Source organism: Takifugu flavidus, chromosome 4 (assembly GCF_003711565.1).
Source record: "Takifugu flavidus isolate HTHZ2018 chromosome 4, ASM371156v2, whole genome shotgun sequence".
NCBI classification, from domain to species: Eukaryota; Metazoa; Chordata; class Actinopteri; order Tetraodontiformes; family Tetraodontidae; genus Takifugu; species Takifugu flavidus.
In genome coordinates this window covers 11,099,628-11,167,364 of record NC_079523.1, presented here as the reverse complement: position 1 = coordinate 11,167,364, position 67,737 = coordinate 11,099,628, and the positions used below count along the sequence as shown (strand labels likewise).

At 46.1% G+C, this 67,737-nt stretch overlaps 9 protein-coding genes and 1 pseudogene across 13 annotated transcripts in view; 6 read left to right on the top strand and 4 right to left on the bottom strand.

The window, feature by feature from the left end:
* Window positions 1–6,588, top strand: part of c1ql4b (complement component 1, q subcomponent-like 4b) — an 11,779-nt gene extending 5,191 nt beyond the window's left edge. The window contains 1 exon segment of the mRNA XM_057030602.1: window positions 4,244–6,588. Coding sequence (XP_056886582.1) covers window positions 4,244–4,423 — 180 coding nt within the window. The 3' untranslated portion in view covers window positions 4,424–6,588.
* A 2,152-nt stretch (window positions 6,589–8,740) lies between these two features.
* On the top strand, window positions 8,741–16,083 carry smarcc2 (SWI/SNF related, matrix associated, actin dependent regulator of chromatin, subfamily c, member 2). Its single transcript, XM_057030363.1, is given in 27 exon segments — window positions 8,741–8,896; window positions 9,524–9,643; window positions 9,729–9,814; window positions 9,951–10,032; window positions 10,123–10,215; window positions 10,304–10,373; window positions 10,468–10,537; window positions 10,642–10,959; window positions 11,080–11,204; window positions 11,294–11,347; window positions 11,424–11,461; window positions 11,543–11,673; window positions 11,735–11,806; window positions 11,895–12,008; window positions 12,098–12,251; window positions 12,329–12,445; window positions 12,530–12,592; window positions 12,680–12,938; window positions 13,025–13,186; window positions 13,276–13,337; window positions 13,478–13,598; window positions 13,679–13,842; window positions 13,918–14,052; window positions 14,136–14,355; window positions 14,358–14,414; window positions 14,417–14,482; window positions 14,582–16,083. Coding segments are annotated over 27 exon segments (3,129 nt in total). The 5' UTR covers window positions 8,741–8,785; the 3' UTR covers window positions 14,647–16,083.
* A 113-nt stretch (window positions 16,084–16,196) lies between these two features.
* Window positions 16,197–18,946, bottom strand: myl6 (myosin, light chain 6, alkali, smooth muscle and non-muscle). Its single transcript, XM_057030364.1, has 6 exons — window positions 18,816–18,946; window positions 18,539–18,566; window positions 17,267–17,410; window positions 16,962–17,135; window positions 16,807–16,884; window positions 16,197–16,524 (listed from the first exon to the last, which is right to left on the bottom strand). The coding sequence occupies exons 1-6, from the start codon at window positions 18,816–18,818 to the stop codon at window positions 16,496–16,498; spliced, it is 456 nt and encodes a 151-aa protein (XP_056886344.1). The 5' UTR covers window positions 18,819–18,946; the 3' UTR covers window positions 16,197–16,495.
* A 348-nt stretch (window positions 18,947–19,294) lies between these two features.
* Window positions 19,295–21,679, bottom strand: tsfm (Ts translation elongation factor, mitochondrial). Its single transcript, XM_057030899.1, has 6 exons — window positions 21,523–21,679; window positions 21,097–21,249; window positions 20,874–21,002; window positions 20,665–20,781; window positions 20,505–20,586; window positions 19,295–19,874 (listed from the first exon to the last, which is right to left on the bottom strand). The coding sequence occupies exons 1-6, from the start codon at window positions 21,556–21,558 to the stop codon at window positions 19,483–19,485; spliced, it is 909 nt and encodes a 302-aa protein (XP_056886879.1). The 5' UTR covers window positions 21,559–21,679; the 3' UTR covers window positions 19,295–19,482.
* Window positions 21,680–23,528: 1,849 nt separating this feature from the next.
* Window positions 23,529–26,534, top strand: endou (endonuclease, polyU-specific). Of its 2 annotated transcripts, XM_057031279.1 has the most exons (10): window positions 23,529–23,686; window positions 23,786–23,908; window positions 23,981–24,103; window positions 24,912–25,071; window positions 25,151–25,356; window positions 25,473–25,586; window positions 25,665–25,771; window positions 25,854–25,996; window positions 26,067–26,212; window positions 26,295–26,534. In XM_057031279.1, exons 1-9 carry the CDS (start codon window positions 23,629–23,631, stop codon window positions 26,185–26,187), a joined length of 1,155 nt encoding a protein of 384 aa, XP_056887259.1. In that variant the 5' UTR covers window positions 23,529–23,628; the 3' UTR covers window positions 26,188–26,212; window positions 26,295–26,534. The 2 variants fall into 2 exon arrangements, with proteins under 2 accessions (XP_056887259.1, XP_056887258.1); XM_057031278.1 differs by lacking the exon at window positions 26,295–26,534 and having other exon boundaries at window positions 26,067–26,274.
* A 3,013-nt stretch (window positions 26,535–29,547) lies between these two features.
* Window positions 29,548–32,474, top strand: LOC130524305 (neurogenic differentiation factor 4-like; annotated as a pseudogene).
* A 5,007-nt stretch (window positions 32,475–37,481) lies between these two features.
* LOC130524544 (zinc finger protein 385A-like) lies at window positions 37,482–54,258 on the top strand. 3 transcript variants are annotated; one of them, XM_057030787.1, is made up of 8 exons: window positions 37,482–37,855; window positions 47,131–47,276; window positions 49,037–49,147; window positions 51,231–51,405; window positions 51,577–51,897; window positions 52,087–52,274; window positions 52,361–52,447; window positions 52,560–54,258. In XM_057030787.1, exons 1-8 carry the CDS (start codon window positions 37,843–37,845, stop codon window positions 52,785–52,787), a joined length of 1,269 nt encoding a protein of 422 aa, XP_056886767.1. In that variant the 5' UTR covers window positions 37,482–37,842; the 3' UTR covers window positions 52,788–54,258. The 3 variants fall into 3 exon arrangements, with proteins under 3 accessions (XP_056886767.1, XP_056886768.1, XP_056886769.1); XM_057030788.1 differs by lacking the exon at window positions 37,482–37,855 and adding an exon at window positions 39,736–40,153; XM_057030789.1 differs by lacking the exon at window positions 37,482–37,855 and adding an exon at window positions 44,845–45,702.
* A 360-nt stretch (window positions 54,259–54,618) lies between these two features.
* gpr84 (G protein-coupled receptor 84) lies at window positions 54,619–57,049 on the top strand. Its single transcript, XM_057030312.1, has 2 exons — window positions 54,619–54,778; window positions 55,137–57,049. Exon 2 carries the CDS (start codon window positions 55,145–55,147, stop codon window positions 56,357–56,359), a length of 1,215 nt encoding a protein of 404 aa, XP_056886292.1. The 5' UTR covers window positions 54,619–54,778; window positions 55,137–55,144; the 3' UTR covers window positions 56,360–57,049.
* Window positions 56,956–63,622, bottom strand: stat2 (signal transducer and activator of transcription 2). Of its 2 annotated transcripts, XM_057030309.1 has the most exons (24): window positions 63,415–63,622; window positions 62,810–62,940; window positions 62,575–62,719; window positions 62,349–62,444; window positions 62,028–62,120; window positions 61,832–61,910; window positions 61,630–61,709; window positions 61,410–61,561; window positions 61,080–61,238; window positions 60,895–60,984; window positions 60,432–60,491; window positions 60,322–60,342; window positions 60,150–60,243; window positions 60,027–60,071; window positions 59,861–59,944; window positions 59,661–59,759; window positions 59,458–59,593; window positions 59,250–59,302; window positions 58,994–59,079; window positions 58,694–58,830; window positions 58,420–58,608; window positions 58,260–58,314; window positions 58,025–58,116; window positions 56,956–57,571 (listed from the first exon to the last, which is right to left on the bottom strand). In XM_057030309.1, the coding sequence occupies exons 2-24, from the start codon at window positions 62,938–62,940 to the stop codon at window positions 57,342–57,344; spliced, it is 2,406 nt and encodes an 801-aa protein (XP_056886289.1). In that variant the 5' UTR covers window positions 63,415–63,622; the 3' UTR covers window positions 56,956–57,341. The 2 variants fall into 2 exon arrangements, with proteins under 2 accessions (XP_056886289.1, XP_056886290.1); XM_057030310.1 differs by lacking the exon at window positions 58,025–58,116.
* A 1,012-nt stretch (window positions 63,623–64,634) lies between these two features.
* Window positions 64,635–66,950, bottom strand: apof (apolipoprotein F). Its single transcript, XM_057030875.1, has 2 exons — window positions 66,801–66,950; window positions 64,635–66,412 (listed from the first exon to the last, which is right to left on the bottom strand). The coding sequence occupies exon 2, from the start codon at window positions 66,388–66,390 to the stop codon at window positions 65,155–65,157; it is 1,236 nt and encodes a 411-aa protein (XP_056886855.1). The 5' UTR covers window positions 66,391–66,412; window positions 66,801–66,950; the 3' UTR covers window positions 64,635–65,154.
* Between the last annotated feature and the right edge of the window lie 787 nt (window positions 66,951–67,737).

Genomic DNA, 67,737 nt, shown 5'->3' with positions numbered 1-67,737 from the left:
TGGGGGTGAATAATGGAAAACTGGGAACATAATGGGAGCATTTTCTAACAACGGACAAAAGTTTACCCTTTTAGACAGATTTCTAGTAAAATGAAAGGAAAGAATCCTCTTATACACCACACCGGCTGCCCGTTTTGTCTTTTTCTGCGAGAACACGCATCCGTGCGCCCTTTCGTGTACACGGCCATTACGCGGCGATACGTTCCTGTTATAATGGCTCAGGCCATTATACTCTGTCAACAGACATGACTCAGCTGGTCATCGCCGGGTTTTGTCATGCCTTTGTTGTGTTTTTCTTCTGCCTTCCCATTATACCAACATTATTCCCCCTCAGGATGCCGTCCCCTGCATAAACAGCAGCGTCTCGGCGGTGTTTGATAGCAGCTCGGCTAATAAACACCCCAGATGCCCATTTTCACATTTAACAAAAGGTTTAGAACAATTAAGGGGAGGAACAGAAAAGCTGCGTGTGTGTGTGCATCCCTTCTTTTTTTTTTTTTAATATAAAGATATGTCAACGAAGATCTAAAACAGGCTTTTTATATCCAATTAGGACATTCCCGTCACCCTTAAAGGTCTGTCACAAGGTTTTTAATCACGAACTTGACAACCTGGATCAGAATTAGTGCGAAATATTAATATGTTAAGTGGTCCACTAATTAGTGCTCCAGTGCAGAAGTCGTGGAAGACGGGGAGGGGGCACAAAACGGGCTGTTTCAATCTCCCATCTCCCCTCTCCCATTTGGCCCTCAGAGGTCCCTGAGGTGAGTTTAAGAGATGCCGTCTCGACCGCTCCGCTCCGAGAGGTCCGTACATCACCCCGAATGGATGCCGTCAGTTTTATTATCAGAGGATCAAGGCGCCGCTGTGGTACGACGCGAAAGTTGGGGGTTTTTTTTGTCTTCTTTTTTCTAACAAAGGGGAATAAAAGGAGACAATTCACGGACAGCTCGGCTCGGCTCATTTATACCCTCCCCCTCGTCTCCTCTGAAACAAGCCAAGATCGGGCTGTTCCATCACTCAAAGCCTCTTTCAGCTTCGGCTTAAACGTGCGCGTCGCCGTCCGTTGTTTCTCCAAAACCGTCGTGTTGCAATTTGTTTTTTAGGTGTCTAATTTTTACAGTGCATTTAGTGTAGTTAATTAGTTCTCTTCCCCCCCCCCCCCCCCCCCCTTACACACACACACACCAACCCCCCCTCCCCAGCTCACGTTGCCCCCTCTCTAATCAAAAGTGGAGGCAGTCTAATCTCTACTGTCCTGCGGGACTCCCTTCTCCCCAAAAGCAGAGGATCAAGTCTGACCAGTGTTGCACAAACAGACAGAAATTCACTCCCCTGTCACCATCCATCTCCGTCGCTGTTGACAATAATCCTGATTTGTGCTTTCCCTCTTGTATCCCCCCCCTTCCCCCCCTTCAGTGTCTCCTGCCCACTGCAAGAAAAGAATGTTGAACCGTGATTGTTGCTGACAGCCTGATCCTCACATTCAGCCGCGGCTGGAAGCTTCCCAGAGAGAAATTATATTGAAATTCATACCAGATAGGATTCCTTCATTTCAATTTTCATTGATTAGATTTAGAAGATAGACTTCTGTAGATTTTAGCTGATCTGCTGCAACTAAACGTGATTTTAATGGAAAATCTTAACTGGCAATAGCAACTTCCTTTTAATTTGTGGGATTATACATGAATCACTTAAAATATAAAGCATAGACTGACCTTTAAACTGAATTTACTTTACAAATACCTGAATTTTATAATTATATAAATTATTTCCCATGACTTTAGCCGTGCAAAAATAGAACAATTTTGTTTTAAAATCAGATTTTCTGGATTACTCCGTCACGATTAACCCATATTTCACTATGCTAATATTTGAAAATTTCAACCCTTTAAAAATATGTGCACATCTGATCTATAAACTACATAACTTGCCCACTGGGTTAAAGTATATACAGGAGCAGGACGTGAGCATGAATTAATCATTACCATAATAGCATAAATGTCAGTATCTGGACTGCTGAGGTCCGAGGAGCCTGAGAGAGTCTACCATAAAAAGCCATAAATAATATTTTGTCCTTTTAGCTGTAAATATAATTAGCTGATGGTTATATTTAAAAGGCCGTGGTGTGAATATCACTGCTGCGACCTTAGCGGGACCCTCTTTGTAATAACCTTATGTCACATTTAATAGGAAATAAATAGGAATCCGTCCGGCAGCTCGTGTTTTAATGTGAATCTGCAGCACGTCCCGGCAGCCTGTCAGCCCCGGCTGAAAATGCTGTCAGGGGATTGCTGCCATTCAGCCGTGGAGACAGATGTTAGATGTACAAGATGTCAAAATCTCTTTACCGTTATGTTTTATGAAAAGCTATTAGGTCTCCTTGGGGGAGCTGTTCCGTCCCCTGAGAGCGAGGCAGCCAAATGGTATTTAAATAACAAAAAACAAGTAGGAACACTGAGAAACTGTGTGTGTGTGTGTGAGAGAGAGACCTCCTCCACCTCACAAGCCCGTTTGACCACTGTAGCCGATACTGTGTTTATTGTGATGGTGGAGGGATTGAGGAGCCGGACCTATTAAGCGGGGAGCTGCCGGGGCTGTCCGACCACCAATTACCGCAGCCTGCAGCTGCGTTTAGCCTGGCCTGACACAACCGGGGAGGAGGGCATCATGTGGGAGAGCTGGAGGGGGGGCGGGTCCTCAGGAGACCTGCCACAGCGGCACGCCGTTAATCAATCCGATTTAGGCCGGACAGGGACGCACTTAGTCACCGCTCCCGCCAACACTGCGCAGGGAAAAGGCGTGCGTGACCTGCATCTCATCGGAGGAGAGGGACGCGCCAGAAGATGGATAGACGGGTCTGGGATGAGCAGGAGGCACCGGGTAGCGACTGGGAGAGGGATGGCGGCAGGAGCGCGAGGTGTGGTGGGAGCGACGGCAATTAATGGAGTGATGTGGGCGGAATTAAAACAAAAGGGAGGGATCGATTCATTTCTGTCGGCGGGAAGGGATGAAAACGCGATCCTCGCAGGGATAAATATACTTGGCCCAATAGATGGAAGGGCTCGTCTGATGGATCAGCGAAGCCTAATGTCTGAAGATGATGGAGCGTGTGCTGGAGTCAGACCCAGGCTCACGGCCCGAGACGAGGATGAAGCGAGGATATCATATTTGCATTCATTAATATGGACGCGTTGCCGTCCTTAATTCTCCTGTGAAATGGATTGTCTGCATGAATGGCTGTTTACTCACCCAATTATAATTAAATTTATTATGAGCGGATTTGCTTAGTCAGTGCAAAATAAACTTGCAACTTAAGGCGTGGACAAAATCCCAGCGTTGCTGGCTGTCTGGCTGCATCCTGATGTCCATCTTCGTGTCCTCTGTCCTTCAGACTACACTAAAGACCACAGGAACTCCTCACTCTCGTACAACACCCTCTCAGAGATCCCGTTCTCGTATTCTGTTGATAATCAGCAAACATTTGTGCAACACTTAACCCGGTTAAGGCACCTGGAGAAAAAACATGAATTAATTGCAGCTGTCAGAATGAGCGTGTTAATCTGGGATAATTAATTGGCATGAATAATTGATTAAAGCTATATTCATGCATGTGTACCGGCAACCGCTCGGTCCGCTCGATGGGACGTTTGCGCGCAGAACGGCACATCTGACTGACTTGTAGTCGTTTGCACACTCCACAGAAGCTCGTCCTCAGGGATCGGATTATTTACTTTGATATCTGGACACCATCTGTTTTAGAGATAAAGCAACACACGTGATGTGTGTGTGTCTTTCCCAGGCCTAATAAATACCTTTCAATGGGTCCTGCTGTTACTAAGAACGGGTGTGTGAGTTGTCCCGTGCACGTCTACTGCGGTGGCCGTAATGACCCGACAGAGCCGCGCGTCGCTCTCCTCCACAACAGGTGGGTCGGGTGCGCGCGGAACAATAGATGGCGGTTCAGAAATGATGCGCTCTCAGATGGAGGCTGGAGGCCAAAGATCACTGCACATCTCATCAATCTAACCAGTGGACAGGAAGGCATCAGCGCCGGTAACAAGATCAGAAATGGAAAAGGGGCAATAAATTGGCAAAGGTTACCTTAGGTGTGTGTGTGAGGGGGGTGCAAGATGCTGCAGTGAGATGGTTCAAATGGTTATTGGTTTTTTGCTAGCTTGGTAGGTGCTAACGTTCGAGCTGGACTTTCCCCCCCAACTTTGTTCTCTTCCCTCTTTCTCAGGTACGCGCCAGCGCCATTGCTCAAGACGCTGATCAGAATTACGACTACGCGTCCAACAGCGTCATCCTCCACCTGGACGTAGGGGACGAGGTGTGCGTCCAGCTGGATGGGGGCAAAGTTCATGGCGGGAACACCAACAAATACAGCACCTTCTCTGGCTTCCTCATCTACCCGGACTGATTTCACGCTCACGGTCGCGTTCTGTAACCGAGCAAAAACACGGTCCGCTAACACCTCATATATGTCGTCGCCTAACAAGTAACAAAGAGTAACATTTGAAGAGAATGTGTCTATAAATGAATGTTGTAAATATTTACCCGTCGCCGTTATTTACAATGTGTGCGTGCGTGTGTGTGTGGGTGCTCATTATTGCGTGACATGTGCAGTAAGTGTAAGCATGGGTAAAAGGCATAATTAACATTTGTTTCACATGGACACACTCACACACAGACACAAGCACGTGAACTGAAGTGTGTTGGTTTCAGTCTCCGGTCTGAACTGGCTCCACGGATCTCTGAACGCAGCTGGTAACTGCACGTGTGTCTGCCCTGAGTTGGATTTCCAAACCAGAAAAGTCATGAATATATTGATCACAGCTAACAGTGACGAAGACCTTGGCGTTATTTACGGTGCGTGTTTGGGTTGAAGGTGTCGGTGTTTCTTTACGTTTCAGTCACACACCCCCAGACTCCTGTTAAGACCAGAGGCTCTCGGAGTCGTCGGGAACAGTACCTTCACACCTGCGCAACATCGATATCGAGGATTAACAGCGAAATTTTCCCTGAGCCGAAGCTTAAATCGGCCACATGAAGTTGCGTTAATGAAGGCCACGCTCGCCCTGTTCGAGATTTCACCAAAGTTGGTGGAAAATATACTTATTTAGCTCCCGGCCAAGAGCAAACGTACCGCATCTACAAAGAAAATAAGTTTACTGCAGGTTTGTCTGTACCTAGAGTGTAGGTACCTCTACGTCTAGGTCCTAGACGTCTAAGTGTGTGTGGGATGAAGAGGCCTAGTCTTAGAATAGTTTTCCAGAGGTGACCAGTTGTTTATACAGATGTCTACGTATAGTGAGGGAATTCTACTGAAGTGAAAACGAACACGCTGAGCCCATCTAACTGTAGCTTTCTCCTCATTACCATTTTTAATATGCATTTACCTTCAAGTATGTCTGGCTGAATGTAAGCACGTGCACTACCCTGCTGTGTTATGGAACTAAGACCATACCACAAGAAAGAAAGGAGCACTCATGATAAGGACGAGGGGCCGAGCATGGCTAGGACAAAAATAGATCCTCACATATTCAGCATATCCTGAATTAGCGATTATTACAGCTTTCGCAATAGATGGACAGCTAGCATAGCTGCATAGGAACATTTTATATAGGATTAACTATAAAAACCTTTCCAAACTGATATACTGCTATACCTCATCTGTAGTGGAGGTGGTTTCCTTTAGAAAATTATGGGAAAAGTCAGGTTGAGTATGCATCTATGGGCGGGTATGGGAGCCGTCTCATCATGTACGAGCGTAAACAAATGTCCCTTCTGTTTAACGATTAATGTACCAAACGCGACAAAAGCAGTCTGATCAGCGCTCGCCATACCTGTTTTTGTGCCTTACCCTTTACGTTTTATGCACGACCCGCTTCGTCAAGTCTGGGCTCTGTCAACCACCTCATCCGTGTGATACAGACAGCAAGGGGATTTCCGTCAAAAATAAGTCAAAATAAAAATAAGATGCAGATGTTATTCAACTCCGATGCTAACCAAGTCTCTGGACATTAGATATTTGTAAATATATGGATATTGGATATGGAGAGTTCCATCCTGTACGATGAAAAAGACAATGCATGCTATTCAGACTTTAGCGATATGATACCAACAACGACAAATTCCTACATTTAAGGGGAGATTTTCCATTAGGTTAGACTACTTAGATGGACAAAGTGTTGATACTCTTATGAACACATCTGTTGTGGTGTGGAGGGAGAAGAAACGACTGAGAATTTATTGCCCCCCCCTCAGCAAAACTGTTCAGATTAGCATGACCGGTACGGTGTGAACGTTTTTGTGCTGTGACTGAACAAGGCCGTTGTGTCATAACCTGCTATTACCCCTCACCCCAACACCCCCCCCCCCCCCCCAATGGCGTGTCCCCCCCCACGCCGCCTCCTGTCGTGCATCTTCTTTTTCTTTCCTTCTTCTTCAGCTCATGAGCAACGTGGAGTCGCCGTGGCCGCCGCTGCACCGCTGCCAGCTGAGCTGTGTGTGTCTCCGTTATGTATTAAAAGAAACTGGAGTTTTCTCGACCCTGAAACAATAATAAAGAGAGATGATTCTGGATCCCTCTGTGGTGTCATTTAAAGCGGATTTCTTTTGTAAATGTGGGTTATGCGGTTTAATGTGGTTAATGAGCCGAGTGTTTCATGTGTGATTGTGGCCTTTTCTGCACCATTGTGGTTTTCTGCCTCTGTAGTTTAATTTGTTCCAGGTTTAGTCTCAGATTTAGGGGGGACGAAATTGGTTTAATCAAAGGTCGGATCCATGAGATGCACCTCATGCAGCTTTTGGACAAATTACTAACTGAAATGTCTAAGATCAGACAGAAGTACAGCTGCACACCCTGTTCCAAGCTTTCCTGTAATCACTTTTTTCACCTCTCAACGCGCTCTGTGAAGATGAAACCGGGACTGAGGGGAGTTCTCACCTCGCTGTCAAAAAGGGACACGGCTCTTTAATTGCTGATTGGAATAACATCATTATGGATGAGGAGACGCTTTCCACCCGTGGTACTCTGGAAGATGTTGGGAGAGGGATGTATCTGAGCAGCGCCCCACCACCCAGCAGTCCCAGTGCTCCCAGCCAGTAGATTCCAGTGTTGGGTTAATTGGAAGAGGAGAGAAAGACAGTGTCTGAGGAGGGCAGCGTTCAGCCCCATTAGCAATCCCCCTGTGGAAGGCTGAGCTGAGAGGATCACAGACTCACAAATAGAAGGATTAAAATAATCAATAGGCTTCGCTCTCTCCCCTATAACACACACTCACTCACCCACCCACCCACTCACACACACACACACACAGACACACACACACACACAGGAGCAAATATAAATACTGATACAGTCTGAGGAATACTAGTTTGAGGGGCTTGACTACCATCAACGTTGTCTCTGGAGTCAAACAAATTAGTCAGGGGCATGATTCGCACACACACGCACGTACACACACACACACAGACACTCACACACACACACACACAGACACACACACACACACACAGGAGCAAATATAAATACTGATACAGTCTGAGGAATACTAGTTTGAGGGGCTTGACTACCATCAACGTTGTCTCTGGAGTCGAACAAATTAGTCAGGGGCATGATTCGCACACACACGCACGTACACACACACACACACACACACACACACACACACACACACACACACACACAGGGCCTCTGACTCATCTAGCAAAAGGTCATGTAAGAATAGTCTGAGGTAAATTTCTTCTTGAATTTTATATGAAAAATCTAGCTTTTATTCTATTTTTCTTGGGTTTTTTTTAATTTGCATGAATTTAGGTATTAAAGTAAGTAAATATGTCAAACAAGGAAATGTATGTCAAACAAGGAAGGGCTTCTCTCCGTTTACTGCAGCTTTATGATTGTTTTTATTTACTTGAGTCTACGGTGCAGCACTGATTTCTGAATAACACTGCAACACTCAGCAGTGTGTTGAGCTAGAAAAGATTCAACCAACCAAATTTTACAAGTAAAATATTAAATTCACATCAGAAATCTAACAAAAGATCTTCATTTAGATGTTGCTCTTAGAATGATTAAAAATGTTGTTTGGCCTGTGAGCATTTTACCTTTACTATTTGTTGAAACCAGCTGTCTAATTTGTTTTTTAATGATGAGTTTATAGGGGTTTTTATTTTAATAAACAAAGTATAATTGGCTGTTACATTTCAGAGATTCTGGATGATGTTGACATAGCTTAAATATTAGATAAAGCTTTTTTTTTTTTTAAAAAAAAAAAAGATTATTATTATGCGCTTTGGTTAATAGGAAAATGTTTCTGCTAACATATTGGTTCATCACATATTGTCAAAAATCCAGTAATGAAGGACATAATGACTGGCTGTTAAATAAAATAAAAGTGATGTAAGCATTCAATTTACTTTCAAGGGTCATCAAATTCATTTGTTGTCAAATGTAAAAATTATTGTTTACGGTTCTTTTATAAGATAAAGTGGAGAGTTTTACATTTACATTTTTTCCCCATTTGTGTAATGTTTTTTTACCACATGAAACTGCAGCACAGCCACAGTCCAACAGCGCACGTTTAATTTAAAGTTGTCTTTTTGTTGAACCTCTAAACTCACGCACACTCGCCTCAAACACGGGGGTGTATTCCTGTTACAATACCGCCCTCTAGTGTCCCTCTAGACCTCATTGCTGGCCATTAGCCCCCTTTTGCAGTACTTCATTTTGGCCACTAGATGGCAGGAGACGCAGGGTAGTTATCTGCAGGCAAAGATGGCGGTACGGAAGAAAGACGGCGGCCCAAATGTAAAATATTTCGAAGCCTCTGATACCGTTTCTCAGTTTGATAATGTCCGCGTCTGGCTGGGAAAGAATTACAAAAAGGTACCGACCGCATGTTTTCTAACCATACAGCCCGAGCTCCCATATTTCAGCATGAAATGTGGGCACGTACATGTTAGGCAGAGGCAGTGACAAAGAGAGGAGGGAGGGTGCTGCTGAACGTCCAGCTGTTTGATTCACCAGAGCCGGGATACAAAAGGATGCAGAGCCGATGGCTGCAACCGACGCAGCCGCGAGCGGCGGCATCCGCCGAGACTTTGGGAGACTGATCCCAAAACGACGCACAAACAGACCGATATGGATTTTTGAAAGAAAAAAAAAATCAAAGCCTTTCTGTAGCCAGGGGGCAGCAAGCTAGCAGGTTAGCCGGTCGGCTAATGCAGATCCAGATGTTGACGCTGGCGCGCCACGCTGACGTAAAGCCATGGCCCGTCTGGAACCACTGAGCGGGATGCTGGCCTCATAAAACACAGAGATGCATTCATTCTTTACTTTGAAACAGAAACAGCTGGTTGATAATAATCTTTTTTTTTTTTTTCTTTTTTTAAAAAAAATAGTTTACAGGTCGAATTAACTAATTTTTCCCACAGTTCAAAATGACAGCAAACGCACCACATCTTTCTCTCAACACATACTAGTCTGCTTTATGTGGCTTTAATCCCCCCCCAGTACATCCAGGCTGAGCCCCCCACCAACAAGTCTCTGTCCAGCCTGGTGGTCCAGCTTCTCCAGTTCCAGGAGGAGGTGTTTGGTCGACATGTCAGCAACCCTCCACTCACCAAGCTACCAGTATGACCACCTCGTACACACAGACACACGCGTGCGCACACACAGACACACACCATTTTATTCCATTCTGCTTTTCTTTTTGCAGATGAAGTGTTTTTTGGACTTTAAATCAGGGGGCGCTCTCTGCCACATCCTGGCTGCGGCCTACAAGTTCAAGAGTGACCAAGGATGGTAAGAGGTTCTTTCTAGCTGGTTGAAATGCTCGACACTGAGACAGCTGTAAAACCACCCTGTAAATTGAGAGAGCGCTGTTGGATTTTGGCTGTGCTGCAGTTTCATGTGTAACTCCAGTCTAATTTCCTGGTAGGCGCAGGTTTGACTTCCAGAATCCCTCGCGGATGGACCGAAACGTGGAGATGTTCATGACGATTGAGAAGTCCTTAGTACAAGTGGGGGTTTTTTTGAGTGGAAATTTTAAAAGTTTGTTGTCAGCAGCAGTGAATAAATGAATGAAATGCGTGTATTTTTCTTCCCGTCAGTACAACTGCCTGACGAGACCTGTCATCTACCTGAGCTCTGACATCGAGACAAAACTGCTCGGAAAACTGAAAGACATCATCAAAAGACATCAGGTGTGTGTAGAGGTTTTCACGATGAGTCCTCATTTGCTTAACTGAATGTCTTTTCATCCTGATGGGATTCATTACCCATCCCCGACAGGGCTCGGTAACTGAGGACAAAGCCTCCAGCTCCCACGTGGTTGTTCCTATTCCCACCAGTCTGGAGGAAGGTGAGGCCACAAACATTCAAATTAAGCATTTAGCCGAATTCTGCCTCCCTTGTTTCTGTTTTCTGATGCTATTGCCGCTTGTTTTCGGGTCCAGAGGAGTGGGTGCGCCCTGTGATGAAGAGAGACAAACAAGTGCTGCTACACTGGGGGTACTTTCCTGACAGGTAGGTGTGGATTTGCCATAAATACCTCTTAACATTCTTGCCACACATGCACAAGCTTGTCCTCCTTCTCTGCTTTGACCTTTGACCCCATCTTCCCCGTTTAGCTACGATACCTGGATTCCAGCCAGTGATGTTGAGGCTGCTGTGGAGGATCCTCCCAGCCCAGAAAAACCCAGAAAGGTCCATGCCAAGTGGATCCTAGACCTGGACCAGTACAACGAGTGGATGAACGAGGAGGACTATGAAGTGGGAGAGGGCTGCCCTAAGAGGAAGAGGATCTCGGCCAAGACGCTCACAGACGAGGTGACCACGCCGGACGAGCGGCGGGATAAGAAGCCCGGCAGCGCCAAAAAGAGGAAGCGCTCGCCTTCACCTTCCCCTCCACCTCCCCAGGAGAGCAAGAAGAAGAACACCAAAAAGGGGTGCGTGTTCAAAGTGATGTGGCACAATTGAATATCCTGGTCCTGCTTCAGGTTTCTTCCAGTTACCATGGTGTGTGTGTGTGTGTGTGTGTGTGTGTGTGTGTGTGTGTGTGTTTGCAGGCCAACAACTCCATACACCAAATCCAAACGGGGCCAGAGGGAGGAGGAGCAGGAAGATCTGACTAAGGACTTGGATGAATCGTCTCCTGTCCCAGCGTCTGAAGATGGAAACCCAGCCAAGACCAGTACGGCTCCGCCCAAACCTCATTGATCTCAACTTCTCAAATGCAAAGTCTGAAAAACTAGTTGCTGACACTTCACTTTCTGATGGCAGATAACACCAAGAAGGACTCCGAGTCGACCCCCATCAAAGGAGGAACAGATCTCGGTGAGCCAGATGTTTTTCGGTGTCCTCTTGACCGCCTGGCTGTTTAATCAATCTAAAATAACTTTGATTTATCCAGATGAGCAAGAGGACGAGTCCATGGAAACAACAGGAAAGGTAAAGAGGCTCCTTAGATACGAGGACTTTAGGGGAAAGAACCTGAAATGACCATTTGAACGTGTCTTGTTGGTGAAACAGGAGGAAGAGGAAGGTTCCCCGAGTGTGAAGGGCGAGCCGGTGAAAGGCTCAGACCTGCACGAGGACAACGTGACGGAACAAACCCATCACATCATCATTCCCAGCTACGCCGCCTGGTTCGATTACAACAGGTGAGAGGAAAGAATCCAGAATCGCAGCTGCGGCTTCCTAACAACACGTGTCTTCCTCCAGCGTGCACGCGATCGAGCGCAGAGCTCTTCCGGAGTTCTTCAACGGGAAGAACAAATCCAAAACGCCCGAAATGTGCGTAGGCCACCCAGTATTTAGATATAACGACATAGAGATTTGCATTAGTACGCCTTCATCCAAGCACCTCCCTGCTTCTCTTCAGTTACCTGGCCTACAGGAACTTCATGATTGACACCTACCGGCTGAACCCTCAGGAGTACCTGACCTCCACTGCCTGCCGCAGGAACCTGGCAGGAGACGTGTGCGCCATCATGAGGTGGGCCTGAATACCCCCCCCCCTTCCCACACACACACACTTCCTCCAGATGTTGGCTGACATCTAATGTCCACGTCCGTCTGCCGCAGGGTCCACGCCTTCCTGGAGCAGTGGGGTCTGATCAACTACCAGGTGGACTCCGAGAGCCGGCCCACACCCATGGGTCCTCCCCCCACCTCACACTTCCACGTGTTGGCAGACACTCCCTCCAGTTTGGTGCCTCTGCAGCCAAAGACATCCCAGGTCCACAAACACCTCTGCGCAAAAGGCACATTTTCAAAACGCTTTGTCGTTTGACGTTCTGTCCTGTGTTCCCGCAGACCCCCGCCACCCAGCCCATGATGTCTTTCCCTGAAAAAGTCAAGGAGAAATCAGTGGATCTGCAAAACTTTGGCCTGAGAACCGACATGTACAGCAAGAAGGCCGGTTCTGCAAAGGTACGCGAGAGAAAACGTCCCTCTGGAGGACGAATCCGCAGTGATTTCCGATGGCCTGATAATTCTGCCAATGTTTGCACGCAGAGTAAGAGTGCGGCGAGCTCCACGAGAGACTGGACCGAGCAAGAAACGCTGCTACTGCTTGAGGTACCAGTTCAGAATAATGGTGATACTTCACTCTCTGTTCAGACTGAATAAAAACGTGGTGCCTGATGTGGCCCGCCTTCCATTCAGGGCCTGGAAATGTACAAGGATGACTGGAATAAGGTGTCGGAGCACGTTGGCAGCCGCACGCAAGACGAATGCATCCTGCACTTCCTGCGGCTGCCCATCGAAGACCCTTACATGGAGGACAGCTCCTCGTCCCTGGGACCACTTGCCTACCAGCCGATCCCGTTCAGCCAGGCGGGGAACCCGGTGATGAGCACCGTGGCCTTTCTGGCGTCCGTTGTCGACCCACGTGTGGCCTCAGCTGCAGCCAAATCTGCTCTGGGTGAGAAGGAACTTCAAATCTAAGGAATACCAGCCTGTCATGTACCTCAGTCATCAACACACACACACCCCCCCTTCTCTCCTCAGAGGAGTTTTCTCGTATGAAGGAGGAGGTTCCCGCAGCGCTTGTGGAGGCTCACGTGCGGCGGGTGGAGGAGGCGGCGAGGGTCAGCGGTCGCCAGGACCCGCTGTACGGACTGGAAGGGAGTGGCATCGCAGGCACCGGGCTGGAGGACGGAGACAGGCCAGGTAGGATGGACACACACGTGGCCGAGAGTAAAAGAGATGTAACAAAAGGAGAAATAAAACGAGTGTTTGTGGGGTTTTTTAATCTCCAGATGAAAACAGTGACGAATGTAAGAGTGACGGCCAATCAAATGAAGAGAAGAGGGAGGCTAAGGTATGATGCGTGCTTGGAGTTTCAGAACTGGAGAATACTATACTTGTGGAGACATGATGTGTTTTTTGTGCCTTTTGATAGAGAGAACTTCCCGTTTTCAGTGTTTTCTCTCACTGTGCTGTGTTTAATTTCACACTCAGGACAGCAAAAATGGAGCCCCTGAGGAAGAGGAGAAGCAGGCAGAAAATGGGAAGAAGGAAGAAGAGAGAGGAAAAGAACAAGAAGGGGAGAGAGAAGGGGACAAAACGGACTCGGAGATGGGTACAACGCGGCTGGCAAGAAAGAGAAATGAAGTCCTCCTCAAAGGATGGAAGTATTTGAAGTCTTTTTTCCCTCCATAGGTGATGCAGATAAGGAGAAGGATGGGAAAGAGGGAGCAGAGGAGGGTCAGAGAGAGGGGGAGAGCGAGGGAGAACGGAAAGCAAAGGTGGAGCGCGATGTAGGAGAAGGCAACCTGGCCACAGCTGCTGCGTCCGCACTAGCCGCTGCCGCCGTCAAAGCCAAGGTGACGCTAGCCACTGTTTTAGCACCCGCGTGTTTTTATTTCGATCTAAAGGGTTTTTCTCGCTCCTCCCTGAAGCACTTGGCTGCGGTGGAAGAGAGGAAGATCAAATCTCTGGTGGCTCTGCTGGTAGAAACGCAGATGAAGAAGCTGGAGATCAAACTGCGGCACTTTGAAGAGCTGGAGACGATCATGGACAGAGAGAGGGAGGCGGTGAGTGAGGCATTCTGGGAAATGTAGTGTTGCAAAGGCAGGGACGATGGCGAAACTAACGGTTGTGGCGTCTACCCGCGCAGCTGGAGTACCAGCGTCAGCAGCTGCTGGCTGACCGTCAGTCTTTCCACATGGAGCAGCTCAAGTACGCGGAGATGAGGGCCCGTCAGCAGCACTTCCAGCAGATCCAGCACCAGCAGCACAGCCAGACTGTGGGTTCCCACTCCAACCAGGCCTCCTCGGGCCCACCACCCCAGAGCACTCCTCATCTGCCCTCCAGCGCGGTGGCTCCACAGCCTGCTCCAGCCCCGCCCCCCCGACCTCATCCGCTCCGGCCTCTGAATCACAGCCTGCTCACACCTCACCCCCGTACCCCCCGGCCAGACTCCGGCTGCCCACTCCGGTTCCAGCACCACCCCCGGACTCCACGGTGAGCTTCAAATAACGATCTAAAAGAGATGTAAAAACAGATGTAGGTAGAGGTTTTTATCTTAACTGTTGGTACCCGTCCCGTGTTTGTCCCGCCCAGAGCCGACCGCTCCTCTTCCTGGAGAAACGCTCCACCCCACGGCTCCCGCCGCGGCCCCGCAGTGAGAACAGTTCTGCCATCTGAATCTAGCTGGCGTCATCCGAAACCAAGCGTCATAACCTGAAGAAACCACCCATTTTACATGTCGAACTCTTTTACTTTGATATGCGGAGGGGAAAAAAAAGACAACAGAGAACAAGCCACCTAAACTCTGACTTTTGAATTCAAAAGAAGAAAAGAAAAACACGCCGGGGGGGCCAAAACCCCACCTGTTTTTTTTTTAAAAAAAAAACCAAACACCAGAGATCTGGTCGACTCAGAAGGTCGTAACAACGCGGCGACACTCGTGAAAAAAAAGAAAAAAAAAGGACTCATCTCGTGTGTTCAGTGTTTTGTGTTTTTTGGAAATTGCTGCATTTATTTTCAAGTGTCACGCCTCCCCCTTCCCGAGAAAACATTTGACACGAGGTACTAATTGAGATATCCAGTATATAGAATGCACTTTCAACGTGTTTCCGAGCTCTCGTGGGAAAAACAAAAAACAAAAAGCAAAACTTGAAGCAGTCTGTGAATTTGAACTATAGCACTTAAACCATCCTCGTCGTGGCTTCCTGGCGGGATGATCCCTCGTTCCTGTTTGGAAAAAACAGTCACGGGAAAACAAAAGGTACTGTAAAAACTGGATTCGCTGTTACGCGCCACCCCCCCCCCCCCCCCCCTCAGTTTTTTGAAAGTACTGACAGCATGATCGCGACTTCTTGAACTATCTCATCATTCACGGTCGATCAGCAGCACTTAGATTCGACAAAAGAAGAAAATCGTTGGAGTTTCGTGAAGAATGTAGTTTTATTTGAAGGCGTGGGAATATCGATTCCACCAGCACAAACATATTTTATTCCCACTCATCTTTTTTTTACAAAAAAAAAACATTTACACTTTATCGCTTTTATATACATTACTATTTTTTTTAATTTTTCTTTGTACCTGTATATTATTGGTAGCCAGTATTTACTCTTGAGTGCAGTGTGACTGTTGGAGTGTGTGTGTGTGTGTGTGTGTGAGAAGGATTGCCATTACAATGTGTGGAACATTCATTACAAAACACTTATTTTCTGTGCCATTTGCAGTATCGTAAAAGGTTGAAGGATTAAAAAAATAAAGAAAAAAAAAATCAAACTTCGGTCATCAGGCGGTGAAACCGTTAATCCAGTATTTCTCAGCGCTCCACCGCTGTGAGCACATCTGTATTATTACTGCATTGTGTGGATTCTGTGATATAAACGTGTCTATTGAGTTTCTGTGTTTCTGGTTTGTTTTAACCTTTTTTTCCCCCCCTCCCCGAAAGTAGCAGAAGTTCATCAGATTGATAATAAAATGGTAGAAGTCAAAACTTTGTCGGGTAAATCAAGTCGGCGCCGATGTCGACGACTGCCGCTTGTGCTGAAAAGGTCAGATTTCAATGACAAATTCTTGGTGAACCAATAAAGCCGTTAAAAGAGGAATACATGGACAGTGGTTTGTATTCTGCAAGGCACCAGCAGCAAGAAGGTTATGGGTTTGATCCCCTCTGTGCTGGGTCTTCCCTCCCACATCTTTGACTCAAGAACACTCGCAATCACAGCATGGAAACTTGTTTTTATTGACAGGATCTTTTCCAGTAACACACAACAGGCTCAGTAGTTAAAGTGGAATGGAGTGGAGGAAGGATCCATACGAGGAATGTTTCCGTTGGAGAGGAGGATTGACCACACGAGAACAAAAAAGGCACGTTCTTCAAGTAAAATAGACAAAAAAAAAATTGCAAGATGTGGGAGGTAGGAAGACATGGAATGAACCACAAGATGAAGGAAAAAACAAAACACAAACAATACATTAAAGCAGGAATAAAGTTAAACTGTGACGCTTTTGAGATCCTCAACCGTTCATCACCATCCGGACGAGTTCTGCGGGGAAAGGAAAGTCAGCCGTCAGGTCACTTTCTGCATCTGGACGTGCGCAAAAAGAAACCTAGAATGTCCGAACCCACCGGGTGAAATCCCTTCAACTAAGCACCGTCCCTGCTACGTGACCCACCATGAACTCACACACACACACACACATTAGTCAGCAGCTGCCTTAAGTTGTAAATGGATGAAGATGGGAATGATTTTACCCCCTCACATACATTTAAATGTTTTACTTAAGTCAGACTATCATGACTAAACAGGGACACTGTCAGGTCATACCTTCGTAGTTAATACAGCCATTGGCGTCTTCATGTCCAGCTAAGAGCGTCTCCACCTCCTCCTCTGTCATTTTTTCACCTGAACCACAAACAAGAAATTATTAGGCTTCAAAAAATTTTGCAATGAATAAAAAGGGATGCTCGTCTTCCCCCAACCTAGTGTGGTGAGTACATGACGCAGCTCGGCTCCCATCACCGTTCCGTTTCCCTCCTTGTCAAACACGCGCAGACCCTCCACGATGTCCTCAAACGAGCCCTGGTCCTTGTTCTTGGCGATGTCCTGAAGCTTGGGCAGGAACTGCTCAAAGTCCAGTAACTTGTGGTTCATCTCTGCAAATGGTTAGATAGGAAAACGTTGTTGTTGAGGAATCACCTGGCCAGAGAGCCACAACTATCACCTGATCCTCTAATCACTACTGCTGCACTAATCTACTCCTTTGACTAGTTAATCAGAGGCTTGCCTTCTATCTTGGGGTTTCCCAGGACCTTAAGCACATCAGCATTGATGGGATTCTGTCCCAGGGCCCGCATGACATCACCACACTGGCTGTAAGTGATCTTCCCATCACCTGTCCGGTCAAATAAATAGAACGCCTCCTTGAACTCTAGGATGAAAACAGAAAGGCAGAATTCAGATCACAAAACCACTGACAACAGGTTCACACAAGAAGAATGTTTACCTAGACAAATGCAGGACTTCATTTGACAAACAGAGGCTACTGAGAACTGCCCCGGGGATACAACCACTAACAGCGAAAAAATACACCTGCTATGTTCAAAGAGCATCTTGATTTTAAGGTTTAAACCTTAACGCCGATCATCATTTTTCATGTTTTCTCTTCAACAGCATATGTTTTTCCTGAACAAAACTTGGTCAAACTGGATCCATATTTTGCTGATAACATGCAAAAACCGTGTGTTACAAAAACAGACAAAGGCCAGGACATAAAGTGCTGCTGTCAGCGACCATGCAAACATTCAGGTCTTATCTGCTGAAGTCTTGTGACAATAACAAAATTAGCACGGTGCTATTTGCATTGATGAAATGTCACCGGTTTGACAAAGCCAACGTCTGCGCTCGTACAACACACACTTAAGTGTTCAAATAAATGCGACGAATGCAGCTTTAGACAAGAATGTTGACATTTGCAGATTAAACCCTCATTTATCAAGAACAACTTGCACGGTTCTGCAGACAAACATGGGACCTTCTGCATTAAAACGACCTGCAGAACCCTGCAGGACTGGGAGTGATGGGGCGGAATGCAACCATAGGCAGGCAGCAAAGACTCTGATCTACCTGTTTTATACAAGTGTCACTAAAGAAGTTCCTCTACCTGCCACACCTTTCCAGACAACACCCTGCTGAACACAACCAGTCTTTGTTAGGGCCGCCTGAATACATGCATATTCTAGGCGAGGAGTGGTAAATGCATGAGTTGTTGGTTTAATTCTCAACAATTAGTGGCAGTGCAGCATTCTGTCCGGGAGGAATTTTAAATATTAACTATTGAACACGCGATTTCAGCCAGCAGCGAGTTTGGTCAGACCGGGGATGAGTTACCTGAAATGATCCCCAGGGTTGCAAAAACACGATCTGCTGGAGCTACCAGATCATATTAACGAGCTCCTGCATCGCTTGGAAATGTAGACATTTTGGTTGTTTTTTAGAAAAGACGCGTCAAGCTAAACCAATAGCAACGATATCACATTTGGTAATCATGATAACTCACCAATTATTTGGTCCTCGGTGAATTCGGACTATTTGACGAACAGTTAAAAGGGGGGAAAGAGAAAATAACTGCAGTTAGATGCAGGAAATCGAAAATAATCGAACGTTCCAATAAAGGACTGTGGCTAAAGCCTTATTATTAAAGCTAGCTTAAAAGACTAATGTAGACAGGTCTCTATTTAACGTGAGTTAGCATGCAATCTAAATACCAATAAAATAAGCAAAAGGATCTAGTTCTATCAAACAAAGCTATTAAGGCCGATAAATAAGAATTTTACCATGTTTCCGTTCGGCGACTAGTTGACAGACGGCGGATCGCGAACCTTCAGCGCTCTTCTTCGATGTCTCGGCTTTTATAGCGCTTCAGAAAGTTAGGATTGCTCACTACCGCCCCCAGTGATCAGGAGTGTGTATGTTTGAAGCCCACACGTAGATGAGATACTTCTACTAATAAATATCTCACTTGAATTCCTTACCAAGTAATCAAATACAACCTTATTTCCCCTGTTTACTCTCCTGTACACAAGTCGTATTTGCTTCATATTTACAATTATGATTTGGATAGACATTGCAGCGCATCTCCGACGTCATATCCGTTTGTGCAGCAAAAGCCACCGGTGAAAGGCCTCAGGCACGCGCCACACCTTTGTTTTAGAAAATTATCCTAATGTAAAAATGATAAATAGAGCTTAATGCCAGTTAATGAATGTAATAATTCAGCTGCCGCGGCTAAGTTCCTGCTATAATACATAAAGTCTTTCACACGTAAAATGAGATGTTTATTTCTTTCAAAAACAGACTTTGTTAGACTTGTAATTTCATCAAATATCATGGCCTAAGCTGAAATTCATACTACCACTGTGTGACTGATGTAAATATGGAAACTTTCAACAATTTTATCCTCAGAAATAAAAACACAATACATTTAACAAAGGATTTCCTTCCTCATTTCTCTTCATTGACCGTCTCTCCACACTGAAAACGGACAAAGTCAAGCACACGGGCCTGTTGACCTCTGAGGAACTGTGCCACAGTCCTGCTGGGGTCTCCCAGGAATGTCTGAGGCAAAAGGCGTGTCTCACTTTCCCCACAGGGCAGGTCGTCCATGTTGCCGAGAGACTCGGGAGCCTCCCCGACTACATGCCGTCCCAGTTTGCGTCCTAGAACTTCCTCCTCACCCTCCTTTCCACCCTCAAAAACAACCAGGGCGCCATACCGACCCATGGCTAGTTCAGTCTGGGTGCCCACATCCCCGTGGACATATGAGCCGATATGCCAGCCTGCAGGGACGCCCAGAGCTACAGCTCGCTTCAGTGACATGTTCTCACCGAGTCGACCTGAGGAAAAATGAAAAATGGCTGGATCACACATTCATGCAGCATATATTGATTACCTTATTTCTTTTTTTTTTTTAAGTCATTGCCAACAACCATTTGTACGATAACAAAAAACAGAAAATTGACACTTTGAGAAAGATGTTCCCAGATAATAATGACATCTGTAAAACATTGACTACGGTAAGAACTCTAAACTTTTAATTAAACAAAAAACAGAATGCAAACAAAGTCAAGACTGTGTGGACATGAGACTATAATCACTTAGGTCAACTTAAAGAAGCTAAATATTATATGGAAAGACCAGTTCTACTGTACAGCACACAGAATGTTCTGACCCTGATGGGTTGTGAAGCAGTGTGACCTCTTCCAAACCAATCTTGCTGAAAATACATTTATTTAAAGACTTGTATTTTTCATTCTAATCAGACCTTTCTCAAACTGAAGTTTTAATTTTAGTCCCTTAATCTTGAGGTCAGAACCTGAGGTAACTGCAGTTTCATACAGAATGTCCAGCACACATTCTGAGAGAATCTATTCTAAAGGCAGGTTAAATCTAATCCTCACTGATTTGTGATTAGAGGGGAAAGTAGGAGGAACGGGCTTTGGTGTAAAAAGCACTGATGTACTGACCGATTGCGAGAGCCACTTGGTCGGCAAGTGAGACTCCGTCAGCCGTACTCAGTTTGCTTAAATCTTCAGTTGACAGAAAATTCTAGAAAAACAAACGACAATACAATCAAAGCACAGAGAATGAGCTTTAACGCAACCTACATGTCTTTCATTAAGCTACCTTTACATATCCTGCTTGGTCTTTCTTCTGACGGTGAGCCAGGGAGGCAAACGCCACGTTCTTCACCAGCTGCTGGAACTTCTCATTGCGAGCCACAAAATCTGTCTCACAGTTAACCTGTATAACACCCACAATTCCACACGTTTGAATCGGTCAGGTGTTAAACCAAAATAATAAACGTAATCATTTTAATATGGTAATAGCCTCACCTCCACCATCACTGCTTCGTTGTTTCCAATGAACAAACCTATGAGGCCCTCTTTGGTTTTTCGTCCTTCCAGCTTGTTTGCTTTGGTCCAGCCCTCTTTCTGAGCCTGTTCGTGCAACCAGGTTTCAGCCTAAAAAACAAGTCAAAATAACAATATTATTCGACTTCTGCTTGTGGTTGTGTGACACAGAGACACAGACATTGTGTATCACCGCTGTGCTTACCTGTGTGACGTCATTGTCAAACTTCTCCAGGGCTTTTTTGCAGTTGGTGAAGGTGTAGCCGGTGTTTTTTCGTAGTTTCATCAGGAGAGCCTTCTCTGCTGCCAGGAGTTTACATCCTGTGTGTAACGACTGTACATGCTGGCAAACACTGACCTGGAAAAAGGCGACATTTAACAACGAGGAACGGAGCTTCTCAAAAGGCCATTGACCTTAGCCTGAAATATACAATCACTCTGCTACAAAAGGCCCAACTAAATGTGATGCACACACCCATGCTGCAATAATTATAGCAAACGCAATAAAAGTGTAAAAGAAAGTGTAGTAAATAATTGTATTTCTGAACGTAGTTGATGTTTGACACTCAGGACTATCGTCCGTCATGAAGTTTTAGTTGGAAGTTAAGAATTTTAAGATGAAGGTACTCACCTTCGCCACTGTTCTGGCTAAAAAGCCTAACGACATTGTTATAGATTTCTAAAATTGAGAGGATAGTTACAACACAAGCTTGTGACTGTAATGTCATTGAAAACCACGCTGGGTATGGAAGCCGAGGAGGCTCTAAAGAGTCCCCTTAATGCTGCTTAGCGCCCCCTGCAGGACAGGAGTGCATTATACTGTACATAAAGTTCCCGTTTACGTGATTTACAAGAATGAAATGTGATTTTATACCAACCACAAAACGTTGCTGCTTCAAGTTAAATTTAAAAAAAAACATAAACCATTTATGTCTGTGGAGGTTCTCAGTAATCCAGGTCATAATTCTGGAAGATGAATCTTGGACCTGGACTGTTTTGAGTTTCTTTTGTGTTTCACCTCTTGTTCAGAGTGTTGATGTGCTCCACAGAGCCTTTCACTTCCAGCGTTTTGATCGTGACCCAAGAGTCATCCACATCTTTATAGAGGAGACAGAGAAGAAATGCCCACGAAAGAAAACAACATTGTTATTCCATATGTTGCAGGGCTTTCTGAGAAGCTCAGGAGGATTTTCAATAAACACAACATCCCAGTGCATTTCGGACAAAACACAGAAACTCAGCAGTCCATCTGCATTTGATAGACAAAAGATACTCTTTTGAGGACAATAAGGTACAGGTTGTGGCCAGCGAGGTAGAGATGGTTTAAGGGAGGAGTGAAAGAAGCCATCGACAAATTTGAAAGACCATCATTAAACAGGGGTGGGAGTCACCCCCAGGAGGAGAAGAGGCCAGTCACACATGGCTACAAGTGAAACTAACGAAGCCTATTGTTTCATTGGCTTCATAATGAGGAGCGACGCAACCAACAACCAGGCGACTGAAGCTCCAGATGTGTTCATGGCTCCTGACGAGTACAAGTACCTGGAACTCCTAAACAGTCAGTTTGATGAAGTCTCTTGGATGAGAGGTGAAACGTCCTCAATCACTTCAATCACTGGTATCATTACATTTACTGCGAGTACACTAGACATACTTATGTGTCCTTGTGGGCATTTCAGACACCTCTAGTTTGCATTTAGATTGTAGAAAATGTTCATTTAAAACCAAATTTTACGGCAATTTGAACAGCATATTTTTGTTTGGACAATATTTACCACAGAGAGATTGTTTCTTTAATCAGTGGAGTAATCTGTTTGAAAATATTGTTAGCCTTTATTAAGTTGAATAGTTAAAGATTACAGATTTCAAGTTATCATGCATTTTATTTGAAAGTTATTGTGCATTCTGATACATTAATGAACATAGTCAGGAACTGTTACACGTGCTATGGCATTTGTATTTTAATGCAGTTTTGTAATGTCTCCCACAAATTATATGTGTGTATAGAAATCAGAAATACATTTATATTTGACCAACTTTTTTAACCAGGTGTATTTTTCTTTCTTTGTTGTTTTTTTGCAACACCATAGACTTAATATAAATATCTGGAAAATAATTAAAAGAAACATTTGCAAATGAATACTTTAAGCATAAAGAGGTTCATATTGCAATGTGACTTTTCCAGTGAGAGCATGTGGCAGGGGAGCTATTCTAGACATTTAAATCTATTACAGATAAACCGTGTGAATACTGCACCTGCGGTGGTCTATTGGACTGGAGTCAGGAGGTTCAACCTATGAAAATATTTGTTTTACTGAAAAACATGCATTCTGTCTCACTTTTTAAAATCAAGTTTGTATTTAGGTTTTGTAATATCTTAAATAATCTTAAACATGAGTTTAAAAAGTGAAACAGTCATCACAGATTTATCTAGACATATTCTTTGACATTAAAACACCTCCACAGGTGTGCTGTTTCCGTTGCACCTCACAGATTACTGCAGATTCAAGTTCCTGTGGTTGCAGATGGTCCGAATTCTCTCCACATGCGACGCTTTGACAAATACCAACGTTAAAATATCCCACTTGTCTAGAAACCAACCTTTGTTTCAACACGAAGGAACTGGCATCCTGCCCTTCTGGCCTGAGCTGAGGTTGGGCCGGTCAGCCAGTCCAGGTATAAAAGGGAGCCCTGATAACAGCCAAGCACCTTGTTTTGAGGCTACAGGGGAGCAGAGATGAAGCTTGTAGCAGTTGTGGTGCTGTTGGTGACCTTGCTCCAACAGGGACGTGGCAGTAAGCTCAGTTTTAGTTCCTTTACAGCATTATAATCCCATATATCTGTGTTACAGTATTTTTTTTTAAATGATTTGAGCATGTGCTGCTGATCCCCAGACTCCTTGGACTCGTGTCAGGGTCGCTGTGGTTACGGCACAGACAGCAGCTTCACCTGTCAGTGTAACCAGTACTGTGAGCGCTACAATGACTGCTGCTCTGACTATGAAGCCATATGTAAAGGTGAGCTGCACTCTTCCAATTCAGCCGTTGTTTTCTGTCAGCTGTCAACTGTTTCTGTGTTCTTCCTCTCAGCTGGTTCCACATCTTGTAAAGGAAGGTGTGGGGAGAAGTACAACTCTCAGAACAAGTGCCACTGCAACTCCAAGTGCTCCCAGTACAACAACTGCTGCAGTGACTATGCAGACCTTTGTGACAGTAAGGGTTGCCACACATCCCCGAAAATACGGAATCGTCCTTTATTTTGCAATTTTCTTCCCTCTATTTCCATAAATTTCCACCAGGACTACCTGTCACACACATCAACACTACTTCCAACTTTTGAAAAATTATTTTACTACCTTTTACTACCTTATTTTACTACCTAAATGAGCTTCTCTTTGGCCAAATAAACACTGTTTTGCTACTGCGCTACTGCTGCTACAAGAAAGCAGATGACTCGGCCAGCAGAAAGCGCTGTCGGTGTTGCTTTGTAGTGTAGAAAACAATGGGAGAATATACGGTAATGGTAGGAAAATGTGAGAAATAACTGTAATGTAGGAAGACAAAACATATTTTAAAAAACCTTAACTGTTTCTAACATCGTTTTTTAAATAAACTGTTGTATGTTTAGCCTCTCTCTATGATTTATTATGAATGTATAAAAAGTTGTATTTTAAGCTTTGTTATATATTTATAAGAACTTTTGTGACCAGCTGCTTGTCCCATCTTACCAGCGACCAACAGATGTCGCTGTTGCACCGCCCTCCATTCTTCCAATTGCAGACCCGTTCTTCATTTTAAATGTGGTTTTGAAAGGATTTTGGTTCTTTAGCAAAAGTCAGGAACATAGATTAATAGAATTAACACATAATGATACCAAAACAAACAATTTGAAATGTTGCTGAGCACAGCTGGAAGCAAAATAAAGCCACCGTAATCCTATGATTGACTTACTGTCTTTTGAAAAACACCACTAAAACAACCTCTAACATGATAAAGACATTTCTTTTTACTTTGATATCAGCTGGTAGTGGGATGATCACCGACGCTGAGATCAAGGCTCTCTCTGAGACTCTCTACATCCTGGATTCCAACAAGGCCTCAGCCTCAGAGCTCATTGTCGAGCCACAAGCCCTGGTACCAGATTCTGAGACGGGCTCCCAGTCAGACCTCTCCCCTAGACTGTGAGGAACCTTTCTCTCTAGTAGGTTTGTCTTATTATCAATCTCATTTTTAATCCGGCATCTATTTTTATGCCCCCAGCTTGTTCCGATACCTGAACGAGAACGTTCTGTTCGCCAGACCCACCTATGCTGCTCTGCTGGCGCTGTTGGACAACTACAACAGGATGACTGGACAGACAGAGGACTTCAGCCCCCAGCAGCTGGCAGAACAGGACACCTTTCTCACAGAGACAATGTCCAACACTGAGCTGGGCAGAGAGCTGTTTGCGTTCCTCTACACCAAAGGTAAATGTGACGCACGTGGGGCCGCGTGCACAGAGGTCTGAAAACGCACAATCACAATGTTTTGGAAAGTTGTAAAACCCCTCGCTTCTTATTTACATGCTTCCTGTCTGTTGAAGGTGTTTATCCATCAGAGGACGCCTTCCTTCAGGACCTGAAGATGATGTGGTTCGGGCTGTACTCCCGCAACAACAACAAGATGGACTCCAGCGGTTTTGAGCACATCTTTGCAGGTTTGGACGCGGCTCTTTTGAGCTTTTTCCTGTAAAGGTCTTCGGATGCCGTGATTAAAACACTCTTTGACGCTACAGGTGAAATCAAGGGTGGGAAAGTGTCTGGTTTCCACAATTGGATCCAGTTCTACCTTCTGGAAAAACGCGAGCGGCTGAACTACTACAGCCACAGCTTCGACGGACCCGTAAGCATCCGCGGTGCAGGTCCGACTGTGACCAGTGGCGTGCTCTCTTCATAATGTTCCTCCCTCTCTAACCTCCTCTCAGTGGACATCCTACCCTGACGTGCTGGGGATGCAGTTCATGTGGGACGGATACTACAAGCAGGTCGGTTCTGCCATCATCGGCTGCAGCCCCGAGTTCGACTTCGCCTTGTACAGCTTGTGCTACATCGCCCGCCCTGGCAAACAGTGAGCGTATCCACAATTCCTGCGGCATTCCCTCATCGCCATCTCTCCTAAAGCTTTTTCTGACGCGCAGGTGTCGTCTGAGCCTTGGCGGCAAGGAGCTCATCATCCAGACCTACACCTGGAATAACTCCTCCTACGGCGATGGGAAAAAGTTCATCGGGTCGGCCTTTCCTTCAACCCCCAGGAACTAACAAACGGCGACATTGCAGCTGGGATGTAGAAGACCTTCTAAAACGTTCTCATTTTCAGGATATGTTGAATAAAATGGTTATAAAAGATGCTGAATTTCCTTCTCCAGCCCTCAAACGTCAAGCAGGATCCAGACAGCGGATTAGTCTGCAGACTCTTCCTCCTCACACTCAGCAAAAGAATGTCTGACTGCGGTGTCCCAGGGGCAAAATCAAACTGGGCCTAATGGGGCAAAAAATGGGCGCTCACACACCCCGAGCGGGCCCAATGCAGCGAGCCCGTGGCAGCATGTGTGCTTCTGACACAATTGCTTATTGTCTCATTAAAACGGTTAAAAAACAAAACAAAATGCAGTCTTTTACAGAATGAACTCAACAAAAACACATGAACAGATCTTGTTCTGCTTGACCTGCTTCAAACAGTAGACACCAGATAAACCTCTTCTCATCAGCTGTCTGTAAAGCTGTACGTGTGTGTGTGTGTGTGTGTGTGTGTGTGTGTGTGTGTGTGTGTGTGTGTGTGTGTGTCCAGCTGGGATGGGGGTCGATTTTACCCTTTCACTCATGTAGGGTGACTAACAGGATAAATCTGAGTCTGCCGACCGAACAGGGGGACACACTCGCAGCGCCGTTTGAAGAAGCGGTGGATCTGCCACTGATCCTATTGTCCACCAGTCTCTGTGCATCCATGCAGACCCGCAGCACAAGACCGGTCCGTGCGCAGGGAGACTGCGGCTGATTTGATTTGCGCCTCACACGCAGGAGATGCGCTGCAGAGTGACAGTAAAGTCGGCCTATTCCTCATTCAGCCTGAGCCGCAGACACTCGAAATTAGAAGAGTAAATCTCCCTTTTTCACGCTGCCCTCCTTTTTAAAGCCCCGAACGGAATCAAATTAAATCACAGTGGGGTAAATAAAAGAAAAGAAAAAGGTTCAATTGTTTCTTTTGTCGCTCACACAACTTCATAATCGAATTATAGCTGGCCACCCGCCAGCGTGTCCCCCACGTCTCCCCCAAATGTGCTCCTCCTGGCAAATCTCGTGAGCCACCTGACTTTTGTTTTGTAATTATATTATCCCGCTCTCCCTTTCGCGTGTTGTGGCTAATGGCTATGCGAGCTAGCCCAGCTGCACATGCAGAAACAAAGCTGCTTACGGGGCCAAACAATGGGCCTGTGGAAAAGGGACGCCTGAAGGCGGTCAGCCAATGAGCACACACAACAGGGGGCCAACAGTGTTTATGGAAGGGTTAAAGGGGGTTTAGGGGTTCAGGCGGTGAGAAGCGTATATTTTACACAGGACTTGGGGCGAACTGGTCAACATCACCCCTGTCACCGAGGGGTCGGCGTTGGCCTGGAGGGACGCTCAGGTTTGGCTGGGCTGCCGGCCGTTTCTAAAGTTGATGGGAGACCATGAAACACAGAGCAACATTGATTCTATAAAAGTGTTTTTATGCTTTTCTTCTTTTTTTTTTTTATGCAATGACACATTGTCATTGGTGTCATTGACAGACGGTGTGTGCAAATGATGACTGAGAGCAAGATCTTCTACTAGCGCTGCAAAAGTACATTTGAGGAATCGGAAAACTGGAAATTAATCCACCCATTTTCCTAAACACACAAACATACCCCCCCCCCCCCCCCACACACACACACACACACACACATATCCTTGCATTTCTGTCTTTGTGAGACAGCCTGTTATCCTAACCTAAACCATCCCAACTAACCCCCTAACCCTGACCTGGTCCCAGTTCTAACCTGAGCCTCAAAACCGTGTCTTAACCTTCAAACAGGCCTTCAAAATTGTGGGGACCAGCCAAAATGTCCTCACTTCCCAAAAATGTCCGCACTTTGCTAGTACAATGTAGATTTTGGTACTAAATGTAATAAGAACACACTCGCAAACACACCCACCCACACATACACACACACACGTGCGCGCACACACCCTAGCATGCACGCTGTGGAGCTAGCAGCTCTCAGAGGGCATCCAGTATGACAGATGGACACGGCACACTGTCACACACACACAAACTCTGGGGATTCACAGGATGGTAATGTTTGTGTGTACTGGAGTGAAGGTTGATCAGTCCCTCCTATTTAGTGCTATAAACACAACTCGCCATCCCACAAAGGTACCTTGGAAAGTCGAGGAACGCGGAGTCCTCTGAGCAAAGCCGCCACACCGAGTGGGCTGAGCAGCGCAGCGGAGGACGGGAGAGCATCTGAGCCAGACGCTGCAGAGGTCATGAGATCTGTTCAGGAGCAGACCATCTGCAGCGGGGGTTCAGATCCAGCACTGAGCCACTGATGAGCAACGTTTGTGAAGAGGGACGTCGGGGCCCTTTTACGGTAAACAGGTCAAGCTAAACGAGAAAGCAAAGAGCGGGGACAAGATTCAAATGGACAGGAAAGGATGTTAAAAGTTTGGAGGAAGCTCGTTCTGAAGTCGGACAGAGGACTAAATGTGCTTATAAATATTTAGCTTATCAGAATTGAAGGCGCTTTGAGCGTAACCCATGGAAACACTGTCTCATCCTCAGGCCTCCTACGCTCCCTTGTTAGAGCCACTCTGGGGACGCCGCTGCTATTCCCAGCTCAGGTTGCAGGTGTGGAATAGGAATAGCCAGAGACTCCGGGGGGGGGGGGGGGCTGTTTGGGGAGAGACTGAACTGGGTCTGAACAGGCGTATGGCTGGGTCACCCTGGAACTGGATCACGTGGGCGTCTCTTCATATCGGTGGTGACGAGCGTCAACTGGACATCAGATTATTGGATCATCGAAATAAAAATCTGAAGAGTTAAATAGTATTTAAAACTAAAATAGTAAGACACTTGCCCCCCATGGAAAATAGACTTTACTTATTAAATTTCATTTGGAACTATATGTGATGTGTTTTTATTTTATTTGACTCTTATTTTTTGGAGTTTTCTTCCATTCCAGGCTTGCAGGTCTCTCACACTTCCCCCAACCTCACCTGAATACCCAGCTGTGTGTCCAAACTTCCCCTGCCTGGTCTCCCAGGTGACCGGAGCCTGCAGCCCGTCTCCTGTCCTGGATGTGGAGGGATGGCTGGCTGGAAGAGGCTGCAGCAAACACCTGCTCACACACAACTTGGGGCTGTCACACGCAGTTAAGATCAACCGACTGGGAACCGCGCCGCCTTCAACAAAGGCCCTTCTTCTTCTGTCCGCGGGTGCGTGCGTGTGAGAGTGTGCGGTATCGGAGGGAGCTTATTCACATCACCATGGGGGGGGGGGGGTCCGAGCCACGAGCCGGCCACGCGCGAGCCGGGGCGCGTCAAGAGATCTGTGACAGCAGCAGAGGGCGGAGCTTCGACGTGGGAGTTAAGACCCGGAGACCCCGCAGAGGGACCCACGCAGAGACACTGCGGGCGGGACAGACAGCGGAGGGACACAGCCCTGCCAGGAAGAGCGAGGGAGGACAGCACAAAGTTTCAGAGGAGGTCTGGGACGCATCCGCATGGGTGAGTTTACATCAGGTTTTAAAGTGATCAAAGGGAGTAATTAAAACACTCATCCGTCCCAATTTGACCAATTATTTGTGTTTTACTTGGTTATATTTGTCCTTTTTTTCCTTGACCGCTGTCAAGCTTGTGGGGTTGAGGGGGTGTAAACCAGAATTTTATTTTATTTTATACAAGCGACACATGCAGGCTCATAAAGAAGTTACTAAATTTCAGATGCGTTCATTTCCATTGCACAATCACGCATTTATGTTTTCGGCCCTTGCGAAAAGCCCCAGATTTGATTCATTTTCAGTCTTCTGTGATCTGAGCATGTCGATCTTTCATTTTAATCCCGTGCTCGCTTCATCCACGGAGTAAATCCCGCCATGCCCCAGATTGAGGTCCTGTCGGTGACTTTATCTCGCTGGAGCATTACCAGTTCACAAATTGACCGGGATTAACGTGCTTGAGAGGGGGACAGGAGGGGGGAAACAGGGCACAATAAATATGAAAGTCGAACATTAAAAGGTTTTATTCGTGTTTGGAGTGTCGTGGCGGCCGGTGCCGCCTGAGACCGAGGGAACTGTCCGGTGCTGATCCGGTCCGGACGATCTCTGCACATGTGGAAGACAGTGTTTACACTATTGAATATCACTACAGCCTGTTGTTTAGTAATGTTTATACACACCATCGTGCAGATTACATACTTTACAGGGCTTTTGAAAAGGTCCCGACTAATGCGGCTGTAAAACCCCGACAGACGGACACGGATCGTGTGTTACAATCGTGTTCCATTCTCTGGCTTTGGAACTTTCATAAAGATGAAATCACTCCAATCTTCCGATACTTTAAATAAAAGTAGTTGGACGATAAGCTATTAAGTTTAGAAGGCATTTAAAACAAACAAACAAACGAACAAAAACCTAATTTGTATCAATCTTAAAGGTTCATTTACTCCACCTCATTGTTGATGATTACTGATGGTTTGAACATCAAAATTAGATGCAATGTTGTCACTGGCTGATGGTGGAGGTTTAACATACCTAAATCATACATAGATTATTGTCTCCATCAGTTTAGAAGCAGCCACTGAGGTTGACTGTCAACTTCGGCTCATGATTCCAGCCAGAAATTACAAAAAGATTCATTCAAAACTATTTTGAAAAAAGAATTTAATCCGTCTCATTGTATCTTTATTCTATCGTACAGTTGATTTTATTCATTGTTTTTAGTAATGAAGGTGAGCATGTGAGTGACACGTGTGTGTTTTTCTGTACTCAAGTATGATGATGAAACCGTACGTGAGACAAAGTGAGGAAGAGGAGGTGGTCGGCCCCCAGCAGTGGATGGATGGCGACTCCAGCTCGCCGGACGGAGGCGCGTCCGTCTTATCGCCCCGCTACAGAGCAGGCGCGGGGGTTCAGCAGGCCCCAGAGATGGGCAGTGAGGATGCCGAGGAAGACGAGGAAGACGAGGAGGGCCAGGAGGATGACGGTGAGTCCAAACGACGGGGGCCCAAGAAAAAGCGCATGACCAAGGCCCGTGTGGAGCGCTTCCGTGCCAGGCGTATCAAGGCTAATGCCCGGGAGCGCTCGCGCATGCACGGTTTGAACGACGCGCTGGAGAACCTGCGCAGCATCATGCCCTGCCACTCCAAAACACAGAAACTGTCCAAGATCGAGACCTTACGGCTGGCCCGCAACTACATCTGCGCCCTGTCCGAGGCCCTGGAGGGGGGGCTGTCTACCGAGAGCAGGGCCTTCATGGAGACCCTGTGCAAGGGCCTCTCACAGCCCACCAAACCTGGTGGCTGGCTGTTTGCAGTTGGGACCGGCTCCCGGAGGAACGAGGCCCGAGGACCGACACAGAGTCCAGCCTGCTCACGCTTCTCTGGGCGGCGTGGTCAGCTACTCTTCCCCGGGCCTGCCAAGCCCACCATACGGCACTTTTGACTCTGCTCACCTGCTTCACCTAAGGGCGATGAAAGGGGGGGTGTATGAGAATCACTCACCAAACGAGTATAACTCCGGCGTTGGAACACCGCCCTACGACGGACCCCCGACGCCACCGCTCAGCATCAGCACCAATGGAGTCCCCAAACAGGAACCATCGCCACACTATCCACCGCCACACCACTACTCCCCCTCCCCCGTGGACCAGGATATGTATCAGACAGGCTACGATGTACAATTAGAGGCTCCGTACGACACTTATCGCCCACCTTCCATGCCTCCCAGACAGATGACCTCCATCTACAGAGACTAAAGAACATTGAGACTGAGTAGATAGTTTGCTAGCAGAGGAGCAGAAAAACACACACCGTGTGTTTACCTGAGCGAGGCTCTTAGACTAGCACCCTGGAAATGGTAGAATTAGAAAACATGTTCTAACGCACAATGATGACCAAATAGCACCGAGAACTTTCCCGTTACTGTGATCGAAGCACTTCTAAATTAGTTGATCCACATAAATGTAATGTATTTCTATTTATTTTCTAATTTAAGCCATTATGTATGGAATTCTGCCATGCAGCTGTGTGCGCGCGTGCATTTGTAAATACGGTTTTTCTTTGGTCTTTTTTAAACATTACACGTTTTGAGCTCAAGTTCCTCATTTGTGCATCAGTTGAGAGAGAGAGTTCTGGTCTGGGTCTAGATAATAAATGGCATTTTAGTCGGGGAAAAAACCTGGGGGAATGAGAGAGGACAGAGACGGGGGGGAGCTGGAAACGACTCGGGCAACATTTGAAACATTTGGCAATCTTCTGTGTTCTTTTCATTTTTGCTTCATTTTGATGTTAATAAAACAGTAAAATCCAATCAGTTGTTTGGCATTTGGTCATTTAGTAATGTGACGGACGGACGGACGGACGGACGGACGGACGGACGGACGGACGGACGGACGGACGGACGACGGACGGACGGACGGACGGACGGACGGACGGACAGACAGACAGACAGACAGACAGACAGACAGACAGACAGACAGACAGACAGATAGATAGATAGATAGATAGATAGATGATAGATAGATAGATAGATAGATAGATAGATAGATAGATAGATAGATAGATAGATAGATAGAGGGACTGATGGATGGATGGATGGATGGATGGATGGATGGATGGATGGATGGATGGATGATGGATGGATGGATGGATGATGATGGATGGATGGATGGATGGATGGATGGATGGACAGACGGACAGACAGTAGCACATGAGGCTCAAGAAAAACAGTTGAAACAAACAGATGAGGAGAGCAAATGACTGAAAGGAGATCATTTTGATCCCAACGCCGCTCCAGTGGTGGATTGATGGTCTGTGCTGGTCAGTGTGGAGGCCACCCACTGAGGGGTCGACCACAGGGTCAGAAGGTCACCCTGGGCTGTGGCTCACTGGTGGGAACTGTCCGTACAGCCAGGACAACTTGTTTGCTGGTCGGCTTTCTCTGCGGCGCACATGAAGTCCATCCAACGTGACCAGAGTGTTTGGTAAGTATAAAGTCTGAGGATATAATATGGATGAAAGTCTGATAATCCTGATAAGCACACTGATGAACATCCCACGCTCGGCCTGAGCGGGTAGAAATATATCACTTTGTTTTCTCAAGGATTAGTTTAAGCCTTCATCTCTCTCACTGGAGTAAAACCCAGGAAAGCAGGGACTAACTTTGCCTGAATATGAATTTAAGAGTTAAAACGCAGTTGTTTTTATTCCTTTTTGAGACACTAATACTGAAAATGCGAAACCGACACTGAATATGTGGGATATTCGTCATTAATCCACATGATGGATGAGGCTGAGTCGATAGACCAGAGTCTTAGCACAACAAAAGGTTTTTCCATTTGAAAAGGGCACTTTTGCACCCAGGACTAACTGGGGGCTGCACTCGCTCTTACCCCCTTGACCCCCTTGACTGTGAGCTACATGATGGCTCAGTATGCCTCATGTCGCGGTCCAATTCTATAAAGTCTTTTTCATCGTAGCAAAGGGAAGGTTTGATTTTTGTAGAAATCAAGGACCCTCTTGATGAAGATTACATCAACATCTGAACGTACATGTAGGAACTTGTCCTCTTCCTTCCATGTGTCCAGAGATGTCCTCCATATGTAACAACAATGATATAAAGTGTAAAAGGGAGCATCAGGACCGAGCCTGTCTGGGGTCATGAGACCCTAAGCAAAATTTGATTTTATGGCCCTCTTTACTGTCAGTAACACTGATAATTTGTCAATCACACAATTACAATAAAGATATTTCATGTTCTTTCCTATCAATGCAAATGTACTTGTAAATCTGCAGCCTGGGGTATTTTGGGCTATTTGGAATGAAACAGAATTAAGCAGCTCAGTGTCTGAATACACACTAATCCTGACAGGAGAGGACAGCAGCACATCATTCACAGGCAACAATGATGTAATAAGACAAAAAGCAACAGATGCAGAAGGGAGACATCTGCATGCTGATCTGCTCTTGAGTTTTACTCAAATAATGAATTTGCCTGTCGCTTTACATTGGTTTTCTACTTATTTGTCTTATTCATTAAATTCCTCTTTCCCATTTTAAGATGCTTCTTTTCTTTAGTTATTGAGTAATTCATCATTTAATACCTATGTTATTATATACTTTTTTCATGCAATTATATTATGTTTTTGTTAAACGGTAATTTAAATATGTCACCGTGAACTATCGGGGGTTTCTTGTGATGACGAGTTTTTTGACGCGTCTTGTAGTTTTTCTAGCAGTTTTTAAAGGATTATAGTGATGTATAGCAAATATAGAATGCTCCTAAAATTACATTGCACGATCTCCGCGGATCTTCATTAAGGTTTTTTTTTAATTGTACATTTAAATAAGTGAATTGTTTTACCAGAGAAAAACGATACTTGCGTAATGCTGACACCTAGTGGTTTAAATAAGTAATTGAATATTTTCAATACAGCACCAATTTACAACAAATTAAGGTTTTTGACACTTTTAATAATCATTTAGCTATCAGTTAAAGAACACATTCCTTTCAGAAAGCTCGTAATGGCCGAATATAAAATGACAGAAGAGTCGGGAGAAACTCAGTGCGTCATGGTGCCAAAGTAATGCCATATTTCAACACTAGGTGGCAGCGCAGTTCCATTTCCGTCTGTAAAGCCAGTGGCGACAGCTGTACAGGAAGATACTGCATTAATAATATGCAATCAAATGTCGAAGACAATCTTGTATGTTGGATTTGATATCGGTGCTGTACAAGAGACTGGAATGCATAAAGCAGGGCGTGCCAGCAGAATGGGCGGAGAGTGGGAATAAAATTAACCTATTTCCATGTAAACTGCTGGTGGAGTGTGTTTGGATGAGAATAATCAGGCTAATGACTGCACCGGGGGAGTCTGCTCTATCACAAATCTGCATGCTGTCCTCACTTTCCAGCCCAGGATTGTATCAAACGTTGTAATTATTTGCCGTGAAAGGGACATGAAAAGGGATTAATCAGGGGGATCTGACTTAATCTTCAAAGGCACCACTGAAGAGCAGAAGCTAATGGGAAAGAGAGACATGGTTACTTCTTTTATGCCGGAGGTGAAGAAAACAAAGAAACATTTTTGCAGAGCTGCTGGAACAGTAAAGTGAAAGGCAGCCAAAACCAGTTGCACCAGCTGAAGAAGACCCAGGTTTTTATTGGGGGGGGTTGTTGCTGTTGCATGGAGAAAATCCCAACTCAATAATTTTGCTGATGAAAGTTCATAAAACAAATGAATAGGAAATAATCAATAATAAGTCATTTTTAGACCACAGTGTTGCAGTTTGCCTTGTTTGACCTTCACCAAGGACAAATATTCAAAGTGTCATATTACATATGAACTATTAGTTATTAGCATCAGCACAGCCATGCAAAATGAACCATGCAAATAAAAGCTTTTAGCATATCAGCATTGTGAGTCCGATACAGTTTCAGTCCAAACATACTGAATGAAGACATCCGTCGACTGATGATCCACAATCAGACCAGCAACCGACCTGCATCAGTCCGCAGACTCTAGAATGAGTAGTACTGTGAAGACACAACTGCAGATAAAATGAGAGTGCTTTAGCACACGCACGTGTGCGTGCGTGCGTGCGTGTGTGTGTGTAAAACTGTTCCACTCTGATGAAATGTGCTTACTACTCAAGTTTGCCGTCCTTCCCCTCTGGACCTCAGCCCAACTGTGACGCCTGGCCAGAAGGTGTTGCTGCGCATGTTTATATTATGCAGAGAAGAAAGTTTGGGACCTAAAGGTCTTAGATTAAAGCAGGATAGTAGTTCAAGTGAGCACAGCTTCCTCTGACGGAACCATCACTGCTTTACCTACTTGCATGTGTTGCTCCATCCTCTGTAAGGCTAAATGTGGCTACCTGCTATTGAGGTGTGTCTGAGTGTGAAAGCAGACCTGCGCTGGGGAGAAGAGACGTGAACGTATGCTCACACCCTGCACTTTGACTAACATGCACCCGGCTGTTGCAACAGCCAGCAGCTTGTGAGCTGTTTACTTGTCCTTGGGTTAATCTCCTCCAAGACTGTTTACCGTTTGGACATATGTCAGGATGAGCCAGCCTTGCTGATGTACTGATATAAACGATGTTATTTAGAGTTGTGGTTTACAGTTACAGCGGGGTGTCATCCACATATAGGCGGAACAACATCCACCCTACAGCTGCAGCAAAACAACGGATCTAAAATACTGAATGTAAGAAACAGCTAGGGGTTTTGGGCCAATCAGGAAAGTTCTGCACAAGTTATGCACCCCCACCCCCTGTTCCCTGAAGTTCAAAAACATTCCTCCTCTGGTTCCTAGTTATTGGTAACAGTTCATGTGGTGGGAAAATGATTCCTATTAGCAGCTTGTGCCGGTCTGTGCAGCTGTCAGCTGGCTGCTGAGATTAAATATCCCCAACGGTCCGTGTTGCTTCAATATCCTGCATGTTAACGTTCACCCCTCAGATTCTGCAGCATAAAGTCGAGCTGACTTCGTTCACCCCACAGTCCAGCATATCAGAATTAGTCTGACATTTACTCGACATCAAGCCCTGCGTCAGTCTCACCCCCACCCCCCCCCCACCCCCACTCCATCCCACCCGCACCCTCCCCCAGTACCCTCACAGCTCTCTCAAGAGACACATGTAAGCACATCGACGACATCTGAGCCGAATTTGGCACAAGGGGATCCCACATTACAGCTTGCAAACACCCAGCTGGATCCTGTTTGTGTGTTTTGTGGGGGCTTCGACAGCCAATCGGGATGTCAGCGCCTCCGCCGTATCAGCACTTTTGACCTGTGGCGGTCACCGTTTTACAGCAGCTGTAAAATATGCGGATATTTAAATCCTCTGATTAACAGCGCCACAAGCGCAGGTTTTACTGTGCGCTATAAAGACCACGGCAGCAGTAGTTTATCCACTCTGTGCAACAGGAAACTTGCACTTGAAACAGTGTCGTTCAGCTCAAATATTCTGTTTCAGCATTAGCAGTTGGATGAATATGTTTGATGCGATTTCCAGTCTAATGTAAATGCTGGAGGCTGGAAAATATTTGAATAACAAGCCGGCTCTGAGTTTCGGGTTTTCTTGTTTCTGTGTTCAACAACCTTTTAACCTGGTCGTCTTCCCCAGCAGTCTCAGTCTAGTCCACGTTTCCTCTGATCTCCCATACGCTTCCAGCCCCCCACCTCTTTTTCGCACTCTCTCTCTCTCTCTCTCTCTCGCTCTCGTCTTCTTCCTTCCACAGTTGTCGTCACGTATTGAGTTCCACTGTTCCAAGCAGCAGAATTAGCCTTCTGGAATCTCGTGCACTTGTTTATCCCCCCCCCCCCGCTCTTTGGATAACAAAAAGGTGAAGGCATGAAGGGGAAGACGAAGGGAGAACGCGCCAGAACGCCGAGCGGGATTCAAAGAAATTTGAAAAGATGAAGAGCCAGAAACAGACGGAGGGGAAGATGCAGAAGCGGGACATCGAGCCTCCTGCTGTTTGATGCAGCCACAGTTTGTGAGCATTTCTCTCGCCGGCTGCTTGCTGTGGAAGTAGCGCTTCATCACCGTGGCATGAGAATCCCTTTGCTGAGGGAGGAACTCTGACTCAATTGTTTTATGCTGACTGACACGCTGACCTCCGGACTTTATAGGATCTGGATTTACTTGCGCGTGCAGAGCGGACGCCACCGATGTGGGGCTCAGGTAAGTGAGCCAGCGACCGGTGAGCAGTGCTTATTCACAGGGGAGCATTCTTCCTTTGATCACCTTAAAACGAAGTGAAGAGGGGCTGAGCCGCCGGCGCCCAATTATTGCAATTTTCTGAGCAGAAATAAATGGCGTGAGTCTTTGATGGCTTGGCCCTTTGATGGAAATAATCTCGAATAAACCGCATCAACAACCTCTGCCAGACAAGAACCCTGACTGCTCTGATCTCTGACCTTTCACACACATTAGATATGATGGATATGACGGAAGAAAGGGAGGGAAGGGGCTTTGATTTTAAAGTATGCAGTCACTTTGCAACATTTAGGGCTGGATTCTTGGTTCATCCATGTCAGAACAGGACAGCAGTGATGGGGGATGATGTCGGGTGTTGCTGGGGTTAAACCCGCCTGTCCCATCACCCTCCATTGTGAGCAGATTGTCCACCGACTCAAGGTAGACAAAGCGCCACCTCCCTCCCTCTAATCTCCTCAGTTATGGCCGTAGCCGCCGTATATCATTTCTATACTCTGCTCTCTATTGTGAGATTGACCCCTGTCGGCCCTGAAGGCTGCATTCACGCACGGCTGCCACCCATCAACTGTCCTGGATTCTTACACCTCCTCATAGAGACTTTGAAAGGCAAAAAACCCCAAATGTTTTACAATCTATTTTGTAGGAGTGTAAATTGGTGGAGAAAAGTTGATTTTCACCTTACAGGACTGAAACAGATGAATTCAACAAAGCAACTTCATAATATCTACACTAAAAACAATGCGAGAGCTTAATATTTATATGCGTGTGTGTTTGTTGTAAGATTCAGCCCATTAATGATGCTTTGTGTCCTCACAAATGCTCAGGAATATCAAACAGTCATTAGAACTTTTTCCATATCTTTCCTTTTCACCGTGTGTTATCGTTCTACTTATCTCCTTAAAGCAAAGGGCTTGAACAATCGAGTAACCCAACTCCCTCGGGAAGTAGGCACACATTCTCACACGCATGGACAAGATGGTGTGTCGTCCGTGTCGGGTTTCAGTTTCCCATAGTGACATCCATTAAAGTCGTGCTGGATCAGCCCCTTCACCTCCGAAAGTCATATTAGCACCTAAACCATTGGCGACAACAATACACCTAACTGCATTATTCAGCCTGACTCTACTAATGAGGAAACCTTATATAAGACACACACACACACACACACACACACACACACACACACACACACTGGAAGGTCGTCCAAAGACACCGCTGGTCTTGTGGGAAAGAGTTTGATGGAAGTCTTGAAAGCACACCTATGGGTGGGCCACGCAGTTCAAGCTATCTTCCTGTCAGAAAGGCGTCATTCCCGTCCTGCGGTTCAAACCCACCCGGCACATTTCATCACCTCGCACTTTCATCTGGAGTCAGTTTGTGTTAAGCGCAGTCCGTCGCGGCCCCCCTCCAACCCTCCGGAGCTGTCGGCCTAATCTGTGCCTGCGTTTCCTTTCTGTCTCCCTTCGCGTCGTTGTTCAAGTGAACAGCTGCAGTGTGAACTCAGCATTTGCAGCCCTGCTCTTTTTGTAAACGCGGGCTGTAAAAGTCAGGTGGGGAGACGGATTCCTTGTAGGCGCTTATGCCTGAAAGGATCGGGGCTTCTTTTTTTTTTTAAAGATGTCGGGGATGGAATGAAACATTCATCCATAATGTCAACAGTGAGCAGCAACAAAACAGTGACAGAGGGGAAAGGAGAGCGCCACCGACAGCAGCATTATCACATGCCTCCTGATCCAAACACCCCATGAAAAGGCTCAGCTCCGCGCACGTTCATTGGCAGAGTGTCCAGCCAATCGTAGGACAGGAACGCAAGGTGCCTTTAGGATATTCCCAACCCCAAAATATGAGACAGAGCAAGTGGGAGGCATGCTCCTCCAGTGAGGCAGGGCTTCCATCTCAGCTGTATTCTCTGGTGTTCCCTCCCGGAGTGAATATGGAACAGTGAATAAATTACAGGCTTCCGTTGCAGTGGACCGACTGCATTTTGCGTTACGCCGAGGGCTGCCGCCGTGTTCCTCTCCTGACAACGTCTGGCTGCAACACAAGACGCGCGTCAAAAGCTGCACATCCAGCATCTCGCGCGGACAGATGGAGGGGGGGCGTATCGGCGGGATGGAAAGCAAAGGTCGTGAGACTGGATGTCTTTGAGTCTGTGAGGCGAACACTCGAGTTGCGTCGTTAACTGGCTGAGAAACGGGAGATTTGAGCACGAAGACGAGCTGCAGGAGTGAAGTTCTGTCGCAGGAGACAGCATGATCTTAGGTAAGAAGGCGCCAGAAAGCTCCTCTCTCTTTTTTTAACTTGTTCAACGTTACAGATGCCCTCTGTCAGGAGAGCACTTGTCCGTCACACACGCGCTTTTCCTAACTTGGACAAACTGTTGCAGTTGTCATGCAGATGGGATGATGAAAGAAATGCAGTCCAGTCTTTATTGATCGATCTTGAGTTCCCTCAACCGATTTTTCAACTAGACTTTAAGTTGTTGTCCAATGCAATTACAAAAGTTAGGACACACCAGCTCAATTGGTGGACAGAGTGTGTGTGACCCCCAAAAGACCACTTTGTATACAGCACTGCTTCACTCATTTTTAGTTCTGTAAATAGGTGTCTTCTATGTATGTCTGACCAAACCCTAACCCTAACCCTAACCCTAACTGACCAAAAATGTAAGATGCACAATCTGACACTAATGTTTGTACTGCTATTTTTGTGAGGACTGTTCCCAAGGTTACCCCCTTCTGAAAATTATGGCTAAACCTTAGCTTGAACCCTAAAACCAGGTCTTAACCTTCAGAAAGCCCTTCAAAGTTTTGATAACCAACCCAAATGTCCTTGCTTCCCAACCATGTCAGGTGGAATAAGCATCCCGGTCCTCACTACATGACATATACAAGAGTACACACACACACCTTGTCTCTGTCTCTAATACAGACACACATGTTGTTCATCCACGCAGGTATAATAGCTTATTGTGAAGATATTATGGCTTAACTGGAAATTAACCATGTCTTAAATCGATTGCTTACTTGGTCATGTGACTCTACTGGCGAGCCTTCTATGCCATAAATGTGATAAATGTGATAAAACAAAGGAACGATGTTGATGTAAAACAATCGTGATTTGCTCCTTCCCCTTCAGATTCTACATTCTGCCTCGTGACATTTCCTCAAATTGCCGTCTGGATTAGCGGTTGACCATCTGATTATTCCCATTCATTATTAATATTCTGCGTCAACACCTGCTCAGGTCTCTGTAATCTGAGTTTGATCTCGAGCTGCAGCTGCACATTAGGTATTTTACGTCAGCTGATCAGGCTTTATAAACTGTAAAGCCTCCCTACTTACAGTCCCAAACATTTCACATAGCTTCCATGACTGGAGTTGACAGACGGATGACGGGAAACGTCTTCGCTTGTCTCCATGACGTAAATCCCTCTGAGTCTGTAGCCTCAAACCCACCGTCCACTGCAAATACTGAGAGGTTCGGCCTGAAACAGGAACCGGCGTCTACACGATCAGCCGTGGAGGTTGAAGAGCCGTGCCAAGGCTGGAGCTCATCTCTGTCGGGGAGGGAGGCGCTTTAGTAACTCTTGTGTGATTTTAGCAATGAATATTTCAAACCCAGAGGTTTGAAGTCTTGATTTATTTAAGAAACGGGCCAGCGCTTCTTCGAGGCTGACGCAGAGACCTCACTCGGCCGGAGATGGAAAAAGGTCCAGGACTTGTATCAGCATCTCATAAGTGTGTGTGTGTGTGTGCGTGTGTGTGTGTGTTCCTGAAGCATCCCAGCCCTCAGGAACTACATGACTGTCTATTATTGTGATGCACAGAAAGTGCTGGCATTTCAACTGAGTCATCTGCTCTGAGATACGAAGCATAAAATTTGTCGCTCTGCATGTTCTGGTTGTTCCTTCAACCCCTGGTGCTCCTTCGTCTTTTCTTGCCCCTCCTGATGTCACGGTCACGTCTATCACAGCTGCCCGCTTCTGCTCTTTGACAGCCATCATTGTATCGGGTTAGTCAGCCAATGCGGCAGTTGTCCAACAAGACTGGCTGCGTCTGTTCTTCCAGTAAAACCTCCAAACAGCCACCGTTCGCCGCCCTGGCCTGTCTCTCCTAACCTGTTGCTGCGGTGGAGCCTGAAACCTGGTTCTGCTGAGCCTCCACAGATCTGGATTTCGCTAAGTCCCACAGTCCCTCGTTAGGTTCCTTAGACCTTAGCTGTTTGTTCCAGATCGAAGCTTGCAAACTGCGTACGCTCCAAGGTTACCAGATGTGGACTTGCTCCGCCCATTTTATCTATAGTTTAATAATGCAGCAGCGTACTATCCCACAATGCTTTTCACCTCAGTCAGCAAGAGCAGAAATGGCGGCAAATATGTACTTCAAAGTATCTTACTCCAAGGACGCACTCCAGAAGTTCAAAACTCCGTGCCTGCCTAATTAGTGCAGAGAAAATGGTCAGTGGGGAAGACCGACTGAGAAAGTCCTCCATCCTAAATGCTGGCAGGTCCAACTCGCTTAAATCTTCCCAATCTTTCCTCTCCTTTTCCACACGGACTGTTATTTAACCTTGTTCAAACACATTCCAGATCTTCAATGTTTACTCTTGTCAGATGGATCATCCACTTGTGAACTTCCACTTGGTGCTGCTGCTGATGACACAGTACGTGCATGTCCATGGAGTTCATCGACTTCCTCATTAGTGCACCGGGAGTCGTGCGAAAGATTCGCCAGAATTCAAGTGGGGGATTTGGAGATTTTCTCCTTTTCTATTCAAACTAAGCACTGACCTATTTAACCTTGTACAAATACACTGTATGTCCCCTCCGATTCAGCCTTGCTGCTCTTAGCCGCAGCCCTCAGTTCCATGTTGTTTGTTCTTCTCCTTAATCCAGTTGGATCTTTCTCCAGCAGCGAGCATGAAACCCATGCTGACACAACCAGTATAAACACACTGCGTTAACAATGCTAATATGAAGCTGCAGTTTCCACAGCCTCAAAGTTCTATTTTTCTGTCTATTGAAGATTGAGTGCATCTCTCCATTGTGCACCGTCTGTGGCGCAAACTCAAACAGAAGCACCTGGCGTCGCGCAGCATTGTTCCCCGCAGCCCTCCCTCGTCTTTCAGCGCACCGGATCGGTTGCTTGTGTACTCGCCGCTCTCGGGTTTCCGTCGGCCTCTGCCCGCAGGTGTGTAAATGGTTCGACGTATAGAATAATGATGTTCGATGAGGCTGCGGGTCACGTTGTTTTGTTTACCTCTGCAGCATCAGGACCGATGCAGAATGAGAAACTGAGTTAGCAACCAGCTGGAGCAGATAACTGCTTAATAAATGTACAATTTAAGTATTTATTGCAGCTCTATTAGTAGATTTTTCACACTTATCTGCCTTTTCATTATGAATAGTTATAATTATTATGAAATGGCTCAAAGCGCCCTGTCATGTCCTTGTTTTATTGTATTTTATGTGCTTTTTGATATTTTGGGGGTTTCAAAAATGTAATCAAACAATACATATTTTACTCCACCATTTAATGCTGTCAAACCGAGGTAGAAAAATGGCAGCACAGCCAGTTAAAGGCAGCAGAAGCAAAAACATGCCGCTCACACTGCTGACCAACACGCTGGACAGCAGCTTGTTTTGTCTCTATCACCCATCATCACGTTTGGAGGTTTGTGTTTGTTCACCGTACGTTAAGACGTAACAGATAGACGACCTCGTGGGAAGAAAATAGTTAACCTTTAACCGCTTTCACTCGTTTTACAGATTTTTGTGTGTCAGATGCTGCTGCTCAGTGGTTGGAAATGAACCTGCAGCTTAAAATGGTTCTTGGGCTCCTCTGGTCACCTTGGACTCACCTCAGAACATGCGTTCCCTCCCCCTCCTGGCATTCCCTCTCTTTCCACTTCATCTCCCTTCCACATCCAGACCTCTTTTCCACGCTCAATCGACTCCGTCCGCCCATCCCCGGCGCCATTCATTCCCTGCTCCTCTTGGGTTATTGTGTCCAGTTCTTTACCGATAGGGAATTTTTATGAAGCCACTTCAGACGGTGGAGTTTTGTCAAATGTCTTTACGTAACGATGGAAATTTGAATTAGAGGTTAACACAATCAATAGGCCAAAATAAAAGTACTCATTAATCACAAGTAATGTTTGAAATCAGGGAGCTGAGCAGCAGAAGGACAAGCTTATCTCAAGAGCACAGCGCTAAACGCACGCGCACACGCGCACACGCACACACTTCAGCTCCTGGGAGGTGGTATTTAATCCTGGCCACTGGGTGCAGAGCATCTATCATTAAAACAAAGTGTGGACCGGAATCAAGTGTGTTCTCCTTCAGCGGCGCGGCTCTCCTCTTCGCCCCGGCCTTTCTTTTCCACTTTCCACATTTCACTTGGACAAACACAACATTAATCAGCGCCGAGCTTCACCCACTCCTTTAGAAAACTGCCCATTCAGAGTCTGATTTTGGACTAAAGGCGCGCATGTGTGTGTGTGTGTGTGTGTGTGTGTGTGTGTGTGTGTGTGAGAGTGTGTGTATTTTATTTTTTGCCTGTCTGTCCCCTGCCTGGGTTGAAATAGCCGCCTTTGACTTGAGGGTAAGCCGAGCTGCAGTAAATTGGATTTCATGCTCAGTCCTTCACAGTAGCAGTATGCGACACTAAGACAGAGCCATCTTCCCCCTGCAGTCACGGCAAAGTTGCCGCTCTGTTCTCTTCAAAGGTTGAACCCTCTAACGCAGTAACGTTACATTTACACCACACGGGATTAGCATGAGAAGCAAGAAGGGAGCCGCGCGGCGTTGATAAATATGGGATTTTAGAGCGGCCAAGGCGGCATCAGATAGGTTTTTCCAGCAAAATGTAAAGAAAAAAAGTGAGCAGAAACAGGGTTTCCTGGACAAGAAAGTTGCTTCCTCTCATCTCTCTGAGGTTGGGGGAAGGGGGGGTTAATGTTGGCTTATGCGTGCTCATTTTAAAGCATTCTGTTCGCAGCGGCCGGGAATTACAAGAGGCTGCGTTTGGTTACCTTGTTTGTATGTCTCAGTGTGGCGTCCAGGACCTGGCAGTTATTCTGACTCTCATCACACATCATTTGGCTCAGACGGCATCTCCCCCACCCCCAGTCCCCCCTCGGTCCCCTTCCGGGCAACAGACATGCAGAGAATACCCACAGCCTCCAGTGCGATCAGTGACATTGACATTACCTCTGTGATCATTAGACCTAAATTGGCTAAATGAATTGCCAATTTGAGAGGCCTCAGTCACAGCATATTGGCGCGAGCACACACCCCCACGTGTCGGGCTCGGGGAGGGTCGCTGCCGCACTCATATTCCGTCTCTGGTTGTCTCCTCTTCATTTTTATACAAAAGCCTCCCTCAAAATCAAAGTTCGATAACCTATTACCCAAACATCGAACATTTGCATTTTGACCCCCCCAACACAAACACACACACACACACACACATACACACACATACAGCAGTCTCAGGACACGCTGGCGCGACAATGAGCTTCATTTCAGCGGTGAGAAAGAGCAATAGATGTCGAGGTTTGGATTTATAGAGTTTGGCAGCCCTTTAACACTTTAACGCTACTCAGAATGTGTCCAATCAATGCGCACGCCGCTGAAGAGATGCGCCGTCCACTTATCTGATGTCATTGTAAATCACTCAGGAGGAGGGGAGGACGAGAGGCTGCTGCTGCTGCTGCTGCGGATGCTCCTCTCAGCCAGGAAAAATGCGCCCCCTCCCGAAAAACACCGCGTGAAAATACCAGCGCTAAACACGTCACGCTATTGTCAGGTACCTGCAAAGTCAATGCAGAGATCCTCTGACCTTTAAACGTGCCGTGATGCATGAAATGAGATTAAACAGAAGAATGTCAAGAACACGTTTTGCTGAAAGATGGCGGAAGAGCTTTTCGTGTCCTCAGAGCTTAAACATTGTTGTTTACTTGAGCTGCTCTTTTGTAAACACCCACGACCATCTTTGTAAAAGTCAGCGTGTCACAACCTTGGAGCACGACGATGAATTTGTCGGGCAAACTGGCGATGCCGCGGAGTATTAAAAGATGGAGTAGCGTCATCGTGTCCACATCTGTGGGTGCGCAGATATGTTAGATGCAGATTCATCATTTACCTCACCTGTGAACAAACTTCATGTGATCGATTAAGACGACGCAGAAGAAAGAATCCCAATCTCAAGCTTCAAGTTCACTCACAGCTACTGTTTGATCGGGCGTGCGCGTGTGTGTCTTGCGGAGGTGATAATGGCCACCATGTGAGCTGTGGGATTCGTGGCATGTCTGAAGGACATTTAAAACCCGACCCCTGTGCTTTCATGTCTTACTTTGCAACCCTCCTTCTCATGTGTCCCGACACAAATGACGGAGCTCCAGCTGATTATGGTCTGGAGACAAATGCCAGGATGAGTCTTTCCCCTCCATCTATTTCTGATCCTGCCAGTATGTTCTTTAAATCTGATTAAATTGCCTCCTCTGCTGCGACTAAAATAGCCCTCTCCTCCCCTCAATTTGATAATTAACCAGTTTTTCCCCTCTCAAATGTAACAAAAACTGTTAAGTATTCATCGCAAAGCAGCGGCAATAAAGGGCGATGATTGCACGCACTCCCCGAAGAAAAGATTATACAAATTCTCTCTACGTAGTCAGATTGGGCCCGAGGCACCCCGCTGGCTTTTCACTGAGCAAGAAAAGGAGGACTACGGGAAAAAGAAGAGAAAAGAGGGAGGAAAACAGGAGGATGAGAGGGAATAAAGCAGCGAGAAGGGCCGGCGCTGCAGCGAGGATACAGACGCAGGCAGACAGAATAAGGCCCATGAAATGGGGGGATAGATAATGCTGCCTGGTAAGAGAGAGACAGAGGGAGAAACGGAGAAAAGGCAGATATCTGTGGCTCCCCAGCTGTGAGGCTTAAGGAGCTTAGTCCTCCTGCCCATCACAGAAGACTCCTCAAGTGCATCCATTTAGTGCTGCTGAGCTACTGCTGAGAGAGAAGCGAGCGAGCGGAGGAGAGGAGACAGGTGAAAGTGTGGAAGACTTTCCAGTCTGCAGGTGTTTGCTCTGTCTGAACAGTTGGTGCATCAATAATAATTGGGCGCTTCAATAAGACAGCATGATATAACATGCAAATCTGTGCAGGACAGGTCAATGCCAGGTTGTTCTCGTAGTGCTACGGGTGCTAATGAGGCTAATTAGTGTCTCTTCCACAGGAAGCGTGAACCGACCGGGGCCGGTCCCTGCCTTCCTCCGGAGCCCATCCCTCATCCCTGCCCCGCTCGACATGAAGCCCTTCCTGCAGTTCCCCCTGGAGTCCCCGCACCCCGCCAGTATTGGCCTCTTCCACAATTTCAATGCAGTAAGTGTACGTGGAGGTATGCACGCGCTTGCACAGAGGCCGCGTTGGACCGACGGGCGGCTATTGTCCAACGTTAACTACCGCGCCAGAAGATTTATGCTGTGTAATTCGAAAGCGATGACGTCTGTTTACCTTTTTTTGCTCCGCGAAAATTATTTTCAGCAGGGTGGGAGGACCCGCGTGACGGTTCTGCTGCAATAAAGTGAGTTGCAGCTAATCAATGGGGACAGGCCGTTTTCTCCTAAGTCAGCATTTTCCTGCAGCTCCTTCTCATTTCCGGATTGAGTTGCATGTCACCGATCTACACGTACCACACACACACACACACACACACACACACACACACACACACACACACACACACACACACACATATGCGCATGCATACTCTAAATGCACCTAGGTAGAAGCCCCTAACTCTACTGGTATCCAGTGACAGAAGCATAGTCCCCAGCACGTCCTCACTACTGCAAAACTCTCTAAGTCATCTTGTGGGGCAACAACCCAGCCCTCGTCAACTTCACCAACAAGCTTTTATTCTCCCTCTGTTTAATTTAAACCTGTTAGTGCGGGTGCAGGCTAGGACAGCAAGAGGTAAGACTCCACATAGAGGCCCAGGACAGAGTGGTGGTGAGACTAAAATAGATCTCTGCGCAATAAATGATGCAAAAGTACAGAATTATTGTCCATCCATGCAACTTTCAGCCAGCATGTTTTTTCCATTTGACAGAAGGCTGACTTAGGTGCAGAAAAGGAATAAAAGCCATGGTCGGGGCATGGATTTAAAAAGCTCTCACACAGAAATGCATCAAGGATGCCCAGCTGAGTGACGAAAATTTGTCCTACAACAATAAATACGGGGTTACCAGCTCAAAATCAGAATAGTTCACCTTTCGAGACTAAATGTGTGCCAAAATAGCATTTACAACAAGATCAGAGATCTGGGGAGATGTAAAGCTGTAAACAATACGGACGTAAATTAAAGGCTTTGAAAGTAACAACAAAATAATTTGAGGGTGAGAAAAGTCAAAAAGAAGTCTGGGCATGTACAATGTGCATGAAAGCTAAAAAAAAAAAATAAGACAGATTAAAGGCAGCTCTCAGAGGAAACCAAGAGCAAAAATGAAGCTAAACTATAAATATTTCCAACCACGGATTTAAACTGAGTTCAGGGCTTCTGACAAATTATGCCGTTCTGCCCCTGGTGCCTGGAGCTGGAGAGTGTAAAGCATCTCATTTAGCAGCAGCCACTCACAGTCGGAGGAGATGAGAGGCTGCGTAAAACCACCGTGCACCTCTGACTGATTTAATGAGGACAACACCCAACGCTGTGGTCGTAAACACCCCGCTGAAGGGTCAGGGACCTCGCCTGAGTCCGTTTGAGTTTCTAAAAAAGAGGGAACCTTTCAAGGAACAATGATGTGGCCCACATGAAGTTGGGCTGGTGTGCACTTTCAGCAAGAGTTGATCTCTATTCTATTCTCCTATGCAGATCTCAAGTATGGCAAATATCCATATCACCGTTTGTTTTCTCACATTTACTGATCACCTTAACCGTCCATAATCCAAAAGAATCGGAATCTGTGTCCCTGCAGAAAATGGAGATCATCCACCCCAACATGCCTTCCTCTCTAGATCTTCCCTATTTTAGTCCTCATCAGGAACAGCGCCTCATTGGGTTAAAGTGAAACTCAAAGCTAATGCTAATCAGACAGCTGATCTGCCGCCACTAACTCTTGCTCTCGGTCGCTCCTTCACAGATGGACCCCATCCAGAAGGCGGTGATGACGCACACCTTCGGCCTGCCGATGGTGAAAACAAAGCGACCAATCATTTCCTGCAACGTCTGTCAGATACGATTCAATTCCGAGGTACGAAAGCCGACAGCAGCTGTTCCCTTTTTGTGTCCAATCGGTTTTTTAGACACATGGATATGGAGGTTTGGTTATGAGGTTCAATTTTTTTTAAATATCTTCGCAACCAAACAATAAGTTTTGGGGTGAAAGTTTAATTATTCCATAAAGTTTGACTGAACCAGAACGTGGTGGAGGCCAGGAAGGCCTCCTCTGTCAATCACAGTCGATGGACTGCGACTTATTTGAAGAAGTGTGTTTGACAGTTGGTCAGCAGGAGTTGTGCACAGTTCAGCTCCTGCCTGCACAGGAAATAAACCCACAATCACTATGAAGCGATTCAAGAGCCTAATTTGTCATGACAAAATATTTTAAAAGGGTTTTTAACAGATAATTGAGAGCTTGCATTTATGACCCCAGGCTACGTGTAACGTCTAATCTAAACATCGAGCCCAAATTAAACCAGCCGGTATAAATATATGACTGCATTCCGATGATGAAGTGCTAAATACTCGCTCTAATTTCAGTGGCGTTTAAAGAACCCACTCTGGGAGCGAGTCACTTGAAACTGACCTCACACCGTCGTCTCTATGGAGGCTCGTTTAATAATATCCCTGCTCAGAGCTGCATGTTCTCACTTGGTCTATACGGGCCCCGGGGAATGTTTATGCGCACGTAAATGAAAATGCGCGTGCTTGCGTCTAGGTGAGACCGCTCTGAGCCACCTGTTTGTCCGGCCTGCTGCCTCAGCAGCGTGCTTGGCACAGCGGACGTTCTTTAATAATGAAGGAACGCTGTGCCTGCTGCAGCTGGCTGCAAGCCCGCCGTGTTCCACAGGTCACAAACTACCAAAGTGTGTAAAGCGAGAGCAATATTTCCCTTTGTCTTCCCCTCCGAAGCCCTGAAGTTAAGTGAGAGCTCTCAAATGGGGGCAGATTTATCGGCAGGAGCCATTCAAACGCCCTCAATTCCGGCTCTCTGTAGCCACACGTGCTGTAATTGGAATTGCATTCTAATTCACAGAGGACAGATTAGCCTGCCGCGCGCTCGGCTCGGCTCGGCTCGGCTCTGCTGCAAGGCTGACGTCACAACGTGCTGCATTCGCCGCCGTCACCGCTGCAGTGCCACGCCGGACACCTTTCTCTCTCGCTCTCGTTCTCGCCCCTTTCCGTTCCTCTCAGAGATCATGTGCGGTATGCCGTTTCATCCATCCCCGTCTCCTTCCTGCCACCTCGCTGTCAGGACCACGCAGAGAAGATCTGGCAGCCAGACCGGCTGCCTCTGCTCTCTGCTCCTTTATCATGCAGCAGATAAAACATCAATACACATCAGTCTGAAGGAGAGGAAGGATTTAAGGGACTTTCACTTGCTCTCATTCTCTTTCTTTCTTGGATTCCCTCTCTTCATTCATCTCCCTCCCCCCTTTTGCATATCCCATTCAGCTCCACCGAGTGTGCAGAGCGTCGTTTATATTTTACGACGGCAGTTTGCCTCTTAGTCCCAAACAGTTCGTGCATTCATCTCTCTTCCTTTCCTGTGTTTCTCCCACAAATCAATCTTTTCATTCCTGAAATCGATGTCGTACCTAAGACACTGAAGGTCGCCGGAAGACAGGAAGTATCACAGCTCAGCCGCTGGAAAAAAAAAAAAAAAAAAAAAAAAAGCGAGTTGAGCGAAAGGAGAGAAAATCACTGAAGTCACAGCTTCGATTTTTCCAACTGGAAGTGCCGATCCTCCTCGTTGGAGCAGTTTCACTCTTGGCAGCTGACTGTCAACTGTCAGTGGTCCCTCACAGCCCTGCAGCTCATTTCAGATAATCCCGGCGCTCAATAACCATCATCAGTCTTGTAGAGGCCAGTTCAGTGATTACACCAGTGGTGAAGGAAGGCAAGAATATTCCCAACTAGACGCTAATCCTCCATGACAGCCTCAGCCCATCAGCCCCTAAAGCATCAACTCAATAGCTCCTTTGATGAGTGCGATGGAACCGCGCACTTCTCTGTACTTTTAAAACAGCTTTTGGAGTGTGACGACTGACCGAATGTGCAGAGGGCGACAGAAAAGTGCGAAACATCCTGTATTGTGACATGTCTGTTGCCAGAGCCAGGCAGAGGCCCACTACAAGGGGAACCGCCATGCCCGAAGAGTGAAGGGCATCGAAACGTCCAAGACGGGTCGTCCCCAAGACGGCGACAAGCAGCAGCCCCCTACCGCCGCGTCACCGGCCCCAACAGGTCCCCCGCCATCCAGCCCCGAGCCTGATGCTAACAAGCAAGGTGAGAACCCTCTCACACTCACAGAATGAGATGGGCGGGTACTCTGGTTGAGGAATATGGGAAGCTTAAAACAGAAAATGGATGGGTGGAGGGATTTTAATCAGAAATAAAGTTGATTTGTTTGGGAGTCCAATATTGGGAACTAACCTGGGACCCGTGTGTTGTTTGCAGAGGACCCTCAGTGCTGGTCCAACTCTAACAGGTCACCTCCGACCCCCAGCCCCCTACCAACACCCGCTCCGAGCCCGGCAGAGAGCGAGTATCCCTGTCTGCTCTCTCTTGGCACACCGCTGCCATCCTCTCCTTCCCCATTTGCGACTCCCAGTACCCCCCCTGCTGATTCCGCAGCAGCCAGTCTTCCCGAGACCCCGTCCCCAGCACCCAGCCCTTCTTCGGGAGAGTCCGAGGAAGAGAAATCCAAGAAGCTTCTCTACTGTTCCCTCTGCAAAGTAGCTGTTAATTCCCTCTCGCAACTGGAGGCACATAACAAAGGTTATTCAAACACAGATTTACTCTTAAAGCACTGGCGCCACCAAGTGGACTGGCTTACAACAGCAGGGTGTAGAAATTTTGTACAAAATCGATACGTTCAATTGTTTTAAATTATAAATTATCTTCTTGCAGCTCTTAATCCATGTCGGTGATTCTATTCTTATGGAAAGACTTTTTTATCGGTCCCAGGTACCAAACACAAAACCATTCTGGAGGCTCGGAGTGGACTGGGGCCCATTAAAGCCTACCCCCGTTTAGGTCCTAAACCAAGCCCAGAGCAAGGAGGAGAGATGTCGTGTGACCCCAACACTCAGGAACGCACCTTCCACTGTGAGATCTGCAACGTCCGAGTCAATTCTGAGCTGCAGCTCAAACAGGTGAGACACTCAAAATGGTGACGATCGGAACGCGTCCAGATCAGGATCCAAGTCCAACTCCTCTCCTGCCTCGTTTCTAATTACAGCATATATCGAGCCGGAGGCATCGGGATGGAGTTGCAGGCAAACCTAATCCTCTTCTCATCCGACACAAGAAGCGCACAGACTTCCTGGTAACGTTTCCCCACTCTTGCATCATCGTTAGGCACCTTCAATGAGGCACCTTATCTGAGACAAACTGCAGAACCTTTTAAAATTTCATAATCGACTCATTTCAAATTCCAGGAACTTCCGAAAACACTTCCGGCCGGACTTTTGCCGAATCCTCTGGCCGTAGCTGCGGCCATGGCGGCAGCGGCTTCCTCCAATCAGCTGGCCCTGCGCCCTCCGGGCCCGGCCTCCCACCCTCACTCCCACCATCACCTCCTCCAGGGTACACCCCTCAGCCTGCTGCGACCAGCCCCAGGACCCATTCGCACCGCGCATGGGCCGATCCTCTTCACCCCCTACTGATGAGGAGAGGAGAGGAGCGGTAGGAAGTCGGATGAAGCACACTGTGAAGACGAGAACCTCATCGACGTAGAATCGGAAGCCAGACGTGCTGGTCTGGACGTTCCCTCATAACAAACATAGACTCTTGGTTGGACATGCTGGGGTTTCTACTCCCACTGACAGGGAGAGCCAGAGACACCGGACGCTTCCATGTTCCTCCCGTTTCCCTTTCAACAGTCACCAAGACTGAAGGAACAGTTTGTTGGTAAGCATGGACCCCTGACCTAGCAGCCGAGTCTCCTCATCCACCTCAGAGCCCTACCTCCGCCATCTTTTTGATGTTCACTTCTCCACATGCCTGAAGCGTTCTGATAAAATGTGATCCCTGGGTTGAGTAAAATAGTTGCCTTTAATGTTAGCTGGCGTCACCCTGTAGCCGTAGCAGTGTGGTGGAATATACCACTGAAACATCCTCTTATTTGTTTGGTCTGTAAAGATAGAAAAAGAGAATAACAACCAGCCATTTCCCGAAATGTGACGTTGATGCAAGTCCTGGCAGACATTTCTATGTATTATATCCAGTATGTCTTTTTCGATCAGCCTGCGTGGTCTATATTTACCTCTGTAGGTCAGAAACAGGAAATCAAAGAGGAACCTCAAGTTAGAAGTTGCCTCATGTCTTAAATGCGTCATACACTCACTTGTGAGTGACAGATAAGATTGATTCGATATAACCCAGAGCAGTCTACTACAGGGTTAAACAGTCTGCTTCAGAGGACTTGGAGGGATTTGAGCTAATGTTGCATTTGGGTGAAAGTTGTCACAGGAACAGGAAGTGTAAAAAGGAAATGGCTTGAAAACATTTAAACCCAAGGCCTCATTTTTGTGCTCCAGCAAAGGAGAAAAGTTTCATTGTCTTAATAACGGCATAGTCTCTACACTGTGAGTCACAGGACGGTTCCTGGTTGAAGTCTTTGGCGTTAGCGTCGCGTGCACACTTATTCAGGCCACACTTGCTTTTCATACGAGCCTGTGCCAGGACAGTGGTAACATGAGACGATGGACACCAGCATTAGGTCACCGCAGCAAAAGGACCACGCACAGACAAGGAGACACAGGTTGTAGATGTGCCTGTAGTGGCAGAATCTGTCTGCTCTGCCATCGCCGTCATCTGACCCCGGAAGGTCCCGATCCCAAAAAAAAACAAAAAAAAAACACAACTGTCACGGTGGCTTGTTAAACGTTGGAGGGAAGCTTTACATAAAACAAAACTGTAGCAATACTTTAAGCACTCTTGCAAACTTTCCTTTTAAATGGCAATAAAATAGAAGTGTCAATAAATATATGAACTGTTGCTGAAGTAAAGTGTGTCGAAACCTTCTTGTAAATGTCGATTATTTAACAAAAGTTAATTGTTGGAGCCTCCCAATTGTTAAAATGAAACAATTGTATATTAAAAAGTCATTAAGATTAAATGAATGGTTGTAACCAACTCTGACTTTTGTACTTTCATACTATAAATAACAATATACATGATTTTCTATTTTGGTATACATTTAATCTATTGTTAATAAGTGTTAAAAAGAATCTAAATGTGTTCATTAGAGGGCGGCAATGCAGGAAGAATAAAAAAAACAGTTACCGGTTGTGCGGTAAAAAATAAACCGCACAACCACAATATAGATCTGATAAGCAGAGGTATGAAAATCTATTTTTAGCCACAAGAAAACAAAACTAACAGAGAAAGTAATGAAAACGTGCAGCCATCTGATATTTTTCATCTCCGAGTCATTTTGCACGGGAACCCCCCTTGACGGGCCCCCTGTGGTCGATTTAAAAGGACCTAATGCAAGAAACGACTTCCTGTAGAACTGAGCTGGAAAATCCCCGAGAGCTGCATCACAGATAGAAGAAATAAAGAGTCGCACCAGCAGGAAGATGCAGACAGCGCAGATGAGACGGCTACAGGCAACGAAAAGAGAAGAAACTTAGAAAAAACCTGCAACTCTAAGGTGAGAACTGTTTTTTTTAAAATAATAAATACATTTATACAATAATTTCAGGGTGTATGCAGGTAATTTTGATCAAAAATGAGAAAGGATGGAAGATTTAAAATTAAAAATTTGGATCTAAAATGTTGCTTTATTTATTTAAGACAACAATTATGTAACATGACTCGGTATAAAAAGGTTTTGTACATTTCATGCATTTCACATGTCATAAAAAATAAGAAACACACAAAAAAAATGTATTCATTTCTCTTCAAAACTGCAAAAAGTCTGATAATTCGTTACATTTCAAGCGCGACTGTAACTTCCCTGAACACAAGTTCCTGTTTAACTAACTCTGGATTTAATCTTTAACCCTCAGTCAACAGAATGAATGGCACCAACCACACAGACGGAAGCCTCTTCTCGTGCTACAGCGCATCCGTTGTTGGCTACCGCTACTTTGCGGTGCTGTGGGGGTCCTGCGTGACCTTCACAGGCACAATTGGCAACCTGATGACTGTCCTCGCCTTCGCCTCTGACCAGCGCTTGAGAACTCGCTTCAACGTGCTGATTGTCAACCTGGCCATAGCGGATCTCCTGTACTGCACCGTGCTTCAGCCCATCTCGGTCGACTCGTACCTGCACCTCAGATGGCGAAGCGGCCATCTTTGGTGCAGAATCTTTGGGTTCCTCCTCTTCCTCTCCAACTCGGTCTCCATTCTCACCCTCTGCCTGGTGGCCATCAGCAGATACCTCCTGGTCACCAAAAGGGCCACGTTCGACCGCGTCTTCTCTAACCGCGGTCTCGCTATCCTCATTATCTTAGCTTGGGGTTTGGGTATAGCTAGCTTTGCACCCCTTTGGCCTGTTTATGTGTTTGTGCCACAGGTGTGCACGTGCAGCTTCCATCGCACGGAGGGTCGCCCTTACAGCACCATCCTGCTCTTTTTCTATTTTTTCATCGGCCTGGGGTGTGTCGGGGTGTTCTACCTGCTCATTTACAAGCGTGTCTACACTGCATCGCAGGCTCTACTCCGCTACAGGCTCAGCCGCCGTTCCTCCAAGAAGAAACCCACCTTTTCAGGCCCGGGGACGGACGACAGCGGTGTAGGGAGCGGAGTGGCCAACACTAGCTGCACTGAGGTCAGCAGCCAGGCCGATCTAGTGGCGAGCAAGGATCCCAGTGCACGTGAGGGCACTGAGATCAAGGCCTCAGAGTCGCCCGCGACCAAGCAAACCCCACCTGTTGTTGTCCCTCCACCCGCGCCGGACCCCGCCGCTTCCCGAAGCCCAACGGACGACAGCGAGTTCAAACGCGTGACCCGCATGTGCTTCACCGTTTTCCTCTGCTTCGTCTTCTGCTTCGTCCCCTTCCTGTTGCTCAACATAGCGGACAAGAACAACAGCGCGCCGCAGGTGCTCCACATGTTCTGCGCAAACCTGACCTGGCTCAACAGCTGCATCAACCCGGTGCTCTATGCCTTGATGAACCGCCAGTTCGGACAGGCGTACCGCGTGCTGCTCACCAAGGCCGCGGCGCCGTTCACCTGCCTCTGGGCCTGGTTCCGGGGGAAGGGGCTGTGCGTTAAATGGCGGTCTTAGATGGAGAAACAAGCAAGAGTTCAGAAGCTGTTTCATCACCAACGAAATTACCGGAGTTACAAAACCCTCACATGGTGTTCGAAGACTCATCCGTTGCATAGTTCAGTCATTTTGGAACTTTCCTGTGTCTCATTTCTGCAATATCTTTCTGGATATGACGATCTAATCTCAGCGTGAAACATGTTTAATTGGTTATTAGTTTGCCCTGCATGCCAGTACAGGTGAGGTTTCTCATAGCTGTCCAATTAAATCCTGCACAATCCACTTTTAAAGCCAGTTTAAAGATAAAACTCTTTGGCTGCTATTCATCCATCAATATGCTGTAAACAACAGCTATGGTTTTCAGATATGTGTTATGTTATTGGTTATATTTGTACAGCATCCTTGAGTTGTGAGAGGCACTTTTAAATGGAATGTATGTTTATTGTGGGATGTCTCCTCTCACCTTCGAGGTTTTTCTCATTCATTTTATTTATCACTAGTTCAACTACAGCGAACAAAGTCTAGCAGGTACCTTAGCATCACTTGTGCTACTTATTGTACATCAATTATTGTTATCATTATTGTACATCACAGTATATGGGTGAATCAAAACCTTTTTGTAAAATAAAATCTTTTAATAAAATAAAGAGAAAATCAGAGGTTACACTTTCATTAAGAACATATCAATTAAAGAAAAATATAAACATTTTCCATGCACGATTATTTAAAAGGTCAGTCTTATCCAATAATGTCCACGTTTTTTTAAAGCTCACAAATCCTTTTTCAAAAGTGTAAATGGAATTATAACGATACTGGTACACGTGGTTTACAGTGCTAAGACAAAAATACGCAGCAGAGTCTAAATATGAGATATTGGGATTAAATGAGCACCACTTCCTGTATGTGTCGGTAAATGAGTTTTGCAAATATTTAAACCAGCTAAAACAAACAAGAGGATCTGAAAGCAGCTAAAATGTGCTGAACACAGGAGAAAGCTTCTTTAGAAGGTGCTTCCGCAGGTCTGTGTGGGCGAGCTGATAAACTCTTGAAAGCCAGAGAGTTCAGGCAGGACTGAGTCCACCGTTAGGCTGTCGTCATAGAGAAATGGGTCGGTGCCGCTGAGACACATGGGAAAATCCTCGTCGGGGCACAGGGTGGAGTCACACAGCATGGGGGCATGTGGAAACGTCTCCACAGAGGAGCACACAAATGGACAGTCCTCATCTTGTCCTGAGAGCAGAGACAAAACACGAGACATTTCTGCTGTTAATCAGGTTGGAGAAAAAAAAAGATGGATTATAAGGATTTGTGCAAGAATCTCATTGATCACATGCAGCGGCAGGACTTTTCTTCAAGTGAGTCAACATGCTCAACAGGCAAAAATCAAAATAAATGCAAGGCTACACGGTTGCATAATCCCACCTGGTTAGGGAGAGCGTTAGCTTAGCTTTGATTGATCCCTCAACATGCATCACTGATAGAGTTCTAATAAAGGAGCATCAGGCAGAATCAAAAAAAACAATCCTGTTAGCGACAGCACAACAGTCCTTGATCTTTAGTAACAGCAGTCCATTCAAAAAACCGGCTGAACCGTGTCCTCGACAAAGGTCAACGACAAAGGGAGAGCCGCTGGTTAGATGGAGGGTTCAGAGGGACGGCACAGCGAGGAGAGCCGGAACTCACCCACCACCTCTCCACACAGGCCAGTGATTGGCTCCAGGCCTTCACCCTGTGCCACATCAGAAGACATGGGTGACACAGCCTCCAGTGTGTTCCTATGTGACAAAGAGCGTTACAAACGTCACAACACTGACATCGGGTTCAGGTGTGGTTGCTGCTCCTCGAGTGACTCAGTCACAATAATAACACATCAAAGCAAGAACAAAGCTCTGGTTGGAAGACAAAGTAACATTCTTACTCTTTAGAGACAAACACCAGCTTGGTTTTGATGTACTTGATGTATGGGCTCTTATCTGAAAGACAGCCACATGTACGCCAGTTATTGTCTCTCACACACACACTCGCACGCGCACGCACGTTTATGTGCATCAGACAGGTCCAAAGACATGTTCCCGTACCTCCGCTCTCCTCGGAATAATATTTTGCAAATGCCTCCTCTTTGGAGGTGTTGGGATACAGGTAAACCAGAGGATTTACAGGGATGTTTCCAGCTTCCAAGATCTGGAAATTTCTGATAATTTCAACCAAGGGGATCTGCATGAGGTCGACTTTGGTGAAAGGCTGCACCGTCTTTACATCAGGCTCCCCTGCGGAAAACCGGGAATAATCACATAACGGTATTGGTGTTTCTGGGAGGGGGGGGGGTGAACAATTCTGACAATGCAGACTCACCATTAAGAGAAGTCTCGACCCACGAGAAGGTGATCCCCCCGATGACGCTCTCGCTGAAGCGCAATAAGAACGTGCCGCTTTGTTTTTTCTTCAGCAGCAACTTCTCTTTACCTTTGCTCACGAAACCCATGATGTGCCTGAATGAGCGGTAACACCCACAAGTGAGACAAGTCGGATGTAAACAACCCTCCACATTCATCACCGGGTTTATAGAACGAGGATGATGGTGTTGTCGACCAAGTTCAGAAGAGAGAGACAATGTGACATAATAAGGAAGCTAGAATGGATTCAGAGACGCACCCTTCCCTCCAGAGGTCTTCCAGGAAGGTCTTCACCATCACCAAGATGCCATCAAACCACACCCAGAAGGTGTCAGGAGAATTTTCCTGCAGTGGGTGATCAAAGGTCATGCTTTCAAAGGCACAATAGAGACAATAACATGGCCCCCGAGACACTTTGGTGCTGTTATATTGTGGAGAATTTGTATTTAAATTTGACGGCGTGGCAGAAAAAGCAGCCTTCCATTTTGAAAGATTCTGACCGTAAAACCTCTCACCTTGCTGAATTTCGACCAGGCTACGTTGCAGTTGTCATAATCTTGCTTTATTCCTGAAGAGGTTAAACAAATGGGTTATTTGACAGACGTTTCACTGACCTCAGCTATAAATTAAGATCACAAGAGATAAAGACAAATATATAAGTACCCACAACAGCTCATATATTTATACATGTTGCCATTTATCTGAAAAAGGATGACAAACTACCGAAGAGTTTGCGGGCGATCATCTGCTGCTGATCTTCTGTCAAGCCCCGTTTGGCGGCAGCGAGGAACTGCCAGCTCAACATCTCTGCGAACTGCGGCCAGGTGGCGGCAGGACAGTTGGTGAAGAACATGACGTCCTGGGAAAACAGACGCTTTCAGCCCAAAGGCAGTGAAGGCTGCATGTTGTTCAGAACGCCGTCAGACCTTGGTGTCCTGGCTGATCATATTGAACCAGAGGATGGAGGCCCAGGCGCTCTGCTGCTGGCTGGAGTTGGAGATGATGACCACCGGGAGAGAGGAGGCCTAAGAAAGATCAGAATTGGACATAAAATAGGAGATATAAAATTAGACACGATGCGCTGCTTTGTGTGTTTTTTTTCAACACCAGCCCGAGAAAACTGCACCTGCAGGTGGACGGTCAGGTCTTTATACTGAAACACGGTGTCAAAGCAGATGATGTGAAGCTCCTCTGTGACACTGAGGGAAATCTGTCTCACACACACACACACACCATTAGGGAAACGTCCATGTAATCAGATCAACGGTAACACGAACACTGAGCCGACTCACGTCGCTGCTGCCTTTCCCACCGCTGGATTTCTGCTCCTTCAGCGTCTGCAACCATTTGACCCAAACACATAAATGAAAACAAAGAAATCACGTCATCAATGGTGGCAATTGTTCAGGACATACGAGATGTCTGAAATCGGCCACCATCCCTCCATTCTGACTCTCAACCATGTTCAAGGCCTTTGTGACGGTCCCCAGGACATTAAAGCGTCGATACCTACGAGCACAACCGAGTTAGACAAGTGTAAACAATGAAATATCACTTGACACGAGACTTAAAAAGAACAAAACTCACCCTTTAATCTGTGGCACTTCCCTGTATTTGAGCATGGGAACAGGGAGGAAATAAAATGTCAAAAACAACATACTTGATATTTCCCATGTGAAACTCTGGGGGAATCTCACCTGTCCATGAACACTTTCACTGTCATGGAGTGGTTCAGCTCAGGAAACTTAACGAGAAGTCTAAAAATGTGGAGAGAAGTTCACTATTTAAGCTGTTAATTCAGCTGTCATGTCATAGACGCTTAACTATGATAACGTACGAAAGTTCTATCTTACAAGGGTGTAATTATCTCAGCAGCACACGAATAAACCTGCTTTTAAAGGCCATGTTACAGTAAAAATATGTTGTGTTTTTTTTAACAAAATTGGAGGCTGCATCATTTTTACTGTAATGAGAATCATCCAAAGTTGTTCTGCAATTTAGCCAAGAAGCACCGAGGTAGCTGCTGATGTTCCTCACTCGGAATCCTCTTTGCAAAAAGAATTTGTCTTGTGGACAGTTTTTTTTTAAAACAACATTGTTAGGGACACCAACAAGAAAACAAAGACATTTGCCAGAACTGCTCTGTAGTTCAGCGCTGACCTGGTCTTGACGGAGAACTGGACATTTGTCCGCAGCACCAGAGCTCCTTTCCCCTGAGGCATTGACGGCTGACTCTCAACCACAAAGGAGCTTCAAAGGAAAGAAAAAAAAAATCAAAGATAAATTTAAACGGCAAATTGCAAAGCAGCGGAGGAGGATCAGCAGTGTTTCCATAGACAGGAGACCTTTTCAGTAAATCATGCAGGAGCTTGTCTGTTTTCTGCTGCAGTGCCGGTTTTTTGATCTTAATGGGGTCGTTGGCGTAAGAAACTTTCCCCACCAGCTCGTCCAGCTTGTCCAGGAAGTCTCGAACCTGGAACAGACACACTGCCACACGGGTGAACCTGTGCAGGGAAAGGATGGAAACAATTACACAAATCCCACTTTTCAGCTATGTACGTGTCAAATCAAGCCTCTTTCTCTCCTTTGAGGTATTGTTTAATTAAAGTAACAGATGGAAATTCATGACAAAGCAACCCACGGCTATGACAGAGGTATGACTCGTGTGTACGTACCATTTCTCTAACTGCTCCAGACAAACACTGACTGGTGCACCAATGCAGGCCCTCTGCTGCCTCCTCTGCCACTCCACCAGCTCCTTCTTCACCAGCAGGTTGATCAGCTCTTCGGTCTTGTCCAGGTGCTTCCTTAAATCTACCAGGACGCCCTGAGGAACCAAGAGCAAACTTGTAAACAGGGTCGAGCGGGAAGGTCTTAATCACGGAGGAGCCGTACCTTTCTGCATTCATTCAGTCTGTTGATCAGAACCTGAAAAATCTTGTTCTGCTCGTTCTTCACCGCCTCATCCGTCACAACTGCAACAGTTTCCACAGGGGGATCACGGTTTCCGAGACGAAGCACAAGAAAACACACCTGTTTTATTAGTCATCTTCAGAGAAGGGTGTCCCAAGATTAAAGCGAAACCACAGCTGCCTACCTTCCATCTTGAAGGTTTGGTATTTGAAATCGAACTCATCTTGCTGCTCCTCCAGACATGACATTGCATGTTTGATGCACTGCCGCAGAACAAATGGAGTAACAAAAATACAGGGTGAGCTTTGACTTATTCTAACTACACAAAGTTGATTTTGAGGGTGAAAGAAACTTTTTGTAGGGAGGAAGTAAATCTGCACCTGCACTTCATTCTGGAGTCCAATTAATTTACGTTCAAGGTCCTGCTGGCTGCTTATCTCCATGGCTTCCTGCTCTATTTGCAAAACATGGACCTGAGATAGAGCATAGAGGGTGGAGGCAATAAATCAAATGCGATGTTTGACCCTGAACTTGAAGTAATGGCATCTTTGTGAATGCTTGCACATTTTTCATCATCTAAAAACTACAGTCACAAAAGGGAAGTAAAATGGTGCGAAGGTGTGGTATTCATAGTTAATCCCATGGATTATTCTATTCTACTGTATTGTGTTTGGTTTCAATTACATAAATTACTGTTATACCTGATCTGTAAGATCAGCATTCTGAAGGATATCTTTTTCTTTTTCTAAATACCAAAGGACGTTACTGGCCAGAACACACGGATCATCCTCGTACATCTAAAAAACAGAGGAATGACAGTTAAATTATCAGAACAATATGTGCAAAAAAGTTAACAACAACCGTTGCTGACTAATTTCTGCCAACATCCAGTGTGTTATCTCATCTTAGCACTGAACTACCACCGACCTGAAAGTTTTGTTTGTAGCGTCTGATGTTGTGCCGCTGTAGAAAAGCTACGTTGTGGACAAATCGGCTGTGCTGGATGTCCAGATTCCCCAATAGAACCTGGTACAGCACCATAGCCAGGTCATAGTCCTGTGCTGCCCGTTTCCTGACAATCAAACAAGACACATGAAGGCACACGTGGAGATGTTTATGATCGGTGGAGACCATAATATGGAGACGGAGGGGGTGTCCTCACCACTCCTGCTCTTCTATCCAGCCTGCCAGGTAGTGCCGTACTTCCATGGGCAAAACATCCTTGTCATAAAGTTCATCTAATTGTTGTCGGTACACAGCAGGCAGGTTGCAGAGCCTGTTCCACTGAGCCATCTTAAATGGAAAACAGACGAAGTAAACAACATAGTAGCCTACATCAGACAATTTTCCACTTGTGTATTATTCCTGATTAGTTTGCAGGAAAATAGTGGCTGCAATGGTGAAACATTACTCTAGGTTAAAGCATCCCAAAATCATGCTATTTCCTGAAAATAAAATGCTTAGTTCTAAACCAGACATTCCAAAATAAGACTAAAGGGCTGCGTTTAAAAAATAAACAAACGCGTTTTGAAGCATTTCTCAAACGTGAAGCCAAGTAGCAATAATAGATAAAGAAATTTGCTGCTTCAGCTTAATGTTTTATTGTTAATGAAGACATATTCCTATAAATACGTCGTCAACTGGGACAGCAAGAACCCTGTTTAGGTGAATGTACGGCCGATTGCATGGTTCTGCAACTAAACGTCCAACTGAAATATAATTTATCACTGTGTCAATACAAGAGAAAACGGTCTCATATTTACGCACCTTCAGCAGAGTTCTCTCAGAAATGTCTTTTGAGCTGCAAAACTGTAAACACTCTTAACTTGTTCCGTGTTAGCTGCTGAATGTCGGCGAATTAAAACAACGCCACCGGACTGCGGGCTCCGTCACCTCCCTTGTCGTTTCATTGGATAGTTTCTCGTCCCACCAGGATCGTCTCGGCAGCCGTCCACGGACGCCATTTTGGCTCTGTCGCTGTTAATATGAAGGCAGATTAAGAGCCAAAATAATGGCGTCAGACTGCAGTTTCCGCCATGCTCGAATCTAACAGCTGATTGGTGGAGTCTGACAGGGAGCTCCACGCGCTACTGGTGCGTTGACGTGTCATTCATGAGTGACGATCAAAAAAGAAACTTACGGCCTCGGTTGAAGAATTCACGAGAAATGATGTTGGGAAAGTGACGAATCGAATCTGTGACGTCTAGTCTCGCGTTAAATATATATGTAAAAAAAGTTAAAAGAAGTTGGCCATATTTTATCTGAAGCGTTTAACAGATAACCACAGCAAAATATGAAAGGATATGCGCGGTAGGAATGTAGAATGAATAGAATACAGGAATTTGACTTTAAATACTTTCTCAAAACATGAAAAACTCTTTAAAGAAGAGATGCATTATTTTCTCTCTCAGTTCTTAATGAAAACATGTATGAATTTAAACTATTATTTAATTTATGCAATTGTTGCTTTTTAGCGTTTTTGTCCGCACCGGGTTGACGTGTTTACGGATACAGTTCCAAGAATCGCCACTAGAGGGTGGGCTTTACAAACATTACATAGATAAGTGAACGCTAATTATTTAAAAATTTGCTTTTGAATCGTATTACTGTGACTTAATTCGCTTTATTGAGGACCATAACATATATATAAAAAAAATCAAACGTGTTGCTTGTCTAATCACTTCAATTCCTCTTTCTGATCAAATTAAAACAGAAATGTGTTTTCTGACCATTTAAATAATATGAGAAATTCTGGAAACAGCAGGCCTTTCAGAGAAGATTAATACAAACAGCAAAGTTCGGGTCATTTTGTATGAAAAGAAAAGAAATGCATGTAGCTCCATTCAGACAGGAATGTTACTAGAGGAAAGGTCATTCAGCAGCCATCTTCTGTTTGCAAGAGTGTAACAGTTGCTTGTTGTGCAATTTGTGCCTTTGGTACAGTAAAAGCTTCACCTCTTTTTTTAATACTGAAAGAATTACATAAATCACACATACTGATGTTTATTTAAATATCTATAATGAAAAGATACAATTGTGGACAGAACAAAGTTAATAATGCATTCACCACAATGGACAATACAACAATATATTGCTACACACATTTATACCTACATGCAGTCATTTAAGGAAAATACGTACAAAACTCTAGAGTTTCCATCTCTACTGTCCCTGCAAGTATGATTTCCTGAGGCCAGTGTTCTAAATGATGCTGCTGAATGTGGTGAACATCGCACAGTTTCAAACTAACTACATTTTCCATTCAATGTTTATTTTATGACCGTATTTACTGAGATAACATCTTATACAGTGTGTGTGACTTTATATTTTTAAATGCTGACACAACTTGTCAGCATTAAAATAAAGGGCTAACCTGTATAGTTTTCAGTTATAGAAACATCTGATAATATTCTTGTAATTGCCTATAACACACGTTTAAAGAGACATTTGATCATTCTAAAGATGCTTTTTGCTAAAGCTAGTTAGCAAATTTAATTACCCCCCCCTTTAGTCGGTGGTGAAGACACCACGTTCCCACCTGAGCTGGTTCACTAGAATATCATCTTCCTCTCTCATGGACTTGAACAGATACTTAATGCCGGCTTTCACGCCAGTCTTCACACCCGCACCCAGGGCGAAGCCTGCTACCCCAGCGGTTCCCCCCGTGGCGACCATGATGGCATCTGTGCCGAGGTCGACCGCGCTGAGGATGGCCCTCTGCTTGGCTGTCTGGGAGCAGTTGACCGAGGCGTAATACACAGCTGTGCCCAGGTTGTAGAGGGTGCTGACAGCAGGGATCCACTCCATCACGTGGTAAACGCGCTCTTCGCTTTTGTTGATGCACCTACCCAAGCTTCTCCTCGTCCGCCGGCCCGTGGGGACTGGGTTGGGAGGGTCCTCCTCTGGGCTGCAATGATGGATCCAGCATTCAGACTCTGTGGATTCCGATGGCAGGATTCTGCTGCCTTTCTTCAACACAGCCTGATACTGTAGCGGCTCACTGCTGGTGACTCCAGCGCACAGGACGCCGACGTTCTCGCAGCTTTTCAAAGCCTCGTCCAAGTCACCTGTGGCTGCGGCTGCGGGACTTCCCACCAGACTGGTCCCATTCACCCTGATCCAACCCTCACAGTGCCCGTCTGCCATGTTGGCATTCTCACCCACTGTAGCCAGCTGCTGGATGTTGAACATCACAGCCTCCAAGTGCCGGCCATCTTCATCCCTCCCTGGTGAAGCTGCTCGCATGGGTCCAGGGAGACTCAGCTTCTTCTCTATGATATCTTCCAGCTCCATCAGGAGCTCCTCTGCATCCATTTCTCCAAGCAAGTCGTACAGTTTCAGCACCACAGTCTGGGCCTCCTGTAAGCAGCCTTTCATCACCAACACGGGCACCAAGGAAAATCCCAGCAGCTCCCGAGGGAACAGAGAGGATGATGGGTCGTCCAAGATGCCGGCAGATAGCAGGTCCTCGCAGCTAACGTTCTCCAGGTGGGGGAGATGATCTCGAACCCGTGTCTCCAGTTTCTTTCTCAGATTGTGTATCATTCGCTCAGCTGACCGGATTCCATCCTGTTTTGGCACTGACAGAGGGGAGGGCGGATGTTTAGATCCCAGCTGAGACCGATCCTGGTCCTTCTTGGCTGCTCCTAGAAGCAGCCCTGGAGGAGATGGTGCCCTGCACAGAGTCTGATCGCTCAGCAGCAGGTGCACCACGATCAGCCACTTCAACTTGGACGACATCATTTCACCGATGTCGCGGTCAAACCTAAAAGAAGAGAAAAATCCCGTCACGTTATGTTCCGCCAGAGACTAAAAACAACTGACCCAGAAAAAAAAGAACACAGCTATTTAAAGAATAGGTACAATTTAGGTCATGATATTATGCATCGCATCAAAATGTGCAGAAGGTGTAGAAGATGATGAGGAGCATTTGTTGTTGTTATAGGTTTTGACTAAAAATCTACATCTGCCGCGTTCTTTACCCTGAATGCACCCCCCCAACCCCAACCCCCAGTGCAGGCTGTGCACGCTCGGTTAAAATATTTCTGCATGCATTTTTGGTTTGTTTGTTTGTCTTGTCCTTGACTTCGCTAACTAAAAACAGAACTGGACCTGACCATCAGGTCGCATTATTGACTCTGCAGAACACCTACCTTAGTGATCAAAATGAGATCCAAAGACCCGACTGCGGACTGAAGATTTTGGAATCTGCAGTTCACCCCCCCCCCCCTTCAAAAGCGTAACACGCACAGTGTCTTTGTATCTCTCTGCCACCAATGAGAATCTCCTCTGAATACAAGATGTCCCACAGCCCCCCCTTTCTCTTTGGCCCCGTTGCTCCACAGGGACACCAGGGGGCCTGAATGTTGATTCATGTGGGGAAAGTCCATGTGTTCTTAAGTGCTTTTATTTGCCTGCCCTCATATCCCTCCGCCCGCTTTGCTCCCTCTAGGTTTTGTTTCTGACCCAGATACTTTACATAATTCCTCCTCCCTCACAGCCAGCGTATTTACCTCTTTACCCAGGGTTGTCTGAGGCAGCCGCGGGAAAACAACAAATATGGCCTCCTCGTTTGTTTTAGCTCATCTAGTATGTTCTATATAACCAGGCAGTAATAATCTGTCTCTAAAACAAAGACAAGTCTGCAATGCATTTCCTTAAATGTGAGGAGAGTGTGCGCTTTATAGAAAACAAGCACGAGACCCAACACTGAGCCTTGCTGAACACCACGCAAGACATCAAACTTAGCACCAACCACTGCTTTAATCGTAATCTACCTAATATAATTAATCAAATATTACTTAATTTTTGACACATTTGTTATACAACCTCTCTGTTTTTGTGTTAAAATGCTGATTTTGCCAAACGAGAGGGTGGAGCCGTTTCCAGAGAGCATATAATATGATGTCATCTCCTGCCAGTACTGGAAAATACTGAACTTCCAGTTTATCCTCCCATTAAAACTCCAGTACATCATCGATCAGACAAGGGTGGGGTGGGGTGGGGGGGGGACATACATCATGGAGACATGTCTAATGTTGTAATCCATTCAGAGAAGGAGAAGATGACAAATTCCCCACCGTCTACCGC

What these genes read in the sequence shown, in the direction of transcription:
- myl6 (XM_057030364.1), bottom strand. An exon ending in GGGAAACCCCAAGATAGAAG is followed by an intron (nt 17,136 to 17,266) that starts GCAAGCCTCTGA and finishes AACCATTTGCAG; the next exon opens with AGATGAACCACAAGTTACTG. An exon ending in TGGCTGTATTAACTACGAAG is followed by an intron (nt 16,525 to 16,806) that starts GTATGACCTGAC and finishes CTTTCCCCGCAG; the next exon opens with AACTCGTCCGGATGGTGATG.
- tsfm (XM_057030899.1), bottom strand. Translation starts at nt 21,558, where the DNA reads ATGTCGTTAGGCTTTTTAGCCAGAACAGTGGCGAAG. An exon ending in TTGACAATGACGTCACACAG is followed by an intron (nt 21,003 to 21,096) that starts GTAAGCACAGCG and finishes CTTGTTTTTTAG; the next exon opens with GCTGAAACCTGGTTGCACGA. An exon ending in ACGAAGCAGTGATGGTGGAG is followed by an intron (nt 20,782 to 20,873) that starts GTGAGGCTATTA and finishes GGTGTTATACAG; the next exon opens with GTTAACTGTGAGACAGATTT.
- endou (XM_057031279.1), top strand. Translation starts at nt 23,629, where the DNA reads ATGAAGCTTGTAGCAGTTGTGGTGCTGTTGGTGACCTTGCTCCAACAG. An exon ending in GCTCCAACAGGGACGTGGCA is followed by an intron (nt 23,687 to 23,785) that starts GTAAGCTCAGTT and finishes GCTGATCCCCAG; the next exon opens with ACTCCTTGGACTCGTGTCAG. An exon ending in TTTTGAGCACATCTTTGCAG is followed by an intron (nt 25,587 to 25,664) that starts GTTTGGACGCGG and finishes TTGACGCTACAG; the next exon opens with GTGAAATCAAGGGTGGGAAA.
- LOC130524544 (XM_057030787.1), top strand. An exon ending in GCCTGATGCTAACAAGCAAG is followed by an intron (nt 51,406 to 51,576) that starts GTGAGAACCCTC and finishes TGTTGTTTGCAG; the next exon opens with AGGACCCTCAGTGCTGGTCC. An exon ending in ACTGGAGGCACATAACAAAG is followed by an intron (nt 51,898 to 52,086) that starts GTTATTCAAACA and finishes TATCGGTCCCAG; the next exon opens with GTACCAAACACAAAACCATT.
- gpr84 (XM_057030312.1), top strand. Translation starts at nt 55,145, where the DNA reads ATGAATGGCACCAACCACACAGACGGAAGCCTCTTCTCGTGCTACAGC.
- stat2 (XM_057030309.1), bottom strand. Translation starts at nt 62,940, where the DNA reads ATGGCTCAGTGGAACAGGCTCTGCAACCTGCCTGCTGTGTACCGACAA. An exon ending in TGATCAGCCAGGACACCAAG is followed by an intron (nt 59,594 to 59,660) that starts GTCTGACGGCGT and finishes CTGTTTTCCCAG; the next exon opens with GACGTCATGTTCTTCACCAA. An exon ending in CTGGTGTTTGTCTCTAAAGA is followed by an intron (nt 58,117 to 58,259) that starts GTAAGAATGTTA and finishes TTTGTCACATAG; the next exon opens with GAACACACTGGAGGCTGTGT.
- apof (XM_057030875.1), bottom strand. Translation starts at nt 66,390, where the DNA reads ATGATGTCGTCCAAGTTGAAGTGGCTGATCGTGGTGCACCTGCTGCTG.